Source organism: Schistocerca americana, chromosome 1 (assembly GCF_021461395.2).
Source record: "Schistocerca americana isolate TAMUIC-IGC-003095 chromosome 1, iqSchAmer2.1, whole genome shotgun sequence".
NCBI classification, from domain to species: Eukaryota; Metazoa; Arthropoda; class Insecta; order Orthoptera; family Acrididae; genus Schistocerca; species Schistocerca americana.
This window is the reverse complement of record NC_060119.1, coordinates 342,762,225-342,823,172: the sequence shown is the minus strand read 5'-3', so window position 1 is coordinate 342,823,172 and position 60,948 is coordinate 342,762,225. Positions and strand designations below refer to the sequence as shown.

General features: G+C 44.4%; 1 protein-coding gene across 1 annotated transcript; it reads right to left on the bottom strand.

The window, feature by feature from the left end:
- Positions 1–267: 267 nt before the first annotated feature.
- On the bottom strand, positions 268–51,769 carry LOC124625136 (apolipoprotein D-like). Its single transcript, XM_047149150.1, has 6 exons — positions 51,650–51,769; positions 34,989–35,127; positions 29,543–29,676; positions 6,565–6,653; positions 4,525–4,617; positions 268–570 (listed from the first exon to the last, which is right to left on the bottom strand). The coding sequence occupies exons 2-6, from the start codon at positions 35,106–35,108 to the stop codon at positions 443–445; spliced, it is 564 nt and encodes a 187-aa protein (XP_047005106.1). The 5' UTR covers positions 35,109–35,127; positions 51,650–51,769; the 3' UTR covers positions 268–442.
- Between the last annotated feature and the right edge of the window lie 9,179 nt (positions 51,770–60,948).

Below are 60,948 nucleotides of genomic sequence, written 5' to 3'. Positions count from 1 at the left end.
TGATGCCATCGTGAAAGTCACTCTCAGGTCTTATCGAAATACGATGTTAGCCTCATCAACAAAGACATACATGACGTTAGTTTTTCTTATTGTTTATCTTACCTATGAGTAAAGCAGAAGGTTTGTTTCGTTAAAGTCCGTTGTACATTGCTTATATCACCACTAGAGAATGTAGTATCTACATTTCTTTCCTCACGATAGTGGATGGCGCTATGGTTTGTCCTTAACATCCAAGATGATCATACATAAACATTACTTCACTTCATATACAACTAGGTAAGAATTTTTTATTTATTACTCAGTTAGAAATTAAACTTCTTACAAATAGGCGAACTCAGAAATATTCTTCAACTGTCATGCAATATCTCAGGTACCCAATTAAACACCCGAGAACGTCCACATGTGAATCTAGAGATAGTACTAGCAATAACTCGAATACAAGTTAGTTACAAGACTGCAACGTCTTTATGTAAAACAGCGTTGACAGGTTGTTGTTTTTCAGATCGGCTTTCATTTTATTTACCACGTCTTTGCTTGGTGACTTCTCCCGGGACAAAAGCCATGAATATTCTGAAACAGGAGAAACAACTATATTGGTACACGTCACATCGAATTCTGTTTCATGGTAAAGATTGCTTTAGTGCCATTACTGTGTTGTCAATAAGTATAAATCGACTGCAGACTTAAAAGTATCAAAAAAAGCAATTCATTCAGAAAAGTAGCTACGAAATAAATTACTCAAGAGTCGAAGTAGTCTAAGGCAACTTCTTTTACGCTACGTTTGATAAGAAAATTTGAAATGAACCTTATGGAAAACAATTCTTTAGAGGCAGAGACCCGTATCATGTCTTCATTTAAGTTAGCTATTCTTTTGATGTAGTCCTGAACTACATTCTGTGTCATATTTGCAACTTTGGTATTTAGATTGTTATTACTGTTCTAGAAAGGTCTTATGCCACTGTCTTAGTCATTAGTACTTAGCGATACGGCAGTGGTATCATAACACAATCGTAGTCGTCATTTTAAATTTTAGGCACTAGTAGTCATTTATCATTATTTAGTCTTTTTATTCAGTAAGTCTCGAGGAATAGCATTCATGAGATGACCAAATAATCCCTTCCTCAAGAGCAACCAAGAATTGAGAAATACATGTTTTCACAATAAAATGCCACCACAACCGATACAAGCCCAATCGCATTCGGGAGGACGACGGTTCAATCCCGTCTCCGGCCATCCTGATTTAGGTTTTCCGTGAATTCCCTAAATCACTTCAGGCAAATGCCGGGATGGTTCCTTTGAAAGAGCGCGGCCGCTTTCCTTCCCCATCCTTCCCTCACCCGAGATTGCGCTCCGTTTCTAATGACCTCGTTGTCGACGGGACGTTAAACACTAATCTCCTCCTCCTCCTCCCAATCGCACTGATAACCAAGGTCAGATGATACCAGGGTGAGTCAAAAGAAAAACTTAAATTTGTAATAACTAATCGAAATTTCGCGCCGTTATCCTGTAAGCTTGCTACAAACAGCGTGCAGGTGGCAGCATAGTGCAGATGTACACATACCGTCGCAGTATCAGTATAAAGATGGCCGCCCTACTTGCGACTTGCACCAGGGAAGAAAAGCATTCTGTTATTCGGTTTTTGCGTAGTGAAGGTGTGAAACCTATTGAAATTCATCGATGAATGAAGGTTCAGGACGGTGATGCATGTTTGTCACAGCAGCAAGTCTGCGAATGGAGTAGGAAGTTCGTAAATGGTGTAACTTCAGTGGAAGATGCTCCTCGTCCAGTTCAGGCACAACGAGTTGTGACTCCACAGAACATTGCAGCAGTTGAAGCCATAGTGAAGGAAAACCGCCGAGTGACACTCAATGAAATTGCAGCATGTTTACAGATTAGTCATGGGTCGGCACACCACATTATCCATGATGTGCTCTAGTTTCACAAAGTGTCTGCAAGTTGGGTGCCACGGCAGCTGACTCCTGAAATGAGAGAACGACGTGTTGATGCTTGTGAAGAACTTCTTCGGCGCTTTGAACGAGAAGGTGATGGCTTCCTTGCAAGAATCGTTACTGAGGACGAAACCTGGATTCACTTCCACCAACCTGTATTTTGAGTATCTTCTTCATCCAGCATCCTCACCAGACCTTGCCTCAAGCGATTTCCGTATGTTTGGACCACTCAAAGACGTAATTGGAGAAAAGAAGTTCCGTTCTGATGAAGACGTAAGCCACGCGGTGCATGAGTGATTGTTCGGACCACCAAAAGCATTTTTTTCTAAAGGAATTTATGCACTTTACAAGCGCTGGAGAACTTGTATTGAGCGTGGGGGAGATTATGTTGAAAAGTGATACAGATTTGTACCATTTCTGCACAATAAATAATATTTAAAAAATATTTAAGGTTTTCATTTGACTCACCCTCGTATCTCGGATTCTTTCTTCTATATCAAAAGAGATCATCTACCATTAATTGATGCCACAATGTAGCATAATAAATCAACATTTCTGCCTTGCTCTGGTGAAATAATGGTGTTGATGTACTGATTTGTAAACAGCCTCCACGGCAGAAATTAAGTGATAACTATACAACAAACACAAGGATCCTGCAAGACTGTTTTTGTTACCAACAGAATGTTAGCGATTTTGTAACGTTCTGGCCACCTGTGAGTACTTTATCTTCCGAAATGAAACGCAACGAGGCATTAATGCGTCCCAAGGATATCACGCTGTATAGGTGTTTCAAAAGTCTTTCCAGTAGTGGGCGAATCGATCAGACAAGAAACTCAGCGAAAGCAATAAAAAAAATCCTAGTCTTCGATTAGCCCTTAAAGGTCCTTAATAGGTACTAGTAATAATTTATCGTTATTTAGTCTTTTTATTTAGTAAGCCTCGAAGAACAGCACTCGTGAGATGACCGAATAACCGCTTCCTCAAGAACTTCTGATAAATGGAGGCAAACGAAGTGATCTATGATTCAGAAACAAGTTGAGTTGGGAACTAATGAACTATCTTGCAAATTTAGTGAAGAAGAATTGCAGTAGCCACTCGACAACGCAAGAACCATAAAGCAGCTGGCCTGGATGATATACATGTGGAGGAAGTAAAACGATTTGAACAAGTCGCCACGAAATGGCTTGTCGAATTCTTTAATAAATGCTTGCGAGAGAAGCAGATGTCTAAAGTAAGGGGAAAAACCTAAGTAGTTGCCATTTTAATGCTCGGGAAAGAACCATCCATCCGCAGAAGTTGTCGACTTATTTCACTCCTATTTCATTTTTATAATATATCTGAAAGACTTGTTTTGAACTGTTTGAGCCCTTTGATTGACAAACTATTATTAGCTGAAAAGGGAGGCTTCAGACCTCAAAGGAACTACTCAGCACAAGCAGCCAAATCAAATCAACACACAGAGGCCGAATTTGAAAGAGATGATATCGTTGATATATCTTCAGCCTATAACACTGTGCAACACCATATGATGCTCCAGATCTACAGCATGGCGCCCGGTTTCGCCTTCGTGAAAATAATTGGCACTTTATTGCACAATCGAAGATTCCTTGTTGATTTTCAAGGAAGACGAAATCAACTAAAATAACGGCTTGCCTCAAACAAGTGCTTTGTCGCTTGCCCTTTTCAATATACACATCAAAAAAAGTTTTCGATCACCTCGGTTCCGAAAGTTCCGGAACCTGTATAGAAAATTGGAATGAAGATCAACATAAACATCATTTCCGCTCTTTTTATTGTTCATGAAAACCACACATTGCTTATTGTACCACCATCAGCGAGACCTTCAGAGGTGGTGGTCCAGATTGCTCTACACACTGGTACCTCTAATACCCAGTAGCACGTCCTCTTGCATTGATGCATGCCTGTACTCGTCGTGGCATACTATCCGCAAGTTCATCAAGGCACTGTTGGTCCAGATTGTCCGTGTGTCGGAGCCAGAACCTTACTACCGTGGTTTGAGGAGCGTTATAATGGAATCACGTTGACGTCTAGGCGATCAAATTCTCCTGGGGTAAATCCTATGGAACCAATCTAGGTCACTATCGGGTGCCAACACCACGTACGCAAATCAGCTTCCCATTATTTACGCGAATTACATGACCTGCGCTTAGACATCTGATGCCACATACCTCCACAAACTACCAATAAGCTATAAAATCTCTGATAAGCAGAATCAGTGATGTATTTCGTCAGAAAGATGGGCAAACAAGCTACTAATCAGATGGTCATAATGTTTTGGCTCATCAGTGTACATGACAATTAAATTACCTGTCTTCTCCCTGATTTGCATATATTTATGGAAGATTGCGTCCTTTAATCTCTAGAAATAGTACAAATGCTTACACCAGATTCATAGGGTCTAAGATTATTATACGTCTAAAACTTATTTGAGTTTTGTACTGTTTGTGTTTGCACTGTTTTCATTACAATTATACATTAGTATTTTGTTCGCTCCGAGACTGAGTGAAAGATCTATGAGTGAAACATCTGATAGATACAACACAAAGCTACTTACTATAGTGGAAAATTCCGAGAATCTTCTTGCACGACCACGCTACGGCGTAGTTGTCGTAATCCGATCCGAGAATCGTCACTGCACCAGAAGCATCTGCGAGTGAAATTTATTAATTATCAACACGTTTTCATAAACTTCAAAAGAACTTACAAGAGAAACAGCACTGATGGGGAATACATTGCACCATCGCTAGCACTGAGACTTCCATAGTCCTAACTTAACTTCCTAGATAAGTTCTTTTGCTCGAATCCTGCCACATCCAGAATCGTATCAGTGAGTCCCTGCGCTCCTATAGTGTTCGTGTTGGACACGTAATATTTAACTTATGGCAGAGTAAATTTCCTTGTTCTTGCTGCGAACTACGACGATATGCCCGCGAACTGCAGCTCTGATTACCATCATTCAACGTTTCCTCGCGATGCAGTGGTCGCATCAACACAGTTAAACGAAAACGGATTGGAGACAAACCCACTTTATGAAATTTAGTATCGACTACCTGACAGCAGATGATGTGTTTCGGTACGTTTTGAAGACACATACACTGAGGTTCTAAAAGTCATGGGGTAGCGATATGCATACAAACAGATGGCGGTAGTATCGCGTACACAAGGAATAAAGGGCTGTGGGTTGACGCAGCTGTCATTTGCGCTGTGATTCATGTGGAAAGGTTTCCGACGTGATAATGACGGCGCAGTGGGAATTAACAGACTTTAAACTTGGAATGGTAGTTGGAGCTATACGCATGTGACATTCCATTTCAAAAATTGTTAGGGAGGGGTAATCCACTGTGTCAAGAGTGTGCCGAGAATATCAAATTTCAGCCGTTACCTCTCACCACGGATAACAGCCTTCACTTAACGACCGAGAGCTATGGCATTTGGGTAGAATTGCCAGAGCTAGCAGACAAGCTTCCTTGCGTAAAATAAAAGGAGCAATCAATGTGAGACGTACGGCGAACGTATCCGCTAGGACAGTGCTGTCAAATTTGGCGTTAATGAGCCAGGGCAGCAAACCACCGACGCTAGTGTCTTTGCTAACAGCAAAACATCGCCTGCAGCTCCTCACTTGGGCTCTTGACCTTATCAGTTGTACACTAGACGACTGAAAAACCGTGGCCTGCTAAGATGAGTCTCGGTTTCAGTTGGTAAGTGCTGATGGTGGAGTTAGAGTGAGGCGCAGTTGTACACAAGGCACTGTGCAAACTGATGGTGGCTTCATAATGGTGCGGACTGTGTTTACACGGATCATCGACTAGAAATGGCTACTTGGAGCCGTTCATCTGCTTCATATCCCCTAACAACAACGGAATTTTTACTGATGATAACACGCCACGACACTGGGCCACAGTTGTTCGCGACTGATTTGAAGAAGATTCTGGACAAGTCGAGAGAATGATTTGTCCACCCAGATCTCCCGACGTGAATCCCATCGAACATTTCAGGAACATAATCGAGAGGTCAGTTCGTGCTGAAAATCTTGCACCGGCAACATTTCTGCAGTTGCCGATGGCTATTGTGGCAACATCGCACAATTTTTCTGCAGGGGAATTCGAACAACTTGTTGAGTCCATGTCACGTCGAGATGCTACACTTCGACGGGCAAAAGGAGATCCGACACGATATTAGGAGGTATCGCATGATTTTTTGCACCTCTGTGTATTTTCCGTATGGTAGTCGTCTTACTGTGGAGTAGCTCTGGTATTGTCGAGTACCTCAAATGTGGAAATTAATATGTTCCCTTCATTTTTATATCAAGGCATGAATTAAATGCTAACTGCTTAACGTGCGTAGATATGATCTCCCACGAAAGAATAGGGAGCAATGATTCTTCATTGGATTGCTCGCATGCTGTGGCTGTGCTCATTGTTATTTCAAATATTCTTCTGAAAAGTTTCGGAGCATCGTGATTAACTCCATCAAGCACAGCGCTTTTTAGCCTAATAGTTCCCATTGAATAAACTAACACAGATCTTTTATGTCTCAGTATTGTGCAGTTCACTGCATCAAAAGCTAACTTCCAACAAATGCACTTCCCACTTACTTATATCAGGGAAGTTGAGGGTGAAAACCCCACTACCATCGCTGCTGGTCTGTAACGCTGTGCCTTCGACGATGGTCTCTTTCCGAGTCCTGTGAAAAAGATGTAACAGAGAAGGACGAGTGAGTCGATATTAAAGGCAATAACAGTACAGATTAACATAAATAACACATACAAAAATATGTCAGCACGAATTCAGTCATAATTTGACCAAAACTTATGGAAATTTTAAAGTGGTATTGATTCTATCCCCGCAATACATGGTAATCAAACTGGTACGTGAGTCAGGCAATGACAAGACAAAATTTAAAACTTCAAGAAGTTACTAACAGCAAGTCTTTTCAAATGGTTCAAATGGCTCTAAGCACGATGGGACTTAACATCTGAGATCGTGACTCCCCTAGACTTAGAACTACTTAAACCTAACTAACCTAAGGACATCACACATATCCATGACCGAGGCAGGATTGGAACCTGCGACCGTACCAGCAGCGCGGTTCCGGACTGAAGCGCCTAGAACCGCTGGGCCACAGCGGCCGGCAGCAAGTCTTTTAATACAGCGTATCAAGTAAGGGATTACAACAGGGAAATCGTCAGTGTTGCTGTAATCGGAGGTCTTGGGGCACTGCCAGTGAAATGCCTGATGCTTAGTTAGCATACATTCTGAGATATTCCCGTATCAGAGGAAGTTTTTTATGGATCTGCAGAACATGGAACGTATCAAATTGGCACCAAGTGGATCGGCGTAGAAGTGATAATACCAGCAAACAGTCTCATGCTGCACATATTGCTGAACTGTGCTTCCGCCTTCTTTGCGTATAGACTTTTTCGCTAAAGTGAAAGGTATTACTTGTTATAGGAGAAGACAAGTCGCAAAGTAGAAAATCTTCTCATGAGGTAACAAGAAGTAATTTGTATGGTATTAGTTTCCGTCTGCACCTCTTCTGCGGTTTCAGTCTACATTGGTGAGTATTACAATTTTAACGCCAGAAAGGATACCAAATAGCGAAATTTAACTTACTGTGCAAATACGAGTACAATGTAGTAGGAAGAACGCATGATTAAATTTTTAGGCGATTAGGGGAAGCGCATTGTACGAAATTTAGTACCTAGGACTGCCAGAAATAACGTCTCTAACGAGGTTGGTAATCGGGGCCATCTGAGCTTGGATGGCAGAGTCGGGTACTTTATCCCATGCTGCTTTAACTCTGTACCAGAGTACAGTCGTAGTGGCTGGTCACTGGCGGAACGTCACTCTCTCATCGGCCCATGGTCAATGTGCTAGGTTGGACAGTACACAAACACTCTATGTATCGAACTGTATCTGGATATCATGGGCAACTTGCTGTTTGGCTTCATTTTCCTACAAAATAATGTCACGGGCAATTTGAAAGTAGAACATAAAAATCGCCCTTCACTCGTTGTAATTGTAATAACTGCTGTCCAAAATACCGTGCACTCTGTGTCTAGTGCCTTCCGCCGCGGAAGTTTTTTTTTTTTTGTGTGTGTGTGTGTAGTGTGGACTGAAGAGATCATCCTTGATGACTTATTCTTCTAGGATGGGATGTAAGGATAAAAGGAAAACACTTTATTTATTACGCATTCAGTTAGGCTTGGGCACGCAATGGGTCCTTTAGCCTGCTGTCTTTGGTGATGTCTATCTCCTGTGGAGGGTGAAATGTGTCAAGGCTGTTATGTGTGACTGCTTCCTCGTGTTATGACAGATTGCCTATGGGGGGTGAAACGTTATTGACTTCGGTACGCGATACTTGTGCCGTCTTGCAGGGTTTACCGTTCCTACCGATTGTAATTGTCGAACTTCGTCCCTAAGGGCATCGATCTTGTCAAAAACTCGTAGAGCCTTGTCACGGACCTTCTCTTGTATGGTGGTCTCGTGGAGTACGTAGCGGATGTCGACGTTTCTTGTCCACCATGGAGCTCCTGTGATCCATCGATAGCAAATGTTTTGCAGCGCTTGGAGTTTGTTGTAGGTGGAGACGTACGCAGTTCCCCACGAGGTGGAGCCATACGACATTGTGGCTTCCACCGTTGCCTTATACAGTTGGAGTTTAGTCTTAGGGTTGAGATCCTTACTCTTTAGGAACGGAATCAACGACCTGGCCATCTTCTGGGCTGTGTAGTGGGACGAAATTAAGCGTCACCCATCCACCAAAGTCAGCCCAGTTTGCAGGTGACTATAAGTTTAATTTAGTTTTGTTTATGTGTTTTCTTATTATTTGTAATAGATGTGAATTATCTAAAAGTTTTGTATTTTTTTATGTGTTTCACGTACGGAGAGGGCGGCGCAACGAACGGGGACAGCATCTTCGTTGCCGCGACCAGAGAGGAAATTGCTGGCCGCTATACGTCGCGGGTCGACAGCCAAGGAGCAACAGAAGATCCTGGAACCGAGTTGTTGCGTCGTGCTTCTAAAAATTAAAAATGAAGTTTTATACTCTTTTTGTACAACAATGACGTCATATAGAGCTTAATCTTATTGAAATGTCAGTCACTAACTCTCAACGCTCAAGTTCACATCTGTATGTGTAGGAAGCTAATAAAATAGTGTATGCTACTAAAGTTGAAACACGTGTCTTGAAGATTTATTTATGAAGAATTATGTCAACGGATTAATAATATATTTGACAAGATTCGTGATTCTTACGGCGTTCGCCGAAACTTTGAATCTAAAAAGTTTATTTAATGTGTGATTCTGATATCGATTAGATCAAGATAACGTGTGTCAATATAATTTCTGAGGAGAAACAAACGAAATTTAAATTCGGAAAAGTTACAAAAACCAATTGGCCCAAGTGATGTAATTCTCTGCACACGACTCAACGGATGTTTTACAGTTTCGTTCAAGAACCATTCTATGACAATTTAAAAGAATATGAATTATTTTTGAAGTGGGTTGTAACTGACGTAGGTGACGAAGTATGCACATGGTCATACATATATCAAACGAAAACTAATACGTCGTTACACTACACCGTGGCGACCTTAGAAACAGGACCGGTGTGCAACTAAGGCACACAGGTACGAAACAAAGCATCCAGAGTCCTTCGGAAGTCAACGCGAGTTTTCGTGGAGCCTTCACCAGCCAGCGGCGACTTCGCGGGTGTGGGCATCTGACGGAGCGCAGCCAAGCAGTACGGTCACGCAGTTGTTCCACGAGAAGGCGCATCTGTTGGGCAGCAGCTGAACGCTGCAAAACCCGACAACCTTTTTTCTCCCTAAACTAATAGGCCCAGTACGTCAGCTGCGGGGTGTTCCTCCGGCTGGTATTAGAGGTGTTGCTGAGGGGTTCGCCTGTCTACGGCGGTGCCGGGCGTGGTTGCAGCCAGTGACGTTTCCGGTGTTCGACTCAGCGTCCTGCCGGTTGCGGAAGCGGGGTCGCAGCATCTCAGCGGCTGCATCGACGGCTGTTACATCTGCAGCCCATAGCAGCACACTGATCATCGAGAACTACAAATTGCAATATTAGTGTCCGGTGAGTTTGTTTCAAGTTGGAAGTGGAGTGTTGTACATAGGGAGTGTGCTTTTACAGGATTGTTGATTACAAGTCTGCGTGTGTAAATAGTTAATTTCTTACAATAATGTCGGGAAGTGAAATGCCAGACGAAGAGCAATCTATGTCCGATAGGAGCATGAGATCCCTTTTTAGGGCGATCGCTAAATTAAAACAATCTAACGGGGATTTTCTAGCTGAATTAAAACAGTCTAACGAAGAATCTACTGCTAGATTAAAAGAGGAACTAAAACAGGAATTAAAACAGTCTAACGAGGAATCTACTGCTAGATTGAAAGAGGAACTAACACAGGAGTTAAAACATTCTAACGAGGAATCTACTGCTAGACTTAAAGGGGAGCTAACAAAATCTACAGACAGGTTACAGAAATATCTTAATGAAACCAGTCGAGAATTAAGTGATAAAATAGAGTCTTCTAAAGTTGAAATGCAGGAAAAATTAGTAGGACTTAGTAATAAGATTGCTGATAATTGTAAAAGGTTAGAAGAACATATCCAGGAATCGCGCGAGGAAAAAGCTCGCATGCGAAACGATATTACTGGCTTAACCGAGGGACTAGATAGTGTCAATATCTTAGTTGTAAATGAAATACAGAAAAATAACAATATGTTACGAGATGAATTTCCTATGCAAACGGAAACTGTTCGTAGAGAATTATTGGAATCTATTAAAGAGGTCTCTACCAAACCTGTAGAGATTTCTTCAATAGATAATGTAGAATTAGAGACATTAACTCATCAAGTAGAAAAAGATTATACCGAAATCGAAAATATGGAATTTTTAATTACTGAAATATGCAGTAACCTTGAGACTGCCAAAGATAATAACATTGACGAAGGTACAGAGCGTTCACATCGTGAACACAGTGAAGAATCGATATTAGCTAATCGCGTATCCAATACAGAAATGCGAATACAGGAAATTACTAAACGGTTATCGGAATTAGATAATAATGAAAACATTTCAGGTAGCAGAAGTAATAACATAATCAGAGACAACAGTCGCATCGAATTTGCTAGCTCGAACGACAACAATATGAATAAAGAATTCACGGGAAGCCAATCCGATGCAACTCCGTCTCTGCAATCTAAACAAAATCCGACTATTTCTCTCGCAGAATGTCTGGATGACATAACGACAAATTCAAATGTAGCAAGTCGATTTCCTGTATTCAAACCAGGAGGCGAACTTCACCCTATAATCTTTATAAAAGCTTTTGAAACATCATTATCTCCTAAATGGAGTAATGAAAAACGCATTCAATTTGTAATAGGACATTTAGAAGCAGAAGCTGCGGAATGGGCAGTACTGCATAGAACTGAATTTAGGGACTGGGATGATTTTGTTAAGCAGTTTAAACAAAATTATTGGTCAAGAGGAAAACAACAACACTTAACTTTAGAGTTGTTAGACCCTCCTCCATATTCTAAACGGTGGGGAGGTTATAGGAATTATTTTGAATGGCATTTAAACCGTGCTAAATTAATTGAAGAACCAATTATTGAAAGTCATTTAATACGAGTCCTAATTATTGGACTACCGTATTATATAAAGGAAAGAAAAATGCTATTCTACGAATTATAGGTGAGCCTTTACTAGCTGCTCTACCTTGGCCACCGGTAAATGAGATCCAACAATGCATTCCAGACGAAAAAGATTGCGAACAGATTGTAAAAAAATGCCGAACGGAGAATTAAAAGCTATAATCAACAGGCTATAGAACCCTCATTTCAGGTAGGAGATCTTGTGTTAGTACGATCTCATCCTAAAAGTTCTAAGACCGGTAAGGAATGTAGAAAATTCTTCTTTATCTTTGAAGGTCCATATGTTGTACATAAGATTGTACATCCCAAAGCATTACTTCTTATGGAACCTTCATCAGGTGTAATTAAAGGATTATATAGTGTTGATCAGATGAAACCCTTCATTCCTAAATAAGTTAATAATTAGTATATGTTACACACGGAAGAGCATTCATAGTTTATTCATGTGAAGTTTTCGTGATAGTTACGTATTATCTTAAAGAATGGAACAGAAAGCTTAAACAAGTGTTCTACAATAATCTACTGGTACTTCAAAAAGAGAAAGATAACCAAAAGGGGGATTTATATGGAAGAAATTTTGCTCTTAGGTCAAAAGGAATTTTGCATATTTTAAATTTACTCGGATAGTAGGAACCAAAGGGGATGGTTAATAGTTTTAGGGACCATGGGCGTCCAGAGCTATATGGCTCACGAGAACATAGCAGAGTGCCTTTAATAGAGGTTTGTAATAGTGTTAATATAGAACACACCAAACGGGGCTCTCTCGCTTGTTTCTCCTAAATAAATTGCCATTACCCAACAAGGTGTCCGAAGGTAAAGAAAGCCGTGCCGAGATTCTAAAGAAAGTTTTGCTTGATTTCTTCTTGACCTCAGGCATAAATAAGGCATTAGGGAAAAGAATGACGTAAAGTAAATAGTACTATTAGTTATTGTGAGAAACTTATTAGTAATATACATTCTTGGAAAGAATAACTCTAGTAAATAAATGAAACTGAAACTAATCTATCACAATTTGAATGCTCTGTCCTAATGTAACAACGTTAAAGAACGTACTAAATTAGTATTTATTAGCAACTATTAAATGAAGAGGGGCAATCTCCCTATATTCGGTTACGAATTACCATAATAGCACAATTAAGAGTAAATGACAAATAGTCACAACAATATCGTATTAAAAGGATTAAATCTATCTAATAGCAAGGACTCTAGGTTACGTAAAATGTGAGGAAAATGTATTAACAGTTAAATATTGTATATTGAAAAGTTTTAATTTCGGTTAAAACCTGACAAACTGAGCTTGTGGGTGGGGTATGTAGTGGGACGAAATTAAGCGTCACCCATCCACCAAAGTCAGCCCAGTTTGCAGGTGACTATAAGTTTAATTTAGTTTTGTTTATGTGTTTTCTTATTATTTGTAATAGATGTGAATTATCTAAAAGTTTTGTATTTTTTTTATGTGTTTCATGTACGGAGAGGGCGGCGCAACGAACGGGGACAGCATCTTCGTTGCCGCGACCAGAGAGGAAATTGCTGGCCGCTATACGTCGCGGGTCGACAGCCAAGGAGCAACAGAAGATCCTGGAACCGAGTTGTTGCGTCGTGCTTCTAAAAATTAAAAATGAAGTTTTATACTCTTTTTGTACAACAATGACGTCATATAGAGCTTAATCTTATTGAAATGTCAGTCACTAACTCTCAACGCTCAAGTTCACATCTGTATGTGTAGGAAGCTAATAAAATAGTGTATGCTACTAAAGTTGAAACACGTGTCTTGAAGATTTATTTATGAAGAATTATGTCAACGGATTAATAATATATTTGACAAGATTCGTGATTCTTACGGCGTTCGCCGAAACTTTGAATCTAAAAAGTTTATTTAATGTGTGATTCTGATATCGATTAGATCAAGATAACGTGTGTCAATATAATTTCTGAGGAGAAACAAACGAAATTTAAATTCGGAAAAGTTACAAAAACCAATTGGCCCAAGTGATGTAATTCTTTGCACACGACTCAACGGATGTTTTACAGTTTCGTTCAAGAACCATTCTATGACAATTTAAAAGAATATGTATTATTTTTGAAGTGGGTTGTAACTGACGTAGGTGACGAAGTCTGCACATGGTCATACATATATCAAACGAAAACTAATACGTCGTTACACTACAGCTGCCGTCTTTTGTCGTCAACATGCTGCGTAAAGAGTAATTTTTTGTCAAGGTAGACACCGAGATACTTCACTCCCGGCGACCATGGGATAAATTGGTCAGCTATTTGGAGTCTGTCGTTCAGAACTGGTTTCCTCCGTATGAACAGAACGGCTGCCGTCTTCGTCGGGTTGATCGTTATCTTATTGTGCAGCGCCCAGCGTTCCATTACAGCAAGTTGCCGTTGCATCCTAGCGATTAGCTGGTCCTAGTGCCGTCCTGTTGTCAGAAAGGCCGTATCGTCCGCATAAAAACTCGCCGTAACAAGGGGGACTGTTGGGATGTCATTTATATATAAGTTGAAAAGTAGAGGCGAAATGACAGAGCCCTGCGGAATTCCTGCGGAGATCAGTTTCATTTCGGAGTTTTTATCGTCGACTCGGACATACAGTTTCCTGTCCTGCAGAAAGCTGTCTATAAGTCTAATGTAACAATCCGCAATAGGGGTAGTGCGATGCAGTTTGACGATAAGGTTGGGCCGCCACACCTTATCGTAAGCTTTTTCGATGTCAAGGAAGACACCAATCGTGAAGTGCTGCTTGTTGTATCCTTCTTGTATCCGTTCGGTGATCCGTAGAAGTTGAAGTTCGGCAGATAACGTGTCCTTGAAACCGAATTGTTCGGGTCGTATAACATCATGCGCTGTAAGCGTGTCATGGAGCCTCTGCAACAGCACTCTCTCGAGCACCTTGCCAAGGGTCGGCAAGAGGCTAATTGGCCGGTAACTGTTGGGTTCTGCTGGGTCTTTACCTGGCTTGGGTATTGGAACTACTCGATCCGTCTTCCATGCCGTAGGAAAATATCCCTGCAGAAGGCAGCTGTTGGGAATTCGGGTAAGGAGCACAGTTGGCTTCCTGGGCAACTGTTTCAAATCGGTGTTGCTTATGGAGTCGTTGCCCGGCGCATTATTCCGAGTCTTCCGGATAATTTTACGGATCTCTGCTGGTGTGGTGAGTTGTGGGCGGCTCTGCACAGGCGCAGCACGAAGAGCAGTCCATTCTGCTGTAACGACGGCTTCCTGTTCCTGCAGGCGGACGCCGTTCACGGGGGTCGCTGGTGTAGACATCTGTTCTTGGTAAGTCGTAGCATACAGCTCCGCCTGGGCGAGTTCGTCATAAAGGAGGCCATCTGGTCCTCCGATGGCTCGTTTAGGTGGCCGCTGGTGTCGTATGTTCTTGACTACCTGCCATTCGTTCTTGGTTCGAAGTAAGAATTCATCCATCTTATCTTCCCAGACTTGCTGTCGCCACTCGGCCACTCTTCTGTGCAATTCTCGTGTTAAGACGTGTGTTTATCGTCGATCGATCGGGTTTCTATAGTGGAGCCAACGTCGCCTGCTCCTGTTTCTCTGTGTCTTCAGTTCTTGGAGTAGAGGCGGGAACTCGTCGAAAGCTTCTACAGGGTAGACCGTGTGAGTAGTTGCCCTCCGTTTTGCTACCTTTATCTTCTGCGTCAAAGTTTGTACCGCAATGTCGATGGCTTCCGGTGTTGAAACGTCCTTTGTCGGGCAGATATTGTTGTCAAGATACGTCCGAAATTGACCCCAGTTCAGAGTTTGTGAGGTTGGGGGCGCAAGGTTGGCCGTTGCGTTTTCCACTATACTGATAACAGGTCAGTGGTCAGACGAAAGATCGTCGACAGTGCGGAGCTGGAGGTTCGTCTCAATATTTTTGATGACAGCAATATCTAGGACGTCTGCTTCTTGCCGATCGACGTAAGGAATCCGTGTGGGCTCTCGTGGGCCACGGACTGTGATGCCCAGTTCTTCTTCCATGGCAATCAAAGTTCGTCCACGAGGGTTCGTACGTCGGGAATTCCACGCGACGTGCTTGCTGTTAAGGTCACCTCCTAGGAAGATTTTGTCAAAATTGGTGAAGATACTCCGTAGGTCGTCTGGCTCCAGGTTTTTACCGAGGCTGTTGTATGCCGCAATGAAAGTGATGTTGCCTGCGGTCGATCGAACCGTTACTGCTGTTGCCTCCAGATGTTGGAAGTGAGGTAGTGTTTCATGATGGTGCCGCAGTTCCCTTTTAAGCAGAACTGCGGTCCCTCCACCTCGTTGGCCTTGTCTGTCCGTTCTATAGACGTGCATGTTACGAAATCTGAGCTCAGTTGTTGGAGGAAGGTGCGTCTCCGATACAAGTGCGATGTCGATTTTGTGACGTTGTAAAATTCAGTGAATTCTGTTTTCTTGTGTTTCATTCCGTTGGCGTTCCATATACAGATTTTCGGGTTTCTCGTGGTCCCAGGGCGGTCCATCTTAAGGTGTTCCAAAGGCCTTCAATACACTTTCTATTAAAGAAAGTATCCCCACTAGTTGTTGCTGCACGGCGGTGAGAAGTTTCGCGACATCAGAGAGCGCTGGAGCTATAGATTGCATCAAACGAGCTGGTGAGACGTAGGTTTCCAGTTCCGGTCGGCGTGGTGATGCTGCGTGGGCGTATGAATAATGCTGGCGGTGCTGTCGAGGTGGAAGTGCTTCAGGAGGAGGCTGTGTTACTGGCTGCCGTGTCGCCGCCGGCTGTTCTTGTGGCGGTTGCTGTCGGTGGGGCGGAGGGTGTGGCGTCAGGTTGGAGTTCCGTATTACACGAGTCCTCCGTTGAGAGGGCTGCGGGGAAGAACGTTGTGTGTATTTCCTGAGAAGTTCCTGGTACTTCTGGCAGCCATGCCACGTGGCAGGATGGTCCTTTTCACAGTTAGCACATTTCGGCGGAGCCCCTCGGGGATGAGTACATGCTGAAGATCGATGTTGCCCTCCACATCGAACGCAGCGAGCAGGCAAGCTGTAATAATTAGCTGTATGTTCGAATCGCTGGCAGTGGCGACATTGAGCAGGTCCTTCTTGTCTGTTGTAGGTTTCAATAACGACTTTAGTATATAGAAGGTATTTGATGTCATAAATCTTGTAGTTTTCCTTTTGGGCTGGCAACGTGTCACAGCAAGCATCGTGAGGTCGTAATTCCTTCGTCTTGTCGTCTCGATTTTTAAACTGGTGGACGTTGATGACAGGGAAACCCTTCTCTATCAGTGCGTCTCTCAGTTCTTCCTCCGTAACTTCGGCAGGTAGACGTTTGACAACCACTTTGAGGTCCTTGTCCTCCGCGGCCTGATGTGTAAAAAAGTGGATGTCATTCGACACAAAGAAACTGATGGCCCGCCGTGGATCTTCATAGGAGTCAAAGTGATATTTGATCCTGTCTCGTTGGTAGATGGCCTTAAGACTGCCGTCAATATTCGCTTTCAGCGTCTTGTTGAGTTCCATGTAGTTCTTAGTATGGTAAATAGTAACGGGCGGGACTTTGCGTAGTAAGTTCCGGCCAGAGCCATCTGTCCCCTCTTTATCTGCTTCGATATTGACATCACTCGTGTGGTCCATACGTTCTGGAGCATCTGTAATATCTTCCGTCGCAATAGCCGCATAACGGTTGGAAGTTTTCAGTTCTTCTGGACGTTGTCGCTTCCGAGAGTTGTTCTGCTTAGGAGAAGCGTTGAGTCGTTTTCTTTGGCGAACTAGTGTAAAATCACCCTCTCCGTCGGTGGGCTGCATGGTCCAAACTTCTTCAGAGGAGACTCCTTCCATTTCATCGTCGTCGTCGTCTGGTGGAGAAAATTGTTCCACGTCGTCTACTTGGTCTTCATGCTGTGAAGGAGGAACTGTACTAGTGCGGTTGTCGTATACTAGCTGACTTCGCAGAATCATGTGTTGTACTTCACGTCTCAGTTCCCGTTGTTGCCGATCGTTCTGTGTTAGCTGATGTCTCTCGTCAGAGGGGTTTGACGTATGTTGTCCTCCGCTCTGCACTCGCGTATCGCTCGTCGTGGTCTCGTCCTCATTATGTTACCTGTCAGAATCCGTTGTCGTTGCAGGGGTCGTCGCCGTTGTATCCGTCCTGTTGGGAGCGGCCGCCGGAACGGCCGGCGTGGCACGCCCCACCGACCGGCCAGCGGCCGGCCCCGCGCTCGGACGCGCGCGTTCCGTTGTCCGCACTCATCGGCATCGCGCTCTCAACTGCCGCGGAAGTCGAACACGCGCCAGAACAAATGGACGTGGTCAGCCCATAGAGGGCTCCGCATCCGCGGCGGCTATTCCGCGCAGCAAGGGCGCCACCGCTAAGCCACGTGCAGACAGCGGCCAATAGCCGCTCCCTCCGGTTTCGTATATAGGGACCCGCTCTGCCCTAGTCCAGCCGGTGTGCCCCAAGGCTCCGTCCTCTCCCCCCTTCTGTACCTTTTGTACACGGCGGACATGCCGCCGCCGTCGCCCCCCGTCCACCTCCTCCAGTTTGCCGATGACACCGCCTTCCTCGCCCTTGCCCCCACCCTGCAACGCTCCCAACGCCTTCTCCAATCCCATCTTGACCGGTTCACCGCTTGGTGCAACCAGTGGTTGCTCAAGGTCAATCCCTCCAAAACCCAGGCGATCATTGTAGGCAAAACCACCCCTTCCTTCCGCCTCCTTGATTTCTATCTCACCGTCTATGGCCGTCCTATTGCCCTCACTCCCACCCTTAAGTACCTTGGCGTCACCCTCGACCGTCGCCTCTCCTGGACTCCCCATCTCCAGACGATCCAAGCCAAGGCACGTTCCCGACTCCGTCTCCTCAAGCTCCTTTCCGGCCGCACGTGGGGTCTGGACCCCTCCACAATCCTCACAACCTATAAATCCCTCATCCGCCCTATCCTTTGTTATGCCCATCCAGCCTGGATCTCCGCCCCCCCTACCTTCTATAAATCCCTCCAAATCCTTGAACGCCATGCTCTCCGGCTTGCCTATCGCATCCATCTCCCCTCCCCCACGCGGATCCTGTATGATCACATCCCCTTCCCCCACCTCCTCCTTTTCCTTGAAAGAATACGGATCCTGTACACCTCCCGTAAACTTGATCCTCCTCACCCGCTCGTGTCCCCGATCCTCTCCCACCCCCGCCCGCTGCCGCGCCTGTATTCCCACGTCCCACCCGGTCTCCATCTCTCCACCCTCCTTACCCTCTCCCAAGGTGGCTTCCGCCAGCTCCCCTCCCTGATGATGTCCTCCTCCCCTGCATCTACCCCTCCTATCAACTTTGATCCTCCCCCCCACCTCCTGTGTCCTTTCCTTCAGGCACCCTCCCTCCCCCCCTTTCCCTTCCCTTCTCTTTCCTTTCCCCCCCTCCCTCCTACCCTCTCCTCCGGGCTTCCCTCCCCCTTCCTCCCTCCCCCTCTCTCCTTTGCCCATGGCATCTCTGCTCTCCCCTCTCCCATTTCCCCTTCCTCCTCCTCCACCTCCTCTCTTGGCAGGTCCCCGGACTCGTACACGCTGAGTGGACATTCGCGCGCCGGAGATCATCGCCATCAGTGTCTCGTGAGTGCCGTCATGTTCAGTGTTCAGTGTTCCCATCATACTCCATCGTTCGCCTGTGCCATCGCCATCTTCAGTGTTAGTGCATCGTGACAACAGTTTGTAGTGAATTATCGTCGAGTGTGAACGGCTCCGTGTTTGTCTTTATGTGTCTACTGTTTTATTACCCACCGTTATGTCACATTTGTGTATTCTTCCTGTTCTTTCTTTATCTCCTCTACGGCTGAAGAGCGGCGTACCATGCTGCTGACAGCCTGCCTGTTTGTACGGGTTTGAAAATAACAATAAAGAAAAAAAAAAAAAAACCTAGTCCAGCCAGTCTGGTACTCGCTCTGGATTTCGTTTCTGTCTCGGCGGTACTGCGTTCTGGTCGTTGCTCGTTGTTGACATTTGCCTGACTCTGGTTCCGAGTGGAGTTACGTTTGGTGTTTGGTGTTGTGGTTCCCACAAGCCCCCGCTGTTTATCTCTTCCTTGTTGTGTCGCTCATAGTCGCTCTTGGTCGGTTGTTGTCAGTTGTCGTTGGTCTGTCGTCCGACTCGTCCTGTGTTTACCCGGTGGTGCGTGCTCCACCACCGGCGGCTTCCCCGCCCGGCGGCTCCGATCCGCAGCCCAAGGCGTTCCCGCTGTCGGTTGTGGTTACAACATTTTGGCGGCGAGGTGAACGGAACATAGGAGTATGGAGGAGAAATTACTCACTCTCTTAGAGCAACAGCAGCAGCTCATGCGACAGCAGCAGCAGCAGTTGGAGGTCTTACAGACCTCGCTGCAGTTTCTCTCAGACAGGGTCAATAAGTGGGATTCCCTCCCTCCTCTTTCCCCAGGTGCCCCGCTTTCAGACACGTTCCCACGTCCGCCGTCGTTCCCACCGTTCAACGACGCAAAAGAGGATTGGGAAACGTACCTGCATCGTCTGAAGCAACATTTCACGGCATTTCAGGTGTCGGATGACTCTCTGCAGCGGTCGTTGTTCTTGTCTTGGGCCTCACCGGACACGTTTTTCTTGCTCTGCAAGTTGGCACCATTGGCCGACCGCATGGCTCTCTCCTTTCACGAGATCTGTGTGTTGCTAACTAACTATTATTCCCAGCGATACCACGTGGTTGCATCTCGCTTGGAATTCCATCAATACCATAAGCAGCCGGGTCAGTCCTACCGTTCCTGGGTGAAGGATTTGCAAGGCCTCAGCCGCAAGTGCAACTTCACATGCACCAATCAGTAGTGCAAGGCGTCATATGCAGATTCCTTAATTCGGGATGTGGTCGTTCAACTGGCGCTCGATCCAGAGGTCCGCACTGCGGCGTTAAAGTTGGACAACCCCTCGTTGGAAGACATTCTGCGTATTGCCCATTCCTTCGAAATTACTCAAGCGGCGAACGAACGTCTCATGGCGCGGCTCCAGGTGGCAGCGGTCGAGTCCGCTTCCCGCTCCACTCCTTATCGCCGTCGACGGGGCGCAGTCACCAGAGGGCACCGCCGTCGAGATTCCTCACTGTCTGACGTCTCTATGGCGTCCAAACCGCCGGTCGCCCCTCGACGTCGGCCGAGTGGCCCTCTCTCGTCGTGCCCCCAGTGCTTCTCGGCCCACACTCGAGCTGACTGTCCCCATTGCTGGAAGACCTGTTCCCTCTGTGAGAAAGAGGGCCACCTTCGATCTGTCTGTCGTAGCCGCTCGACCCGCCCCCGTCCCGCCCTTGCGCGCCAACAGGAGGCCGTCCATGCTTTACACGTAGTCGCCCCTCGGACCGACACATTGGCTCAAAAGTTATTCCTCACCCTCCGCATCTTTCACGAGGACGTCCGTTTCCATGTCGATACGGGGGCCACGGTTTCTTTGGTCAATCTGACGACGTATGCACGTCTCGGGTGTCCACAATTCCACCCTCTTGGAGGTTGGTCGCCTACAGCGACGGTTCCATCCCTCTCCGTGGGCGGTTTTCTGTCATGGCCATCTATAAAAACGTTCCCCGGCCTCTTACCCTATTTGTGGTGGACCACCCATCGGCTTCGGACATTTTTGGACTAGATGCGTTTGCACGGTTTGGCTTTTCCATTCAAGACGAAGTGCAGTTCGTTTCAACTACGGTTCCATTTCAGGACCTAGACGATCTGTCCACGTCCTTTTCCTCCCTGTTTTCGGCAGACATGGGCTGCGCTTCCGATTTCCAGGCACACATCACTTTACTGCCGAACGCACGGCCTCGCTTTTGTCGGGCTCGGCCTATCCCGGTAGCTTTGCGTGCGGCCCTCAAGCAGGAACTTGATCGACTCTAGGCTGCGGGGGGTTATCGAGCCAGTACAATCGAGTGCTTGGACAACGCCCTTAGTGGTCATCAAGGAACCCAATGGATCGCTTCGTCTTTGTGGGGATTTTGGGGCTACGGTCAACGCTCAGTCTTTGGTCGAAACTTATCCCATTCCTCGACAGGAAGACCTTCTCGCTAAACTGGCAGGTGGCGAGTACTTTTCTAAGATTGATCTGGCAGAAGCCTATCACCAATTGCCGTTGGATGAGGAATCGCAGGCCATCGTCGTCATCAACACGCCTTTCGGTCTCTATAAATACAAGCGTCTTCCGTTTGGCATTTCCTCTGCCCCTGCGATTTTCCAGCGGTATCTCGAGCAACTTACGCAACCAATACCGGCTTGTGTCAATTACCTCAATGATATCTTAGTCACGGGGCGCACGCGTCAGGAACATCTGGGCAACCTCAGTACCTTATTTCACCCCCTGCAGGCTGCGGGTTTACGTTGTCGACTGGAGAAGTGCAGTTTTTTTCAACCAGAAGTGGAGTACTTAGGACATTGGCTCAGTAAAGATGGCTTTCGCCCTTCGGACCGCGATGTCGCAGCCGTCGATGCCCTTCCCCGTCCACAAAACTTATCCGAACTCCAGGTATTTTTGGGGAAAGTCAATTATTACTTTAAGTTCTTACCCCAAGCCGTCCACGTCGCGCATCCCATAAATCGCCTGCGTCGCAAAGGGGTACCTTACACGTGGACTTCTGCCTGCGATCAGGCTTTCATCCGCCTGAAGACGATGCTGAAATCTGCCCCTTGCCTGACGCCTTTCTCTCCGGATCGTCCCTTGGTGGTGGCGGCCGATGCCTCAGCGTATGGGATTGGGGCAGTCCTAGCACACAGGAATGAGGATGGGTCGGAACAACCTGTGGCATATGCATCCAAGACGTTAACCCCTGCGCAAAGGAATTACTCTCAGATCGAAAAGGAGGCTCTTGCCATTATTTTTGCACTTCAGAAATTTTACATTTACCTGTTTGGGGCGCAGTTCACCCTCCTCACGGATCACAAGCCCTTAGTGTCGCTTTTTGGGCCCCATTCACACCTGCAAGAATGGACGGCTCAGCGTCTTCAGCGCTGGGCGTTGTTCTTACGTAATTACACTTACACCATCCGCTATAAGCCCACCAGTCAACACACTAATGCAGATGCCTTGTGACGTCCCCAGCAGGACCGATCCGGCGTTCGACCAGCAGGAAGTCCTGTGCTTCCACATCGACTCTGCCCGCCGGGAGACTCTCGATGGATTGCTCTGACAACCACGCAAATCGCCGCTTCCACGCGCAGGGATCCCATTCTGCGGCAAGTCCTCCGCTATGTGACCCATAGTTGGCCTCCCTACCTTACCCGACGTTTGAAAACTGACTTCAGCACGTGGCGTCACGTCTCACACAGGCTTTTGGTGATGGAGGACGTCCTCCTGTTGTCCACGGACTCGGACGCCCATCGGGTGAAAATCCCTCCAGACTTATGCCACCCCATCCTGCACTTATGGCACCGCGGACACTGGGGATGTCTCGCATGAAGGCGTTGGCTCGACGACATGTCTATTGGCCTGGGATCGATGGAGACATTGAGCACCTGGTCCGTGGTTGCACAGTGTGTGTGCATCATCGGGCTAGTCCTCCACAATCTTTCGCGCCCTGGCCAACACCCAGCCAACCCTGGGACAGGACCCATCTCGATTTTGCAGGCCCCTTCTCAGGCTTCATGTGGCTCCTCATCATTGATGCCTATTCAAAATACCCATATGTGGTTCGCATGGCGTCCACCACCACTGACGCCACCCTCACCGCCTTGGCCCAGGTGTTGGCCATTGAAGGCCTTCCTCAGACGTTGATCACAGATAACGGGCCCCAATTCACAGCGTCCTCGTTCCAGACCTTCTGCTCCACTAACGGTATCAAACACATTCGCTCTCCCCCCATTCCATCCTTCATCCAATGGCGCGGCGGAACGCGTAGTCCGCACTTTCAAACAGCAGCTGCTGAAATCAGTGGAGCTGTCGGCCACCACCTCGGCCCTCACCTTGTTTCTAGGCACCTACCGCACTACGCCGGTGGTCGGTCATAGTCCTGCCGAACTCCTTCACGGGCGACAACCTCGGACCCTCCTCCATCTGCTGACACCATCCCCTTCTGGGCGCCGCTCTCGCTCCTCCCGGCGCTACGCCCTGGGCATGGCCGTGTGGGCCCGCTCCTATGACGGCACACCTGCATGGACGCCCGCTACGGTAACAGTGGCTCATGGGCGGCGAGTGACGACCGTGCAGACACACAGAGGGCTCGAGCGTCCCCACCATAACCAACTCCACCCTCGGGCACCTGCCTTGATTCCTCCCCCATCGCCTTCCCTGCTTCCTGGTGCAGACACGTCCCTCATGGTGGAGCCCTTCCCCTCCACCTCCATCTCCTCGCCAGCTCTGCAGACACCCCTTCCGCCTCGCCGGGGTATAGAGACGCCCACTGACCGCCTGCCCTCTGGTGACACCTTGATGGATGCCGCAGACAGTCTGCCCTCCCCTCCCCCAGTGGTCCCACCGAGCGTCTCACAACCCGTGCCCTCATTCCGCCCGCCTCGGCATCGCCCGTGGCATTTCCGCCCCTATGCACCAATTTCGGGGGGGGGGGGGGGGGGGAGGGATCTAGTACCTTCCGCCGCGGAAGTCGAACACGCGCCAGAACAAATGGACGTGGTCAGCCCATAGAGGGTTCCGCATCCGCGGCGGCTATTCCGCGCAGCGGCTCTCGCGCAGCGAGGGCGCCACCCGTAAGCCACGTGCAGACAGCGACCAATAGCCGCTCCCTCCAGTTTCGTATATAGGAACCCGCTCTGCCCTAGTCCAGCCAGTCTGGTACTCGCTCTGGATTTCGTTTCTATCTCGGCGGTACTGCGTTCTGGTCGTTGCTCATTGTTGACATTTGCCTGGCTCTGGTTCCGAGTGGAGTTACGTTTGGTGTTTGGTGTTGTGGTTTCCACAAGCCTCCGTTGTTTATCTCTTCCTTGTTGTGTCGCTCATAGTCGGTCGTGGTGGGTTGTTGTCAGTTGTCGTTGGTCTGTCGTCCGACTCGTCCTGTGTTTACCCGGTGGTGCGTGCTCCACCGCCGGCGGCTTCCCTGCCTGGCGGCTCCGATCCTCATCAGCCCAAGGCGTTCCCGCTGTTGGTTGTGGTTACGAAACTGTGAAATCCCATACGGTCACATCAGGTGCTGGCTAGGTCCGTGCGATATGACGAATTTAGTCCGGTAACGGTCGTTCTCGTAAGAGCCTTCACACATGAATACGTTACTCGTGACACCTTATGTAATCTTGATAATCACGATTCTGCACTTCCGAATTCCGGAAAATGGTGGTAGACATTTCTCCCCCTTATACGATGCAAGATACAATCTTCCCACAAAAAAAAAAAAAAAAAAAAAAAAAAAAAAAAAAAAAAAAAAAAAGGATTCAGATGAGATTTCTGAAAGAGAAACTCTCTCTGTAATATTTCTTTGTGGAAAAAATATAGACGGTGTTATTTGTACCTACTTTCCGCGGTTGGGCGGAATGTTAATTGACACGTTTCGTTAAACGTTCTAAAAGAGATTCCAAGACACTGCATGATTAAAGACGGATTTCGATTTATCTGCCAGACTGCTCTCGGTTTTTGCTGCTACGTTATTACTTCCTACTTTAGCTGAATAACATAGTGTTAGAGCCCAGTTCAGTGATCTGTTTGTCCAGTCAAGCAAATTACGATACTTTAATCAAATATTACCCCAAGAGCACTATCCTCAGCTGTACAGAGAAGCCGCTAAAACTATTTCAATGTTTGATTAAACACATGGTTATGAACGTCTCTTTTTCTGTTATGAAATTTATGAATTGCAGCCAGCGTTCGTATTTTAGACCATGAAACTTCTTGTTTTTGACTGTATCACGAATCAAGTTTTAAAGATATTACACATTCTAAAACATCACAACTTTATGTTAAATGCCTGTTTGTATTGTAAAGTTTTTTTTCTAGTTCTACTCATCGTATTAGCACTATTTAATATATTTATTTAATCAACTAATAAAAGTTGTTGCTTTGGCAGAAAAATAAAAAGTTGAAAATAAAAAAAAATGATAAACTGCTGTATACAGAAGTATCCTGCAATATTCGCCTCTAAGAATTAGATACACTGTGTTCAAACACGTCTTCTTAAGCTTTCCGCACGTGTAGCCTTCAGCATTTAGCTGTATCATTCGCGCACCTGCTCAGAATAGAGCAATGATGGAAGAGGTCAGAGCGCTAAGCAGACATAGCTGTGCTTCTGGAGCACGAGCATACTCCACGAGCGCAAAGGCCTGTTCTATAGCGTCATCAATATACAATACGAACAATGGTTCGTAGGACAATGTGAAGCTACTTCTAATTCTGTTGATGAGTCTCCATTGAAGATAACATACTGCATATAACATATTGCATCCTCCTTACTCTTCAGTTCTCCATCCTGTCAAAAATTTTGTTTTATAATTAACGCAATCGCACGTTTGTTACTCTTCACTGATGTGATTTCATCTCAAATGATTTCAGAAGTCAATAAATACTGCGTTCACCTGATTGCATTGAAATAAGCGTATGTGACGATGCCATGTGAGAAAAGTGCAAGTTGTATTTCACATGATCAGTGTGTTTGGAACCTAGGCTGGCTGGAACGGGTATCATTCTGTTCGAGGTACCTCATTGTGTTTGATCTCAGAATCCGTTGCAGAACTGTACGACCGATGGACATCGATGAGATGGGACGATAGTTTTTAGGATCATCTCTGATGCCCCTCTTGTGATCTGTGCTTTCTTCCACTCACTGCACCATTTTCTGTTTAACAGATCTACATCAACTGAATTCACTGTCAGTGTTTGGCAAAACACGATAAATGTAGAAAAGTAGGCTTCTTTGTCAGCATCTCTGGCTGTCGTCTGTTTGATACTTTGCCTGATGTTGAGCCAAGAGTTGTCAAAGGTTGATTCTCAACTGTGGTGGTAGACTGCAGTCGAATCTGTGGGCAGAGATAATATGCACCTGTTGCATCAACATCTGACGGCCTTTCCTTGGTGACCTGCCCCTTGTTATCTGCAACGTTCGTTTGCTGCAGCATGGGAATCTGGGATCCGTCTGCCTAATTCTTTTGTGTTGAAACTATTATGTATGTGAATTGCTATAGCTTCTCTGAATAAGTATGTGTAATGGTTCTTCTCCACAATGAGAACCTCAATGTCAGTGAATTTTATTATGTTAGGACCTATAGCAATTCACAAACTTGACAGTAGTTTCAACAAGAAATAATAAAGCCTCAAAACACGCAGATTTAGGATTGCTGTGCCGTAGTGAACAACCTCTGCAGGTAACAAAGGGAAAATCACAGTGGGAATGACATCTCCTACTGAAGTGACTCCAGTCACCACTTCCACCGAAAAGGCGGTAGACAAAGGAGCGTGTGCTCCAGAAAGCAAGCTAGGGCTAGCATGCTATAGGAGCAGCGAGACGATCCCACCCAGGGGGGAAAACTCGGCGCCCAACAGGACCACGGCATGTGTCACAGTCGCCGGCCGCGCGGAAGCATCGCCCCTGCACACTACAACCGCAACAGCGACCATTGGCGACCTGGATTCGCTCAGCGGCACCCTGATTGCAGTTCTCGATAAGGTTTCACGCCTTGCTTCGACTCTACAGCAGGCCTTCGAGGCCCTGATGATGGGTGTCGGAGCGGTCACGCCGACTGTTCAACAGCCGGCCTAACCCACACTTCCGACGCGGTGCCTTCCTGGAGTGGCGACAACAATGGAGCTTGCTGGCCTTCATAGTCCTGGCAGCCCTGCTAACGACAGTAGAAGAGAAATGAATCACATAAAAAGACAACGAAACGAGAGAAGTATAATTTTTGTACAGTTCCAGATTAAGGAGGTTAGCGCTTTGTGCTCGTACTCAATCAGAATCTGGGGGAGGATCACCTCCTACAGAAGTTCATATTGTGTGCCACCAGAAGTACTGGAGAGTGACATTTGACAGTCCCAGCCAATTCTGCTGAAGAAATGTTAGGAAAAGTATTAAGCAAACATCATCCGAAGATTGCAAGACTTTAACAAGTGGCCACAATGGTTTCAACAGTTACGTAAGTATCAAGAAGTGAAAAACTTTTGAACTTCTACAGTTACTATTTATTCAGTCACGAATTGGGTTACAATCACAGATAAAAGGACGTCCAGCTTACATAGGTACACTATATGATCAAAAGTATCCGGATCCCCCGAAAAACATACGTCTTTCATATTAGGTGCATTCTGCTGCCACCTATTGCCGGGTACTCCATATCAGCGACCTCAGTAACCATTGGAAAACGTGAGAGGCAGAATGGGGTGCTCCGCGGAACTCACGATCTTCGAACGTGGTCAGATCATTGGGTGTCACTCGTGTCATACGCGAGATTTCCACACCCATACACATTCCTTCGTCGACTATTTTCGATGTGATAGTGAAGTGGACACGTGAAGGGACACGTAGACCACAAAAGCGTATAGGCCGACAGTTGAAGATGGTCGTAATGTGTAATAGGCAGACATCTTTCCAGACCATCGCACAGGAATTCCAAACTGCATCAGGATCCACTGAAACTACTATGACAGTTAGGCAGGAGGCGAGAAAACGGATTTCATGGCCCCGCGGCTGCTCATAAACCACACACCACGCCGGTAAATGCCGAACGAAGCCTCGTTCGGTGTAAGGGGCGTAAACATTGGACCATTGAACAGTGGAAAAACGTTGTGTGGAGTGTCGAAACACGGTACACAATGTGGTGATCCGATGGCAGGGTGTGGGTATGGCGAATGACCGGTGAACGTCATCTGCCAGAGTATGTAGCGCCAACAGCAAAATTCGGAGGCGGTGGTGTTACGGTGTGGTCGCGTGGTTCATGAAGGGGGCTTGCACCCCTTGTTTTGCGTGGCACTATCATAGCACAGGCCTACGTTGATGTCTTAATAACTTTCTTGCTTCCCACTGTTGAAGAGCAATTTGGGGATGGCGATTGCATCTTTCAACATGGTCGAGCACCTGTTCACGACACACGGCCTGTGGCGGATTGGTTACACAACAATAACATTCATGTAATGGACTGGCCAGCAGAGAGTCCTGACCTGAATCCTATAGAACACCTTTCGGATGTTTAGGAAAGCCGACTTCGTGCCAGGCCTCACCAACCGACATGGGTACCTCCCCTCAGTGCAGCACTCCATGAAGAATGGGCTGCCATTCCCCAAGAAACCTTCCATCACCTGACTGAACGTATGCCTGCGAGATTGGAAGCAGACATCAAGGCTAAGGGTGAGCCAACACCACATTGAACTCCTGCATTACCGATGGAGGGCACCACTCACTTCTAAGTCATTTTCAGCCAGGTGTCCGGGTACTTTCGATCGCATAATGTATTAGTGATGCAGATTGTTTACGAGGAAAAGTGTTACATTTTTAATGTATAAAGGAAATCACTTCAGTTTGAAAAATGATAAGAATAAAGTGGATTTTACTATTATAATCTAAGACTTGCCTAATTTTAACTTACTTTAACAATCACATTTAAAAGTAAGATGGCGTAATGTTTTAAATTATGCAAGACAATTTTTATCTCACTCCCTTGTTAAAGTAAGTTTCAGCCATGGAAATTTAGATTACATTACTGACAACGACTTTTTTGTTCTGCTTTTCAGCTGCAAGTGTTTCCTCAACAGAATAAAACAATGATATACTTTTCTTTTTAAGCACTTTGTTCCTGCATCACTAATATCTCTGTAAGTCACATATTTTATCTGTGGTTCCCATATTCATTTGTCACCTGGCAATCTCCTACGCTGCTGGGAACGAAAACCGGTCAATGATTAGAGAAACAGTCGGAGAACGTAATGAGTGTCTTATTTCTTGTTAGACTATAATATTAGTCGATAGTGTCTTAGAAATCCTTGTACGTAGTTTTCTGTAGCGATCTCCTTGTCTTGTTCAGAGCTAATAGTGATACGAGACAGGTGAGCAGCAGGAGTTGCTTACAAGAAGTTGGTCAGGGAGACGGTGATGTCGATGGTGCTGTTGTCTGCGGCGGTTTCTAAGCTTGCGATGACGCATTTGCTGCCCAGCTCGAAGGAATTCGAGTAGCGCTTGTACTCGTACCACGTGCCCAGCAGCTGTCAACAGAAAAACCAAAAGTCTGGCGTAAATTACAGAAATCACTGGACGCACTGCCAGAGCTGTCAAGGAAACTGCGGTCTATGAGTTTATAACGTTAGTCGACAATACGAATCGTAGACCCAGCAGTGGGAAGCGTCATGATCTCGATACTAGGTGCAGCTAGATTCCATTCCTAAGTAGTGCACATCGTCAAGTTGCAGGGCAAGTGTGGAAAACTATCGATAAAATGATAAGATTAAGACTTGCTCATAATGTCACTAAATTTTAGAGTCCAGCGAGAGAATGGTGTACACGTTGTTGCAAAAGGAACAGAATGTTGATTGGAGTGGGATTCAAGTACCTGTCCCAAAGAAGAAGCAAAATGCACACAATAAATATCCCATTGACTATATGGATAAATAGGTTATTAGGCAAAAATTTCTGCCATATTATGAACAGTACACAAAAATGCCAGTTCTGATATAGCTTCACAGACTGACAGAAATGGGCTTCGAGACTAGCATGGTGACTCTGAGAAAAACGGTTTCGTCTAAGGTGTTTGATTTTAGAAGGTTCCAGAATAATGTGCGAAAGAAACGACATAGTTCTTAAAAAAAGAATACTACATTAGATTTTCACCAAAAAATGAAAAATTCTGAATTAAAGCGGCCAGTGGTTTATTTGGACACATACTGTGAATACGTGTCACAGCGATAGTGTGTGAGGAGCACTGTCTAATAATAGTGCCAGTCAGTGCTTACTTGTTACACGCGGCACTGCATTGTCACGTGACAGCACTCCGATTCCGAGTGCCACCTTCCCTTTCTGTGTCTTCATAGCAAACATGACAGTGCCGTCAGTCTGGTAGGTCTAATGAACGCTTTACCGGGTAATAAGTTTTTACTATTATTAAGGGACGTTCACTCAGTGGCATTAACATACACTCCTGGAAATGGAAAACAGAACACATTGACACCGGTGCGTCAGACCCACCATACTTGCTCCGGACACTGCGAGAGGGCTGTACAAGCAATGATCACATGCACGGCACAGCGGACACACCAGGAACCGCGGTGTTGGCCGTCGAATGGCGCTAGCTGCGCAGCATTTGTGCACCGCCGCCGTCAGTGTCAGCCAGTTTGCCGTGGCATACGGAGCTCCATCGCAGTCTTTAACACTGGTAGCATGCCGCGACAACGTGGACGTGAACCGTATGTGCAGTTGACGAACTTTGAGCGAGGGCGTATAGTGGGCATGCGGGAGGCCGGGTGGACGTACCGCCGAATTGCTCAACACGTGGGGCGTGAGGTCTCCACAGTACATCGATGTTGTCGCCAGTGGTCGGCGGAAGGTGCACGTGCCCGTCGACCTGGGACCGGACCGCAGCGACGCACGGATGCACGCCAAGACCGTAGGATCCTACGCAGTGCCGTAGGGGACCGCACCGCCACTTCCCAGCAAATTAGGGACACTGTTGCTCCTGGGGTATCGGCGAGGACCATTCGCAACCGTCTCCATGAAGCTGGGCTACGGTCCCGCACACCGTTAGGCCGTCTTCCGCTCACGCCCCAACATCGTGCAGCCCGCCTCCAGTGGTGTCGCGACAGGCGTGAATGGAGGGACGAATGGAGACGTGTCGTCTTCAGCGATGAGAGTCGCTTCTGCCTTGGTGCCAATGATGGTCGTATGCGTGTTTGGCGCCGTGCAGGTGAGCGCCACAATCAGGACTGCATACGACCGAGGCACACAGGGCCAACACCCGGCATCATGGTGTGGGGAGCGATCTCCTACACTGACCGTACACCACTGGTGATCGTCGAGGGGACACTGAATAGTGCACGGTACATCCAAACCGTCATCGAACCCATCGTTCTACCATTCCTAGACCGGCAAGGGAACTTGCTGTTCCAACAGGACAATGCACGTCCGCATGTATCCCGTGCCACCCAACGTGCTCTAGAAGGTGTAAGTCAACTACCCTGGCCAGCAGGATCTCCGGATCTGTCCCCCATTGAGCATGTTTGGGACTGGATGAAGCGTCGTCTCACGCGGTCTGCACGTCCAGCACGAACGCTGGTCCAACTGAGGCGCCAGGTGGAAATGGCATGGCAAGCCATTCCACAGGACTACATCCAGCATCTCTACGATCGTCTCCATGGGAGAGTAGCAGCCTGCATTGCTGCGAAAGGTGGATATACACTGAACTAGTGCCGACATTGTGCATGCTCTGTTGCCTGTGTCTATGTGCCTGTGGTTCTGTCAGTGTGATCATGTGATGTATCTGACCCCAGGAATGTGTCAATAAAGTTTCCCCTTCCTGGGACAATGAATTCACGGTGTTCTTATTTCAATTTCCAGGAGTGTACTTTACTGCAGAAGCTAACAGTGTTTTGTATCGTAAACAGAACAGATCAAAACATAATTACAGATACTTGCTGTGACTGTGAGTGCATTTTTTACTCTTTTAATGTGTAGGTGCTGTTTTACAACTTCGTGGCAGACGAAAAGTGTATGCCATGCTGTGCTAGGACTCGAACCTCGGACCTTGCCTTTCTCAAACCGTGTTCTTGCCAACTGAACTACCCAGGAACGATTCAGAGCGCCCTCACAAAGATGTACTTCCGTCAGTAACGCTCTCTTCTTTCCAAACTGCTCAGAAGTTCTCCGAACACCTTGCTGGACTAGCTCTCTTGAGAGAAAGTGCTTCCAGAAGAGCTAATCAAGCAAGGTGCCCAGGAGAACTAGTGTAAACTATGGAAAGAAGAGAGCCCTACTGACGTAAGTACAGCTGTGAGGGGGCGCCCTGAATCGTGCCTGGGTATCTCAGTACCTTGGTCTGTTGACAGTGTTAAGAGGCCTATAATTTGCATTGAGGTTTTAAGCTACGTGTGTAACTTAGGTAGATAACACTGGGGCTGATTTAACGGTTTGTTTCGTGGGTGTAAGAATGTCAATTTCCTTTTACGATGTTGTAATATAAAAGTTGGGTTCGATAGTCACGTTCGCCTATTGAGAATTCAAGCTGTTACGGCGCAGAAGCAATATTTGCCTTTATTAGATACATATTCTAGCCTATACATTAAAATTTTGCATAATCTTTATATTTACAGATGTTTTCACACGTCACCTGCCAGCTACGGAAAGCCAAACAACTCGTTCCAAAAGGTTATGTACAGGCAGAATCTTTTATCGTGGTTAAGGAATAAATTAGGTTTTGGAATCTTAGAAAATACCTGCGCTCCACAGTTCAGTGAATCCGAATCAAAACATGGCGGTGTCAACCACATCTACGCTGATTTGTCAAGATTTGAGAGACGTATTGGCTGGTGTTCGAAAAAAAATAAGGAATATACTATAACTAAGCTAATCCGTGAAACTGAAATTTCATCAAAGGCACTTTACCAGTGCAAACAAAAGAATAAGATTATCCCAGTAACACTGCGATTTGAACGTGACCCCCTTTAAATTACTTGCCCTGGGAAGCTACTCAGTGCTGGATACGGTTTTCCCACTCCTCACAGCAGTGCCGAAGCTGGATACTAGAATAACTCTCAGCTGATCGGTTGCTGCCATTTGAATGTTGTGTTCATGTCCCAAAAGCAACGTCCCTTGACTAGTGTTTTGCTGTCTCGTAAAGAGGAAAAAGTCGCAGGGACCCAACACGAGCGACTAAGGACGCTGAGAAGCCGTAAATATGTTCTTTCTGGACAACAACCGGTTTACTGAAACTGCTGTGTAAGGCGATTGTCATGAAGCAACATACTATTGGTCCTTGTTTTTGGACTTACAGGCGTGATCCTTTTTGTGTAGTCTTTGAAGAACTTCTCGGTAAAATAGTTTCTTAGCCTCTTGGTCTTGAGGCACAGACTCTTTATGAACAGTTCTCCAGCTATCAAAAAAAGCATATCAGCATTCAGTTGATCTATGATCTGCGGATCGTACTCAAACACTCAAACTCCGTTACCGATAATGACACGTACCAGAAAACCGGGAACATTCTCAATCGATTCCAAAACGTCAACGCACCTGTCACACCTCACGTCCTACTTGTCCTGCCGGAGGATTCTCGGAACCGGTTCAGAGCTGAATTTTTTCATCTCAATTCATTGATCAATATCTGATGAACGGTGGTGTGACTCAAATCCATCTCAGCCGTAATGATTCTGACTGTCAGCTAATCATCTGCGCACATTAGATCCTGGACCCTGTCGCCAGTTACACGAGTTATTGAAACCCAAAGGCTTCCACTGCGAGGTTCATCTTCCTTCTGCTATAGCCTTAAACCACCGAAACACCAGAGTCCTTGACAAAACACTGTCTCCGTACGTCTGCCGAAGTTTTGCAAAACTCACCGTTGCACTGTATTCAACTCGGCAGCAAAATCTCTTCGCACACCATTACTCGAAAACAGTGTCACGCATTGTGCCCTCCGCCACACACCGTTGGGTGGCTTGCGGAGTATCAATGTAGATGTAGATGTAGATTGTCAAAAAGCACAGAAAAAACCTTATTCACGAAAAAAGCGCTACAGACAACCAACGTGATACAAACTTTTGCTCCGTGTTGGTTTTAGACAAATGTTTTAATCCATAATTTAAAAAAAATAATCTAAGTATAAATATGGTAAGGTGAAAAAAGTCTGTAAGAGCATTGCCTGCGAAAGCATATTCCAGGATCGAGACTCGGTCCGGTACATGATTTTAATCTGGCAAGAAGTTTCAATCATTACTGAATCGAAATACTGCATTCAATCTGATTACGTGAACACTGCCATCACAGGTATATTTAATCCAGTTTTCACAGCTGTATCACATGCCAACAAGCTTCAGTCATGTATTACATCGAAATATTTCATTCACCAAGGCTACATAAACAGCTCCAACACAGCAGGTATCTCTAATGGAGTTCCAATTGTTGTAACATATTTTTAAATTATGTAGTGTGACGTACTAAAAAGGAGAATGATGGATGAATATGATATAAAATACAGTGTCTTACGATTGCAGGCTTTCTTGGCGTATTTCAGCTATGAAATCTTCAGGGGTTATCAGCCGAGTGGCGTCGTCTTCCAGTTGCAACGTTTCAGTGGATTGCGTATCCATCACCTTCAGGCGACGACACGCCTGAAGATGGTGGATAAGCAATCCATTGAAACGTTGTGACTAGAAGACGACGCCACTCGGCTGATAACCCGTGAAGATTTCGTAACTACAGCTTCTTGTTTGAAGCGTAATGTATTTCAGGTGTCTTTATTGTGAAGTGGATTAAGTCATGTGGGTTGAGGTACCAATGAATAGCCATCATAGCTAGCGGACTTAGGTGTACTCACAGAAGTCGAGTCGATGTTGGCCATCGCAGTGACGCTGGGGCAGGACCCAATTCCCAGTAGCTGACCCAGCGCTGGAGACGCCAGCACCACAAGCAAGAGCAGTACTGTTCTCAAAGTCATGGCTACCTACAACAACAAACTTAACACAAGAGGAAAGATTATTACCCAGGATATCTATTTCAGTGTGTGACTTCACGAGAAATTAGCCACATTGTAGTTGGTAGTTTAAGGAAAAGATACGAAGGCATTAGTAGCTACAAAGAACAAATTTCATATTAACAGGAAACTGTACTTAAACTCAGTGGTCAAAAGTGAAAGTATTCAAAAGACTTCATTGTGCTCAATATTAACTTTTCGTGAAGTTCCTGAACGTTTTGTGTTATCTTAATACGATGCGTTTAACGTCTCTGTGTGCTGTAGCAATTCATCAATAGGGTATGAGTTTCGTTGTGACGAACAAATTCACTTCCGTCATCTATCCCATAAAACTTATAACCTGTCTGAGACCTATAATCTTTCAAAGGCCCTGGTCTTCTGATTATTTCTCATTTAAATCATATGGACTGGACATTGGTTCTGGAATACCATGAGATTCAGACTTGAAAGGCACTAGCTATTTTCTTTTCAAATGCATTTACCCTACAGGCCTTAATTTATTAGCTTCAAATATACCTAAAGTTACATTCTTCTCCTTCATAGTTAGCTACTGACATGTCCATAGGAATGAAAATTATTTACTGCCTCTACATTCCTCACAAAACAAGCATCTCTCCAGCTACTAATTATAGTAAGATAAGTATTTAAAAAGTACCTTTATTAAAGTTAGTCAGTCATTTTCTCTGTAAGAATGTATGAAGAACGCATTAAAGTATATTATAGACTGTGCAGGTCCCTTCGTTGTTGGACCCGAAATGCTCAGTGTATTGAATACTCTACATACGTCTATTCTGTCGTCTTGACTCTTCCTTTTTCCTCTTCTGCCCCCTGAGCTGTCGGATTAACTACTCCGAGAGTCTACCAAATTTTGCATAGACGTAGCAAATTCGCCTCAAGACTTCCTTATTCACATAATTTGCTTAATGCGTCTTTTATTTTCAATTTGTAAGTCTTTGTTTTATTAGCATTTCTCCTTGAAGCGTTATTTCATCAGATGCAAGATTGTTGTATTGTGCGCGCAACACGCCGATGTAGTCGCACCATAGCGCCGACCTCTGGTACTGTAATTCATTGGATTGTTCATTTAGAGATAGAGAGCGGCGAGGCTGTAATGTAGATTTATATAATTGCTCATAATTTAGAGAAAATGTTTGAAGTACTGTTGCCGTAGGAATTATAATTATTTTTTTAAATTTTTTCGTATTATTAATGTGTAACTAACTATACGGTTATATTTGTTTGTAAGAGTTATTGAGAAAGCTTTACATTGTGGATCGCGGTTTATACATACAGTAATCTTTACAACTACCATTGTATTAGTTGAAGTACTATCCTTGTACCTGTAGCTCACTACTGCCTCGTGTGTTCGCACACTTCTTCTGTACCCAAACTGATTCTCCTCCCGTCGACTTCCTACAAACGTTCCATTGTGCTGCAGACAATTCATGTTAGTATTCCGCAATCACTATTTATTAAAGTAATAATTTAGTAGTACCGGCACCTTTCAACACCTACTTTCTTCGATATTGAGGTTTTACATTAATCCCAACGGTGTTCCAATAATTCTGTAGAAATGTCATCTGATCCGGGTGCCATGTTTCGATTCAGGTTTTCCAATGATATGTCAAATTCTTCTCGATCATGGCGTAACACATGTGATCTTCATAGACTTCGTCTTCCTTTTCTCCAAAGTTTGTCTTTGTATTTCCTGCGAGAACAGAAGTCTCTGGTCCAATAGTATTACGTTAACAACACATCGCACTTTAATGGAAGCGTTCTCACACTATCTCTGATATTTATGTTTTAAATCTTTATCCCCTTTTTCTACAATCTGTAGGGTCTGTGTATATTCGTTCCACCTTTGAGCCGTCGTTTCTTAACTTTGTTCTGACTTGTCATCTGTGATTTTGGTCATTCTACAGATGCTTCACTTTCGGTAAAAGGTTCCTCTAATTTTCCTATCGGTGGTATCTGCCTTTCGTGTAGTCATGCACGATTCTATCGCTTTACATATTTCTTATAGCCGTTCGTGGTATACATCTTCTGCCGGTATCATTTTTAGCTGTCCGTAAGCTCTTTGGCCTACTTCGACTGCTGCATTCTTCTGTATCCCTGACTTCGATTCAGCTAAGGTGTCATGTATCGTTCATATATTTTAAGTGAACTTCGTCTTTCTGCGTAGTCGTTGTCCTGTTATATTCAGAATTTCATCTCTCAAAGCTACCATCTTCTCTTCTGCTGTATTGCTGTTGTAACCGATCATAAGATTAAAATTACCTAAGAACAAAAATATTTTTTATGTTATTCCGACTTTGAAAAGTAATACGCGAGGAATTTTTACAACAAAAGATAGAAAAAGTAATATTAAGAGTAACAAGAATAATGATAGTTTAAAAACAAAAGCTCTTTAGCAGTAGTGTAACTTGTCTCTTGACGTCCTTGTCTCTTGTTTTTTCCTGTCTTGTGTATCTTGTCGCTCTTGTGTGTATGAGTGCTTTTCAAAGGGTGAACTATATATCTGAATGAACGTCGTTTCATTCTTTCATAAAAATTATTCGCTCACATATGACCCCGAGACTTCATTTTTCGTGCTCCTAACGTGGACTAGCAATATATTGGCACATGCAATAGGAGACTGAAATCAATACGACAGAGAATAAATATTTAAAACATAAATATGAGCGATAGTGTGAGAACACTTTCATTAAAGTGCGATGTATTATTAACGTAAAACTATTGGATCAGCAGAGAATCAAGTAAGTAAAAAGACGAGGGCTAATAGAAATCCTTGGGTAACAGAAGAGATACTGAATTTAACTGAAGAAAGGAGAAAGAAAATGCAGTAAATGAAGCAGGCAAAAAGGAATACAAACGTCCCAAAAATGAGATCGACAGGAAGTGCAAAATTGCTAAGCAGGGATGGCTAGAGGACCAATGTAAGAATGTAGAGGCGTATATCAGTAGGCGTAAGATAGATACTGCCTACAGGAAAATTAAAGAGACCTTTGGAGAAAACAGAACCACTTGCTTGAATATCAAGAGCTCAGATGGAAATCCAGTTCTAGACAAAGAAGGGAAAGCAGAAAGGTGGAAGGAGTATATAGAGGGTCTATACAAAGGCGATGTTCTTGAGGACAATATTATGGAAATGGAAGAGGATGTAGATGAAGATGAAATGGGAGATACGATACTGCGCGAAGAGTTTGACAGAGCACTGAAAGGCCTAAGCCGAAACAAGGCCCCGGGAGTAGACAACATTCCATTACAACTAGTGATAGCCTTGGGAGAGCCAGCCCTGACAAAACTCTACCATCTGGTGAGCAAGGTGTATGAGGCAGGCGAAATACCCTCAGACTTCCAGAAGAATATAATAATTCCAATCCCAAAGAAAGCAGATGTTGACAGATGTGAAAATTACCGAACTGTCAGTTTAATGTGCCACGGCAGTTTGGATTCCGTGGAAATGTTGGAACACGTGAGGCAATATTGACCCTAAGACATATCTTAGAAAATAGATTAAGAAAGGCAAATCTACGTTTCTAGCATTTGTAGACTTAGAGAAAGCTTTTGAAAATGTTGACTGGAATATTCTCTTTCAAACTCTGAAGGTGGCAGGGGTAAAATACAGGGAGCGAAAAGCTATTTACAATTTGTACAGAAACCAGATGGCAGTTGTAAGTGTCGAGGGGCATGAAAGGGAAGCAGTGGTTGGGAAGGGAGTGAGGCAGGGTTGTAGCCTCTTCCCGATGTTATTCAATCTGTATATTGAGCAAGCAGTAAAGGAAAGAAAAGAAAAATTCGGAGTAGGAATTAAAATCCATGGAGGAGAAATAAAAACTCTGAGCTTTGCCGATTACATTGGAATTCTGTCAGAGCCAGCAAAGGACCTGGAAGAGCAACTGAACGGAACAGACAGTGTCTTGTGAGGAGGATATAAGATGAACATCAACAAAAGCAAAACGTAGATAATGGAATGTAGTCCAATTAAATCGGGTGATGCTGGGGGAATTAAATTAGGAAATGAGACGCTTAAAGTAGTAAATGAGTTTTGCTATTTGGGGAGCAAAATAACTGATGATGGTGGAAGTAGAGAGGATGTAAAATGTAGACTGGCAATGGGAAGAAAAGCGTTTCTGAAGAAGAGAAATTTGTTAACATCGAGTATTGATTTAAGTGTCAGGAAGTCTTATCTGAAAGTATTTGTATGGAGTGTAGCCCTGTATGGAAGTGAAACGTGGACGATAAATAGTTTAGACATGAAGAGAATAGAAGCTTTCGAAATGTTGTGCTACAGAAGAATGCTGAAGATTAGATGGGTAGATCACATAACTAATGAGGAGGTATTGACTAGAACGGGGGAGAAGAGAAATTCGTGGCACAACTTGACTAGAAAAAGGGATCGGTTCGTAGGACATATTCTGAGGCTTCAAGGGATCAGCAATTTAGTATTGGAGGGTAGCGCAGAGGGTAAAAATCGTAGAGGGGAGACCAAGAGAGGAACACACTGAAGAGATTCAGAAGGATGTAGGTTGCAGTAGGTACTGGGAGATGAAGAAGCTTGCACAGGATAGAGTAGCTTGGAGAGCTGCATCAAACCAGTCTCTGGACTGAAGACAACAACAACATGGGATCAGAGACTTCTATTCTCACAGGAAATACAACAAGAACGTTTAATCTCTCTGGTCTTACGAACTTTAATTTATTTACATGTGGGTCCGTGTTAATTAAATACTAGGAACTTTTCATAAGAAAGTGACTAACACATTAACAGGGACAGATAAAGACAAGTGCCATATATTTTTTTATGAGGTTAACCCATAAATGGCACTATACTGCGATAAGAAGACCTTACGCAACCAGTCAGCCCACGTAGCAACAGCAAGGAATAAATTACAAAATCACAAGGTAACATCATACTTCTTCTGTTTCAGTTAGTCGTGGCCTAATGCTACCACTGAAACTCTCAACAATGACTGGTTCATCCAACTTATCCAAGTTTCCTATCTTTATCCAACTTCTTCAGCTTAATATTAATATTTGAACAGATAACTCATGGTCAGAGTCGACACCTACCTTTGAAACTCTAAAATGTCGTTTTGAAATCTCACTCTTTCCACTTCAAAAGTTATCCAGAACCTCCCAGTGTACTCCAGTCTCTTCCACCTATACAATGTTCTAGATTTCTTCCAGCTTGTGTTTTAAACCTTTCTATTGACATTTTTATGTGGAAAAATTTGTACCTTGTTTCTGCAACTTTACAACTAAATAATTAAGGATTACCACTGTTTTTCTATTAAAAAATTGTAAGGTGTCAGGCAACTCCAACACCTTCCATGAAAACCCTGACATGATAAGCAAATCCAGTAGTATGTCACATAGCTCTGAATAAATCGTGACATAAAATTAACCAAAGTAATACGAGAAACGAGTGAGCAAATGGAATACCACAGACTAACAGAAGAATGCCTAAATGCATGTCATACCCTCCCACTGTGAGACAGACGCAGTTCCGAGGGGAGAAACGAGAACAGAAGCCGAGAGCAGAACCGTGTTAAGCGAGAAGGCCCTACGATAAGGGACGGACACCCACGTCGCCAGCTAACCGCTACGACCACACCACCCGCAAGTTTTTAGCGTGAGACTTTTTCGCGTCTCTGTTACGTTAGGACCACCCCCAGCCCATGTTAAAAGCTATAGCCTTCCAGAAGAACAGTATAGATCTTACGATAACGCTAAAAGGACCACACCAGCTGCAAGTTTTAGCGTGAGACTTTTTCGCGACTCTGTTACGTTGCAAACTTTAAAAACATTGCCCCACCACGAAAAGTATAACGTTTCTCATTGGATTGACAGAATTTTTGTAGATGGAGCTTAAGGTTAACATTGAGACCCTGATTGGTCAAATGAAAACACAGCCAGATAGTTTTTTTTAAACGAACTTCGGTAAATTGTAGTAAGGAGAAGTTAGGGGAGAGATGCTTCCGAGAGGGCGAGCTGGACAGAGCTGCGCTGTCCACCGCCCCCTAACGAACACCGACAAGGTAATGAACGCACGTGATGCCGCATACCAGCGCATAAAGCTTCACTCAGAACTGCAGAAGTCTCATCTGTTACACCCCTTGTTGCGTAATACTAGTGTCGATCGTCAATTAAAGCTCATGGTGTTCACATTTGCCACTTGAAGTAAAAATCTGAAACGTGATGATTTTTCTGTTATATAGTTATTGAGAAGCGACATCAGCCACTGTATTTTACGACAAGTTAGATAAGTAATTAATGATAATTGAGGGTCACTGTAGACCATTTTGATAGTGTTCTCTTTTGTGAAACTTAATTTAAACCTAGATTATAGATGTGATATGGCATAGGTCATCCTTCGATCCACTGTAGAACTCAGAAACCAATTCACGGAATATTCGTTCACATTTTTGTTGAACGCAGTCGGTTTTTATCATCCTGTATTAAAACATTTCCTTTTATCAATAGTGCAATTTATAAACGATGTTTTGTGAGTAGAATAAGATTTCCAATGGTAAACTTAACTACTTTTTCGACGTTATTTTACCAGCTAACTAAAAATAGGAAAGCCTTGAACCCCTTCCACTAAATTTAGTTAGTATTAAGATTCTTTTACAGGGAGTGCAGTGGAGCTGACGCTGAGATCATTAAATATTTGCTTATATCATCGCTAGTGTCACTGAACTCTTCTGAATTCTACATGTCATGTGTGGTCTGATGTCTCCTTACCAGCAACAGGTCCCAGGTTCAAACTAGTCAATTCTCTAAAAAACACGCTCAGAGCGTCGTTGCGCGAAAGTGGTAGGGAGACACGATATAGAACAAGCAGACACCACGCAGAATGTTTAGAAAATGTTTAGTACAGTAATACAACCAGGACCGACCTATTCCACCTGCCGGCCGGAGTGGCCGTGTGGTTGTAGGCGCTACAGTCTGGAGCCGATCGACCGCTACGGTCTCAGGTTCGAATCCTGCCTCGGGCATGGATGTGTGTGGTGTCCTTAGGTTAGTTAGGTTTAATTAGTTCTAAGTTCTAGGCGACTGATGACCTCAGAAGTTAAGTCGCATAGTGCTCAGAGCCATTTGAACCATTTGAACCTATTCCACCTACAGAGCAAGCTGGCCCTGCAGTTGGGTCAAGTTGGACTACAATATTATATTATTTAATTTAGCTACTCTATTGATCACTTAATGGAAAATATTTCACTTTTAATGCTGACAATGTTTTTAATTACAAATTTCTACAGCTTTATGACAGAAACTGATACCATAAATCATGTTATCATTTTATAATAACAGTGTGACAGAAAAGTACATCTAAACTATTTATGTCTTCGCCTGAGTTTTCGATAGGACCTTTCCAGCTCAAAATTCATATAAAAGTCCTTTCACGTCGTTTTTAACAGGTGACCGACATGCCCACGTTCTTACAATTTGTGAACTGAATCCATTCATCACCATTATTACTGTCAAAAAATGACTTAAGACACGGGGCATCCTCATCCTGATTTTCTTCGTCATAAAGAACTTTGTCCGGAATGTCTACTTCCTTTCTGCGCATTATCCGAGGAGTTTTTCATGTGAGTTGGAGCTTGGCCACGGCCTTTTTTTTTTTTTTGGAAAATAGATTTTTACGTAGAATATTCGTATTTCTCTTCAAAGTGTTTTCTATTATTTCTGTGGAGTCTTATTTGCATTGTAATTCATATTTGACAGGAACGTCTCTCAGTATTGCTGAAGCACTTTTCCATTTGATGCTGTTTCTTTTCTTGGTGCCATTTCTTAAATGGTTTGACTTCTTTGGCTGTTGGGAAGCACAATTAGTCATTAACAAGCGCTATAACTGACAGCATAGGCCCTCCACTGTGTTCTTGAGCAGCGGAAGGGCCAACTTCAGCTATTAAACCAAATGCATTAGAAACAGGTTTGTATGTTACGTAAGAAGACACAAAGTCACTATCACTGAAAATGTACCTGTTTAAGGAAGACGTATCTGCCACTTTGAATCCAGCCAGTATGTTTCTAGGCATAATTGCGTTTGGTAGAGCAGTTTTCGCAATGCCTGAGAGGTCGTATATTGTCACTGGTCGTTCATTTGCTGTCGCCCATGCAATGCATTCAGAGTTTACAAACTTCTTCAAAGAGCCGTAAAAAGTTCTATCTACGTGCTGTAATTTGTCGTTGGGGGAGCTGGAAAAGTCAAAAGTGTGACACCACTTTTTTTTTTGTTGCAATAATGTAAGACTTCAGCATGTCAATGGGAACTATGGTTGTCAGTCATAACCAAACAAGAATGGTCTTTGGAACACCAAACTTGTGGTATTACACTGAAGAGCCAAAGAAACCGGTATATGCATGCATATTCAAATACAGAGATATGTAAACAGGCAGAATACGGTGCTGCGGTCGGCAACGCCTATATAAGACAAGTGTCTGGGGCAGTTGTTAGATCTGTTACTGCTGCTACAATGGCAGGTTATTAAGACTTATGAGAGTATGAACGTGGTGTTATAGTCGGCGCACTAGGCATGGGACACAGCATCTCTGAGGTAGCGATGAAGTGGGCATTTTCCCGTATGACCATTCCACGAGTATACTATGATTATTAGGAATCCGATTAACACATCAAGTCTCCTCACATCACTGCGGCCGGAAAAAGATCCTGCGAGAACGGCACCAACGGCGACTGAAGAGAATCGTTCAACGAGACAGAAGTGCAGCCCTTCCGCAAATTGCTGTAGATTTCAATATTGGACCATCAACGAGTGTCAGCTTGCGAACCATTCAACGACACATCATCGATATGGGTTTTCCTCACTCGTGTACCCTTGATGACTGCACGACACGAAGTTTTACGACTCACATGGTCCTGTCAACACCGACATTGGACTGTTGATGACTGGAAACATGTTGCCTGGTCGGACGAGTCTCGTATCAGATTTTGTCGAGCGGGTGGACGTGTATGGGTATGGAGACAACCTCATAAATCCATGGACTCAGCATGCCAGCAGGGGACTGTTCAAGCTGGTGGAGGCTCTGTAATGGTGTGGGGCGTGTGCAGTTCGAGTGATATGGGACCCTTGATACGTCTAGACGCGACTCTGACAAGTGATACATACGTAAGCATCCTGTCTGATCACCTGCATCCATTCATATCCATTGTGCACTCCGACAGACTTGGGCAATTCCAGCAGGACAATGCGAGACCCTACACGTCCATAATTTCTACAGAGTGGCTCCAGGAACATTCTCCTGTGGTCCACTTGAGCATATCTGAAATGCCCTGCAACGTGCTGTTCATAAGAGATCCTAATTCCCTCGTACTATTACTATTATAAGGACAGCCCTGTAGGTTTCATGGTTTCAGTTCCCTCTAGCAAAACTTCAGACTTTAGTCGAGTCCATGCCACGTCGTGTTGCGGTACTTCTTCGTGCTCGCGAGGGCTCTGCACGATATTAGGCAGGCGCACCAGTTTCTTTTGCATGTTGCATGTATTTCAAGCTGCTAGTTTCTCTCATCCAGCCTGAGGGATAGGCACCACATTTGCACACAAAGAACCTTACCCGATAAAATGTGGCTACAAGTTAATCCTAAGGGATATGAAAAATTGAAACACACTATTCACAGTTGGAATAGGAGCTAAAGCCATAGTGATAAGTGACTCTCTTTCAGCAGATGTTATCCGTACTATTTTACATAATCCCCTTCGAGCGACTATTCTATCAGCTCTTTGGACTGTAGCGATTCCTGTTTCACCTACATTGTAGATGTCATTAGGGATTAGCTCAAATCTCTGAATTTGTTGCAGTACTTATCTAAAGATTTTCTAGGAATGTTAATCTCTTTACTCATTGCCCTAAGTGATATTTCATGCTGTTTCATTTTTATCACTATTAACTTCGTAGTTGCTGCAGAAACATTGCCTCTGGGAGTTGCCTTTCTATAATTTTGAACTGTCTAAAAACTAATAGAAATATGACTGATTTCGAAGATACGCATTTATTTGATACTTGAAAATACAGGGTGTTTCAAAAATGACCGGTATATTTGAAACGGCAATAAAAACTAAACGAGCAGCGATAGAAATACACCGTTTGTTGCAATATGCTTGGGACAACAGTACATTTTCAGGCAGACAAACTTTCGAAATTACAGTAGTTACAATTTTCAACAACAGATGGCGCTGCGGTCTGGGAAACTCTATAGTACGATATTTTCCACATATCCACCATGCGTAGCAATAATATGGCGTAGTCTCTGAATGAAATTACCCGAAACCTTTGACAACGTGTCTGGCGGAATGGCTTCACATGCAGATGAGATGTATTGCTTCAGCTGTTCAATTGTTTCTGGATTCTTGCGGTACACCGAGCGAGGTGGCGCAGTGGTAAGACACTGGACTCGCATTCGGGAGGACGACGGTTCAATCCCGCGTCCGGCCATCCTGATTTAGGTTTTCCGTGATTTCCCTAAATCACTCCAGGCAAATGCCGGGATGGTTCCTCTGAAAGGGCACGGCCGACTTCCTTCCCTAATCCGATGAGACCGATGACCACGCTGTCTGGTCTCCTTCCCCAAAACCAACCAACCAACCTTGCGGTACACCTGGTCTTTCAAGTGTCCCCACAGAAAGAAGTCACAGGGGTTCATGTCTGGCGAATAGGGAGGCCAGTCCACGCCGCCTCCTGTATGTTTCGGATAGCCCAAAGCAATCACACGATCATCGAAATATTCATTCAGGAAATTAAAGACGTCGGCCGTGCGATGTGGCCGGGCACCATCTTGCATAAACCACGAGGTGTTCGCAGTGTCGTCTAAGGCAGTTTGTACCGCCACAAATTCACGAAGAATGTCCAGATAGCGTGATGCAGTAATCGTTTCGGATCTGAAAAATGGGCCAGTGATTCCTTTGGAAGAAATGGCGGCCCAGACCAGTACTTTTTGAGGATGCAGGGACGATGGGACTGCAACATGGGGCTTTTCGGTTCCCCATATGCGCCAGTTCTGTTTATTGACGAAGCCGTCCAGGTAAAAATAAGCTTCGTCAGTAAACCAAATGCTGCCCACATGCATATCGCCATCATCAATCCTGTGCACTATATCGTTAGCGAATGTCTCTTGTGCAGCAATGGTAGCGGCGCTGAGGGGTTGCCGCGTTTGAATTTTGTATGGATAGAGGTGTAAACTCTGGCGCATGAGACGATACGTGGACGTTGGCGTCATTTGGACCGCAGCTGCAACACGGCAAACGGAAACCCGAGGCCGCTGTTGGATCACCTGCTGCACTAGCTGCGCGTTGCCCTCTGTGGTTGCCGTACGCGGTCGCCCTACCTTTCCAGCACGTTCATCCGTCACGTTCCCAGTCCGTTGAAATTTTTCAAACAGATCCTTTATTGTATCGCTTTTCGGTCCTTTGGTTACATTAAACCTCCGTTGAAAACTTCGTCTTGTTGCAACAACACTGTGTTCTAGGCGGTGGAATTCCAACACCAGAAAAATCCTCTGTTCTAAGGAATAAACCATGTTGTCTACAGCACACTTGCACGTTGTGAACAGCACACGCTTACAGCAGAAAGACGACGTACAGAATGGCGCACCCACAGACTGCGTTGTCTTCTATATCTTTCACATCACTTGCAGCGCCATCTGTTGTTGAAAATTGTAACTACTGTAATTTCGAAAGTTTGTCCGCCTGAAAATGTACTGTTGTCCCAAGCATATTGCAACAATCGGTGTATTTCTATCGCTGCTCGTTTAGGTTTTATTGCCGTTTCAAATATACCGGTCATTTTTGAAACACCCTGTATGTGTCCCACGATGTCCCGTGACTAATAATTTCCAATTTACTTTACAATAGTTTTAGTTCAATATATGAGCACTGGCTATGGGTATTAGAAGAAAACAGAAGAAAAAAAATCAAACATCGTATAGAGTTATCGGTTTAAAATCAATTAAGGAGACAATTTGCTTGCGTAAGAATCAGTTTGGTTATGATCTAGATGTTGATTACATTGGACCTATTGAAGATAGTAAGAGTACTTACAAAGAAACAGCGAAGCAGGTTGGCCATCTCATCCGACGTGCCCCTGTTGGAGTGGGCCATTATGCCCAATCACCATATTGGAATCACTTTATATCGTTTACGAAAACGTGTTAAACATGTCCGTCGTATACAGTGTCAAAATAATCGATAGTATATGAACTTTAATCGCTGTACTTATTTGTTTACTAAGGACGTTGTCTTGGCGTATACAACAAAATATCCTGAACAACCAAAATTTTCTGTCACTAAGAAGAAAACATAAGACGCGTGACAGTCTTCGTTCGACAATCTAACAGCACCGATGCGTTTGTGGAAAGATGACGGTATTGTTGTCAGCAGTCTCCTTGGTCGGTGGTGTATTCCAACCGCAGTTGAACGAAATAATACCAATATGCCATCGTGCAGTGAGACCTATGTGCCCCGGTCTGCCATTATATGATTTTGTGTTGATAATATTTGCCTCACCAGACTTTACTTTCTCTCCCTCCTGCTATCGTACATTAGTAAATGTCGCTATATGTAACCATAAATTATCAAGTTATCTTTTCAAGTTCTGTATGCCGCCTGCACGATAAAGAACGCTAACAGTTCACGCCTCTATGTGGAAGAAGATATATATATATATATATATATATATATATATATATATATATATATTTATTTATTTATTTATTTATTTATTTTTTTCTGATGATCACTGCTTCGTGAGCAGTCCCCACCAGGAGAAGCGCTAATGCAATATTTTACCGCGAAACGTTCTGCCCAAGAGAGGTTGCATAACATCGAAAATATAAGGGCTGTCGTTAATCCTCGATTTCAGCCGTGTTACAGTACCATCACAAATATGTCAAGGTGGTTAACGTTGCAAGACCACATCGGTTAACCATATGGGTAACGAGTATTGGCCCTATAACTACTCAAAATGCTGTTACCCCTCTTCAGGAACCATGTTAGCGTGGCCTCTACGCAGATACCACTGTGGTCTGGTTGCACTTACGCTATCTTTGAAGCAATCAAGTTACCCCACAGAGACAAGATCGTCGCTCTCGAAACAAGGGGCCACGGAGGGTCTTCGTGGAGACCAGAAGAATAGTTCTGTCACTGATTTACTCATGATACGTCGCTTTGTTATACACATTTCTGTCCGTAATAATTATTTCAAGGTCTGACACAGACCAATTGACACGTTAGTCACTAGTGAATACCCCTTTGTTACTACCGTAAATCGCCTTAACATAATACTGTTTCCTTTTTCCCTTCCAAGTATTTACCATTCATTTCAATTTTGTTTATCGCTTTATCAATTAATACACTACCGGCCATTAAAACTGCTACACCAAGAAGAAATGCAGATGATAAACAGATATTCATTGGACAAATATATTATACTAGAACTGACATGTGATTACATTTTCACGCAATTTGGGTGCATAGATCCTGAGAAATCAGTACCCAGAACAACCACCTCTGGCCGTAATAACGGCCTTGATACGCCTGGGCACTGAGTCAAACAGAGCTTGGATGGCGCGTACAGGTACAGCTGCCCATGTAGCTTCAACACGATACCACAGTTCATCAACAGTAGTGACTGGCGTATTGTGACGAGCCTGTTGATCGGCCACCATTGACCACACGTTTTCAGTTGATGAGAGATCTTGAGAATGTGCTGGCCAGGGCACCAGTCGAACATTTTCTGTATCCAGAAAGGCCCGTACAGGACCTGCAACATGCGTTCGTGCATTATCCTGCTGAAATGTAGGGTTTCGCAGGGATCGAATGAAGGGTAGAGCCACGGGTCGTAACACATCTGAAATGTAACGTCCACTGTTCAAAGTGCCGTCAATGCGAACAAGAGGTGACCGAGACGTGTAACCAATGGTACCCCATACCATCACGCCGGGTAATATGCTTCCAACGTGCTGTAAACAGAACGTGGATTCATCCGAAAATATGACGCTTTGCCATTCGTGCACCCAGGTTCGTCATTGAGTACACCTTCGCAGGCGCTTCTGTCTGTGATGCAGCGTCAAGGGTAACCGTAGCCATGGTCTCCGAGCTGATAGTCCATGCTGCTGCAAACGTCGTCGAACTGTTCGTGCAGATGGTTGTTGCCTTGCAAACGTCTCCAACTGTTATCTCAGTGATCGAGACGTGGCTGCACGATCCGTTACAGCCATGCGGATAAGATGCCTGTCATCTCGACTGCTAGTGATACGAGGCCGTTGGGATCCAGCACGGCGTTCCGTATTACCCTCATGAACCCACCGATTCCATATTCTGCTAACACTCATTGGATTTCGACCATCGCGAGCACCAATGTCGCGATACGATAAACCGCAATCGCGATAGGCTACAATCCGACCTTTATCAAAGTCGGAAACGTTATGGTACGCATTTCTCCTCCTTACACGAGCCATCACAACAACGTTTCACCAGGCAACGCCGGTCAACTGCTGTTTGTGTATGAGAAATCGGTTGGAAACTTTCCTCATGTCAGCACGTTGTAAGTGTCTCCACCGGCGCCAACCTTGTGTGAATGCTCTGAAAAGTCAATCATTTGCATATCACAGCATCTTCATCCTGTCGGTTAAATTTCTCGTCTGTAGAACGTCATCTTCGTTGTGTAGCAATTTTAATGGCCAGTAGTATATTTTCTGCTTGTAGACGGAGAAGAAGACAAAGGAAAAGAAGAAGAAGAAGTAATGTAGAATTCTGTTGAAGTACCAGTATCTTACAACTTCTTAAGATATTCATCAAACTTCGTACATAAGCAAATTTCGTAATTTTATTGTAGGTGAGAGTGTTGTGCCTGGAGAGTAGTGTAGGTAGGAACATGTGATGTTTCATGGTCGGTTTTTCCATCTAATGACCGATTTTAGTATCATATGAAGGTAAGTGCACAAAAGACCGCCATAAGAAGTTCCCGCAATTTTCTACTGTTATTCGTTGTTGTGAGACATGAGGTTGCGATTTGTGCAGCATTTGTAAATACTACTAGTCGTACATATTTAAACGCTGCACAAGATATGTTTGATAGTTGTACAGGTTAATTACCGTCTTTTGCGACTGTAATGAAAGTCTTATCAAGACTAGGTGCGTTTTGCTTCGTTCTAAGCCATCTACAGTGGCCAGGTTTTTTGTTGTTGTTGTTGTTGTTTGCTTATTTCTTGTTGTTCTTGCACGTGTGTGTTTTGGGTATCCAGCACATACGAAATGGTGAGATGACAGTAGTTCTTCTGAACATAGAAACGTGAATTTTTAATGCAGTAAATGTACTGTGTACTGAAATACCAAAACATATACATGGGAGAACGACAACAATGGAGTAAACCAAAAAATCTGAACTCTGAAGATACTTTAGAATAAAATGAAACGCTTCTCGTCTTAATAAGACTTTCATTACAGCTGCCAAAGACGTTAATAACCTATACAACTTGTTTATCTGCAAAGGCGGAAAAAAGGGGCCGAAAAAGAGAGGAGACAACATATGGTGTGGTTGCTATTTGGAGGATATTATTAACTCTTCATTTGTAAGGTTTCATGGTGAGTCAAATTCTACATATTTTTGAAGCTAGCCACGCTGTAGGGAGCACGGGGCCAGACCTGGGGTCTTTAGTATTTTCAATATTTTCGAAGACGAAGGACAACTTGTAAGTATCCATAAATAAGTTCCAGTTCCGACACCGTTAAGAAAACAGCGTAATACCGACTTTTAAATCATTTTCTTGAAAGAAAAACACCTGACAAAATCACATTTTTTGTTTCCCTGTGGCCTGCCTCCACGCCTCCTCCCGTCACCATCGCCCCCCTCTGTGTAGTAGAATAATGATGTCACACACATACCGATGAATACGCTCCTGGTAAGGTTTTCTCGATTGTAACACTTTTAAATTTTGAGCAGAATGTTTGTTCCTAGGTACATGCTTGTGTTGATCTTGGAAAAGATTTTCACATTTGGAAAAACTTCACTTTTGTAATTTTGCAGTTTTCAGAAAACGACTTCTATTAAAGTCTAACTAGAGGCCAGAGTCTGAAAATAGTTCCACGGTAAAACAGTAATTCACATTAAACATTGACAAATTTGGTAAAAGAGATGTGCACAGTTATGAGGCAATATTACGTTTAAGTCTTACATAAAGCAACAAGACTGTTGCACCCTGATCATGATATACTGAGGATATTTCTTTCTTTTCGTACGATGGCCCAAAGAGAAGTGTTTGTCAGATACTCTTCCTTCTGGATGATGTTGGAAACTGCCTGCATGGCAAACATAAATTTACTCTTCTGACTCTTTACTTTCATCTATGACACTCGTCATCAAGCATTTATTCGTTTACTCACGTATATAAAGGCTCATCGTCTAAATTCTAAAATGTTAATAAGAATTGTTAGCACCAATAAAGAATGTAGCATGAGCGTTTGATTCAACTGACAAATCATTACCTCTAATTAGCGGAAGGATGTAATTGATCAGTACACCACAACCAGCAAGCGTCTTGGGTAGAGAGGCGGTGTTGAACGCTACGATCACGCGGCGTGACTGAGCTTAGCTCCTAAATACTGCGTGCTTTTGTCCTGAAACACGCCTTCACTGTTGGCGCTTCTTATCTTCTCTATCTCGCAGATGCTTACATGAGAAGGCCTAGGCTATCCTGCTGTGTACAGCGAGATAGTAATAAAAAATTCCGAGAAGGAGTATTAGTGACAATTTGACGCCCTCAAACCAAGCGGAAAGTGATGTTACTCAGAAACACGTATAATAAACATCTTATAGATTAACGCTTGACATCGAAGAAGGTCAGGTTAATAACCCAGGAGAAAAGTGCAGAGAATGTGCTGTGTTGCGAATGGTTTACGAGATGTATTGCCTACTGGCTCTCTTCTCGAGTTCTCAGGCTGGCATTCGTTTAACGACTTCCTGTCGTTCCCGAACACAAACAGCTAGCATTCCCAAAAGTTCACCATTCATTTCTGGTGGCCGTTTAAGTTGAACCCGCGGCCGGAGATGGTACAGGGGTGATGTGGACGTCGGTGACACTCCAGAAATGTTCAAAACAAAACCACTGACTTGCACCATGAAACCCGAATGAAAAATGGCGCCCCACAGCATTACAAACTCCTCATGGATGATGGAGAAGGGTTGATGTATCAATTTGAGGTAAGGGGGTCTGGTCCGGAAACGACCGAGTCGAAGGCTATAAGCGAAAACAGTTCTGATGCTTCTGACAGTGGAATACATGTTCTGTTATATGTTGTTACCAAGGTTGTAGGGTAGGCAACTTCCAAAGGTGGTGGTATGAACCAAAACAAGAAAAATATATTTCGTAAATATGGTCTCTAAATGGCATACCTTAGAGCTGTGGGCACTTGTTCACCTTCAGTAGTGTGAAACACGTCTCTTCAACAGCAATATCTTTGGTTTCCATAATTTTGTAGGATGTAATGCGGATCAAAACAAGAAAAAAATGTGCAATAGATGTGCACTCTAAAATGCGTACCTCACGAGCTATGGGCAATTGTACAGGAGAACAGACGCGTCTCAAATTAGCGAATATCATTAATTGCTGATAGCTCTTGTGGTATGCGCTTTGGAGCCCCTATTTAGCAGACATTTTTTTCTTGCCTTGGTCCATAGTACCTCCTCGAAAAATATGGGGACCAAAGAGCTTGCAGTAGAAGAGATGTTTCGTGTACCATAACGTTTGGGAAAGTTGCAACACCCATAAAGAACAACCTGAATAAATCTCATCTCAAAGACTGCCTACAACAGACTTCCTGCAACCAATAGCTGAGGTCACGGATTACTAGCATACAAGTATATCCATCAGCACTCTTGTGTGTGAACGGGAATATCAGGATTGTCCGAGCTTCTTTGGATGAAAAACAAACAAACCAAGAGTACACTTGATAGGAAGTGCCACATGTCTCACTGACAAGAGGAGCAATGCCAGCATTTGATTAAGTCCCAACGAGACAGAATGTTCAGTCACTGGTGAATAGATTTGTCGTTTCGTGACACTGTGGTTCGTTCATAGCTTGTTGATAAACAGTGGTGATTCTGCGGACCTACCGTTATCCTGTCTGTATGCTATAGCGTATGGAATTGTTTTGTCCAGGCTGTAGGTCTGGTGATGAAGCATTACGTACATCAGGCGTGGACCTGCATGCTGCGCTCCGGACTGGTTGCGCGCTTTCCGAAACTTCTCAGACTGCAGTGTGAATGAGAATACCGACGTCGACATGTTGACGCCCATAATCAAGTGCCTGGAATACAGACGCATGTTAGACACCATCATGGAGAAAGCAATTTCGCATCTTGCCTCGTTGAACGCTATTGCGAACAAATTCCGTATTTAACGGTTTGGCACGTCTACATGTCGGGGCCTAGAATGTCGAAAGTTTGAACGTGGTAGAAAAGCTAGAAAATCGGAAAAGGGAAAAGCTAAGGCTCAGTCTGTACGCAGTGGGGGTTAGTGAAGCGAAATGGACAGAAGACAAGGATTTCTGGTCAGATGATTGTAGGGTAACATCAACTGCAGCAGCAAATTGTATAACGGGAGTGGGATTCGTTATGAACAGGATGGTAGGGCAGAGAGTGAGTTACTGTGAATATCAGTGAGAGGGTTGTTATCATCAGAAACGATAGCAAACCAACACCAACAATGTCACTTCAGGTATGCATGTCGACATCGGAAGTCGGAGATGAAAGGATAAAGTAAATGAGGATATTGAATGGGTAGCTCAGCAAGTAAAGGGAGATGAAAATTTAATAGTCATGGGGGACTGGAATGTAGCTGGAGGGGAAAGAGCAGAAAAAAGCGTTACAGAAGAACCTGGGCTTGGTATTAGCAGTGAGTGAGGAGTAAGAATAACTGAATTCTTAAATAAATTTCAACTAGTAATAGCGAATACTCCGTTCAAGAATCACAAGAAGAGGAGACATACTTGCAATAGACGTGAAATTAGATACAGCCATGGTCAGGCAGAGATTTAGAAATCAGACTCTGGGTTGTAAGTCGTACCCAGGTGCAGATACAAGAGACTCAGATCACAATTTAGTGGTGATGAGGAGTAGGCCGAAGTTTAAGAGTCTAGTGAGGAAGAATCAGTGTGCAAAGACGTGGGATATGGAAGTACTAAGTAATGGAGAGTGTAAGTCAGCCTATGGTTGGGGTCTGGCGCGCGCCACTTGTCTATGTAAGCTAATTATTCGGGGCCACCTTCCACGCTCACTCAGAGTGCACCTCTCTTGCGCACGGTGATCTGGTCTGTCAACTAACCCCAGTACAGCTCTGGGCGAGTTGGCTAACTTCACACAATAAGTACGATTAATTTAATTTACCTACCACCTACCTAACTGATTCTCGCCTCCAAAAAGAGGGTTGCAGGTGGGAAGTGTCAGGGAACAGCAAATGCAAATGGGAGAAATGCTTAATAAACAATGATTTATTGTCTAAATGATACTTTATTATAAGCTGTACATAAAGTTGGTTATGATTCGAATATTTTCTAGAAAGACAATTCATTCAGTGACATACTGAGAAATCAAATATACTGGCAATATTCCCAGTTGGGCGAGTAAGAAGGTTACGAGCGTTCGGTATGGCTCTATCACATCTATACTATCAATCTGAACGGACGATTAGCAACTGACATCGATAGTGCAGTGATCGAACGCTCTTCTACGGTTTGTTCTCACTACAAGGCGCTACTCTGGAGGTCTGATGCTTTGCGTGAGGTACGCGACGGTGAATTGGAATCGTGATCAAAATGTCTACAGCCCGGTGGAGCGTATATTACCGTTTCCAGACAGAGCTGCGTCCAGCGGTAGTGCTGGCGACGTGGATTGCTGCATGCAGCCGATTCCGTAGATGACGCCTGCTGATGTGCGACCCAGCTTTACCGAAAACTGTCCGCAGATGCTGACAAACAAAACTGAGAACTCACACTCTTACGCAGAGTGCACAAGAGTATATAAAACGACCGTCTCCTGAGACGACCATGGTAGATCTCTCCCTAAATTTCCCTCCACAGCACAACAGGCAGCTTCTTTGTTTTTCAAGAGAGGAGCCAATCGTTGCTCTGTAACAAATTTCCTGTTTCTATTGGTATATTATTCACATCTGATATCTTACTCAATCTGTGTTGTAATTAACTGAAATTGATTGCCAAAGGCCTACCTGTTTCAGAGGTACTTTTATCAATAAGGTAGCAACAGGAAGTGACACATTATTGTACATGGGCCCTAAACTTTCACCTTAAAACCCTATATCCACAATTAGGTTTCAGTTCTAAATATTCATTTACCTGATTTTTATATCTTAGTGCAGACTGATCTTTGACTTGGGTAAAGGTGGTAAATTATTCGCAGATCCTAACACCAGAATGACTCTGGGAACGATCTTTTATTACTTTAATACACTCAAAGAATTCTCTTGGCTGCTAGATTTTACTAGTTTTAACATTCCCTTCCACTTGTAATTTTTCCTAACTTTCGAGCCGTGATGTGGCTCGCGTTTGTAGGTTTCCGCCCTCTGTTCGAGGCCAGACGGTATCGTTTAGTTGGCAAGGTTGCAGTTGTTGACTGGCGCCACTCGGTTTCGCAAGCGTTGTCTGTCAGCTAGTGGTAGCAGCGGCGGTTATCGATATGTAGTAACTGTCACCCTATCTTTGGGGCGACATCGTTGTTTCTGCAGGTCGTGTGAGTGGGCCAGTTCGGTTGTGGAATCAGGAGAAGCCAGGTCCGGACAGTGCGTGAACACGCCGGGGCCAATGGCGGCAAGCATGGACTGCCGGATGGAAGGGCTGTGGCCACTAGGGTGCACGACTTCGTCGTAAACCAGATCCAGCAAGCTTTAAGATGAGTGCGTTTCAATCCAAGTAGATAAACCTCCACCACTTTGATATCCCGCGATTCTCCAGTGACTTGGGTTCGTGTTGCTGCTCGTACTGTCGCTGAGGCAAAGAGGAGCGAGTGGAGTGCCTGGAGAAGGCGGATCTGATTAGCTTTCCTCGACTTCTTATTACTATTTATTGCGTTCAACTTGTTACAATTTCTTAAGTTTAACCAGCGGTGATTTTTCTTGCCTGGAGGCCGCTAACACCCCATTTACCTGCCCTGGGGGTTAATGTATGAAACGACAGTGTACATTTCCCCGCCTTGCCGCTGCTGTCCGGTAAGGCGTGTAGTTTTGACAGCTTTCTTGATTGTAGGCCGGTTGGTGATTCCTCTGCTCTGGTGGTTCCTTTGTCGTTCCGGGAGCTCTAAACACAGTATTCTGGACGTAGTCCAAACCGCCGGTTCCGGCTTTAGCGTATTGTCTCATTGTTGCATTTGGTTTATCGGACGTCAGGTAGCTTCTGCAAGATTATCATTAGTCATTCGTTAGACTGCCACTAGTCTGAGTTACCATCTTGTGAAGTGAATGCAACTCGTGGCTGCCTATCTCATCGCTCGCGAAAGTGTTCGTTGCCAGACCTTCTCAGAGGTCGATTCCAGGAGCACCGTCTGGATCAGTTGCCTGTTTTTTAATTACCTTTCGCTATTGTATTTGCTGTTTTACAGCAGGTTTCAAAATTTTTACATTATTGCCGTTCCTGGCGTGTTAAGGCCTTCAGCCGTGATTTTGGTCATTTGCCTTAAATTTTTAATTTGGTATTTTTTATTTATTGTTGAGTCTGGAATTACAAGTTTAAAATAAAATGTGTGTAATTGTAAAAGGCAGCCAGCAGTAACTGATTATGGCTCCGTGCATAATCGTAACCGAATCCTGCCTTCCCTTGATTACCAGCAGGTTTTAACTTTTCCTTCGTATATGGGTGTACCTTACCTTCTGATTGTCTGAGCGTAATTACGCCCCTGCTATTATCGCTGAATAGTTTCATTAATTGTGCAGTTATTATCTTTCTCATATACTCTTAGAGTAAACAGCATACCGCGAGGTGATGCAATTCTCAACAGCATAGGAATCTCAGCAGTGGCCCACGCCGTTGCTTAACATTAGTCTGAGACGAGGGTGCTGGGGAGCAAATATGGCTGTGTCCATCCCCAACCAGCAGGATGTGAAATGAAGTAGGAGTGTTGAGCAACAACAGCAGTCAGAAGGTAAACCATCAATAAACTGATTTCTGCCACTTTGTGGCACCCAAAACACAGATATCAAATTGACTGCAACTTTCTGCAGAGGCACAACATAAATTTTCACACACATGTAATTTTAACGTAGATAGAGATCTGCGACACTGCAGCGATATTCAGAATCACTAAGTTTTGCACACCAGTCATCCAGACTGTTTATCAACCGCGTGGGGTAGCTGCTTTTGCTGTTATCTTCCATTGTGGGTGTTTTCTAAATTTCTTCCTCTTGACTTAAAATCGTTTTCTCATATTCACTTTAAATTCTGTTGTCTGTAAACAATGTTTTAATACTGCAGTTACTTTCCAGTAATGTTTGCATGCATATAACACTGCTGTGGAAAGTCATGGGACAACGATATTCAAATGTACAGATGGTGGCGGCATCGCGTATGTAAGATATGAAAAGATAGTGCATGGGCCGAGCTGTCATTTGCAATCAGGTGATTCATGTGGAAAGGTTTCCGACGTGATTATTGCTCCACGACGGGAATTAACTGACTTTGAACGTGGAATGGTAGTTGAAGTTAGACACATGGCACATTCCATTTCGAAAATTGTTAGGGAATTCAATAATCCGAGATCCACAGTTTCAGGAGAATACCAAATTTCATGTATTACCTCTCACGACGGACAACACAGTGGCTGATGGCGTTCACTTAACGATCAAGAGCAGCGGCATTTCTAGAGAGTTGTCAGTCTTAACAGACAAGCAACACTGCCTGAAACAACCGCAGAAATCAATGTGGGACATACGGCGAACATATCCTTTAGGACAGTGGGGCGAAATTTTGCGCTGCGGGATATAGCAACAGACGACCGACGCGAGTGCCTTTGCTAACAGCTCAACATCGCCTGCTGCGCCTGTCCTGGGCTCTCGACCATATTGGCTGGTCCTAGATGACTGAAAAACCGTAGCCTAGTCAGATGAGTCCCTATTTCAGATTATAAGCTGATGGTAGGTTTCGAGTATGGCGTAGACCCCACGAAGCCATGGACCCAAGTTGTCAACAAAGCAATGTGCAAAACTTACAGTGGTTGTGTTTACATGGAATGGATTGGGTCCTCTGGTCCATCTGAACCGGTCATTGACCGTAAATGGATTAGTTAGGCTACTTGGTGACCATGTGCAGCCACTCATGGATTTAATTTTATTGATGACAATGTGTCATTGGGCGACAATTGTTCGCGACTGGTTTGAAGAATGGTGAATGATTACGCCACCAACATCACCCGACATGAATCCCATCGAACATGGGTAGATTAGTTCGTGCACAAAATCCTGGACCGGCAACTCTTTCGCAATTCTGGAGTGCTATAGAGGCAGCATGGCCCAGTATTTCCACAGGGGACTACCACCGACTTGATTCCACGCCACGTCGAGTTCCTTCACTACGTCGGGCAAAAGGTCAGATACGATGTCAGGTGGTGTCACATGACTTTTGTTACCTCAGTGTAATAATACATTATCAGTGTAAATAATTTTAACAATCATTTCATTAGCATTAATATTTTATTTTTACGCTAGTGATTACGTCTTTGCATTTCATTTTCAGCGTTAAGTGTTTGTACAATGTTTTCTGCTTCCTCGTAGTTTTTCTACTCTGGCTTGGCGGCAGGTTCCCGTGTAACAAGTAGTTATGGCGAATTTCTTGTGAAAACTACACCCATTTTTCCAAACAGACGTGGGTGTCGGCAGACATGTAGCCAGGAGCGGGAGGGGGAGTACGCAAGACCCTAAGATTCCAATTTCGTACATAAATGAAATGTTCAGTTTCGATATGTGTAATGCCACAAGAACTAAATTCCATATGCGTTCAAAACACTTATTATATCCCATAGAATTGAAGCGTATGAGTTTCTGCAAGGAGTAGAAAATCTCTGCTCCAGATTCGAGAGGGGGGGGGGGGGAGGGGGGAGGTGTCAAGTGATCTCTATCGTAAACACCACCTCTCCCTTTCCCTTTTGACATTTGTATACACACATGTCCCATTTTGGAGTTAAGCTATTGATGTGTTTCATTTAGGAACCACATATCTAATTAATGCAAATTCCCACAAATGACACAATTATTCGCGATATTCTGATTGGCTCAATAAGAAAGAGAGGCAACGCAAATTCGAGTGGAAGAACTGAATAATTTCTTGGAAAGATTCCAGCGCGTTGATGAATGCTGGTTACGACTGTTCTTGGGCCCCGAGGTCAAGCAACCGTTGTGTTTGCTGCTTGTTACCAAGATTAAGCGCGTGTGCCATTGTTCATAAATCCCACGAGATACTAGCGCTCCTTCCCGTCTTCAGAAGTTTCCTGACTCTGATACGGTGTGCGGTTATCCACTCACTTGCGAAACACCGATTCCATGAAAGCGTAGCGGTATTTTTTGAAAAACCTCGTAAGCAGCTTTGTGCTCAACGTTATAGCATGCTCAGTGCGTAACACTGTACGCTCTCAATAGTCGTCCTGGTGTTCGTCGGTACGGTTTCTTATCGTTTGTACCTCTTCAGGTGAGTGAAACAGAAACTTTTGACGTAATGTTTTTAAGGAATGGTTCGGACAATCCAGAAGAAGATTGTCTTCTACTCCTATCATTCACATGGACTGAAAATTTTATCCGTCTTGTGCTGCACCATCCAGAGTCATTGCATTGATTAAAAGTCAGAAAACCCAGTCAGAAACTGTGACAGTAAAATTACCATATGGCCATCATCATTCATGATTTCCGTGGTTTCATCTAAAGCATAACGGTTCTTCTAAAACCTCCATGGCCTGTTTCCTCTCATTCTCAATCAGCTGCGCAAAGAGCTTGTATGTCAACGGGAAACTGAACAGTAATAGTCATTAAGTCCTTTCTCTAGTACAAACGTTTGGTTACGGATAAAAACATCGCTAAGGCCTGAATTTTTTCCATCAGTTATCCAACAGAGTTGTCCACATACCAATGATATTTGCAGAATCTAGTATCAGTTACCGAGGAAGAGACAGCAATATTTCAGAACTGTTTTGCCGTATTCTTGTACGCATGAACTAAGCTAGTCAGTCAAAAGTTAAGTCACTCCTTTAAAAGAGAGCACTGATCGCTTTTCGGTCTGTCGATGGTGCAGAACTGGCTGTTGGTGAGCATGTAATACGCCACTGCTGATGGAAGTCACGGCAGTGATGTGATGCGTATATGCTAGTCGTCTGTACGGCTTCACTCGAGTATGGTGGATCGATGGAAGAAATTGGCAAAATGGGAGTATGAATCGCGCACTGGGGGTTCCGTACAAACTGAAGATAGTTTAACCACGTCGGGAATCGAGAACCTAAACGATTTTTACCTTTTATCGATACCGATACTCGCAAGACAGTCGTCCCGGAAATTCCAAGACTGTATCAAAATCTCTAAAGTACTTCCTCAGACTAATCTGCATATACAAAAAGAAGCGACCATGGGACTTCACTTTATATACGTAGACAGAGAAGATTTAATAAAACATTTCTTATTTACTTACTATACATGACTACAACTTACATTTTATGTTTGCATGCAGTAATGTTCGTCCATTATGCTTTAGTCGGATGATGAATGCAATTGTGTAGAAATGGCTATAGATATTTTTATTTGATA

Excerpts from the sequence above, each read along its gene's own strand:
- LOC124625136 (XM_047149150.1), bottom strand. The coding sequence starts at position 35,108 with ATGACTTTGAGAACAGTACTGCTCTTGCTTGTGGTGCTGGCGTCTCCA. Across the intron at positions 29,677-34,988 it reads CCAACATCGACTCGACTTCT|CTGCTGGGCACGTGGTACGA; the intron begins GTGAGTACACCT and ends TTCTGTTGACAG. Across the intron at positions 571-4,524 it reads TCTCGGAATTTTCCACTATA|AATATTCATGGCTTTTGTCC; the intron begins GTAAGTAGCTTT and ends CTCCTGTTTCAG.